Source organism: Mesoplodon mirus, assembly GCF_964341445.2.
Source record: "Mesoplodon mirus genome assembly, chromosome: 2".
Taxonomy (NCBI): domain Eukaryota; kingdom Metazoa; phylum Chordata; class Mammalia; order Artiodactyla; family Ziphiidae; genus Mesoplodon; species Mesoplodon mirus.
In genome coordinates, this window is record NC_138977.1 from 169856661 (window position 1) to 169928749 (window position 72089).

Below are 72089 nucleotides of genomic sequence, written 5' to 3' on the forward strand. Positions count from 1 at the left end.
TTTTGTAACATGGAGATGAGACCTATTCTGCAGGGTTACTATGAAGCAAATGCTGACCACACTTAGCAACAGTTTAGTGTGGCAAGTTATTTGCTTAGCATCTTCTGATTATTCAGGAAATTCAAATTTTGGTAGCCATTCAAATTTTGGCTCTCTTAAGAGCCTATTAAAATGTGTAAGGGGTGGAATAATACTGGGTCTATAGAATGGCCATTGGATGGAGTGTGGAGTCATAGCTATCCCTTAAGAGACGCTCCAGAGTGAAGGAGTCTCCAAAGCTTGACTACACTGGGAAAGTAAGATGCACACTGGGGTGGGGGAGAAGATATTAAACTCTGTATTTGTTTTATCTCCTGTATCATTACTTTCCACTTGTACCTTTTACATCATGTTTAATGATGCATATAATATATTAGAATAGTCCATTTATATATGGACTTTATTAATAAATACACACATATTAGGACTGTATGTTCATTTTTTCTTTATTGACAGAGTTTATAGTAAAAAGAGTTAGGAGATTACTCTTTTAGAGAAAGAACAACTGAACTATTGGGAATATATTTCTCTTCACTGAAAAGTGTTAGGGTATCCCAAACTAGTTTAATTCAAATTCTCTTTAATATGAGCCTAGAAAATCCTTCAGATATAAAGACAGAAGCAATCTCTCTATCATTTGTCTATTTTATTGTGTTTACAATCTGAAACTCTGATTTGGAGAGGTTCTCTGAAAGCCTGTTTTTGACACTGGCTTTCAGAATTCTTTTATGGCATGGGAAAGACTACAAAATTGGAACACATCAATGCATTCTCCAGAGTGTTTCCTGACTTTGTAGGCTTTTGCAGCTCCAGATCTGCTTTCCTTTCTTTCTCCCTTATTGTGACCTCTGAGGAAGCTGACCACAGTGACTGCATCATCTAAAGCTCTTTGGTTTCTGCCTTCTGTTTACATTTGGCCAATGAGAAGTCCTGGCAAGGTATGGAGAGTGGCAGAAGAGGACGTATGGGGCACTTATTACCTCAGTTCCCTCCTGGTAACGTGATGAGTTAACAGTGGCTGAATGGCCATAGCCTGCATCCAGCAGACGTCTCCAACAGGCAGAGCTTGCCTGGTTCCTGGTGCTGGTCCCCCCCTTTGCTTTTTCAGGTTAAGAGAGAGTAAGAGCAATCTAGCCGCTGCTGTATCATCTCTTGTTGGTTTCCTGAATCTTTCCCTTGGGTTGTCAATAAACTCATCTTAATTGCTCATTTTGCTTTACATCAGTTTCCTGTCAGTTTCCTGTCAGGACCTTAACTTAGTCTCCAATTCAATTCAACTTACATCTTTTACTAGGCTGCAGAAGATACAGAGATAGATGGATAACACACAGACCCGAATCTGCCAAATCTGGCTATGCCCCAAGTTTATTTGTTCTTATATTCAAAGAGGATTTTTTTATGTTGTTCTTGTTGAAGCAGTTTTTTTTTTAAGAAAATATACTGAAAGTAATCTTTTAGCAGAAAATATTATATCTCTGGTTTTTCTTACCTGATGCAAACATATCCCTAAAAAAGGAAGCAGGCATCTGCTCAGACTACTGCCTTTCAGGAGGTCACATAATAAGCAAGGATATTATCCTGTAAAGAAAAAATACAAACATATAGTGAAGTAATAACATGCTTATAAGAATAAAAGGGTGTGTTTATTTGGAAACCATGTGTGCCAGACCCATGCTGATGGAGTGAACTGACCTCCCAGGGAAAGTGTATAGCTTATTACAGTGTAATTTTGATACACAGAGATACAAATTTAGAAGAAAAGTATGCCCTGTGTTAAAATCAGATTTTTGAAATAATCTAATAGTGCTACTACCAATGATACCTCACATTTATTGAGTGTTTATTACATACTTTATGTGTATTAACATATTTAATTCTCATAATGACCCATAAAATCTTATTTTTAATCCTCACTTTTTTGGTCAAAGAAACTGAAGACTACAAGATGAAATTCACTCAAGATAAGAAGCTATACAATCTAGCTCCACATACAAGCTGATCATTTTACAAGATCAACAGGAAAAAATAATGTTGAATTAACAAAAGTATTTTATGAATAAAAATATTTTTTTCTCCTGCCCACCATGTAATATATTTGCCTCATTATTAGAAAACTCAAAAAGAGTTTTATGGTTAGATTTCCTCTCTTCATTCTAGGAAGTACTTTTCAGCAGTTACAGTTGGATTATTTTAGAAAGAGAAGGGAATTCTATACCTACTTTTAGAAATATTAAATGAATACATTTTTAAAAAGAGAGGTTTAGCTTTTCAATAATTAGAAGCTTAGTGTAAAAGTCATTTTTGAAGCAAATAATAGTACTCTTTTAAAGACCCAATTGTTCAAAGCTTCTCCCAGTCTGTTCACATATGAATGTCCTTGATGTCAACCACTAGTCTGGGACGCCTAAGGAGCAGAGACAAATATTTCAACCTAAGTTTACAATTGGAAATCAACATGAAAATCTATTCCCTTTGAGAAGCTGTGAAGTCTCCTGGATGTTTAAAATATGTCACATTGACTGTTTTATTTTGTTTTTTTAAAATCACATTCAACCCTGAGTTTCGCCTAGGAGAAAACATGTCTAGTTGGCAAATGGTGGCCCCAACCGTTGTTGAGATATGTGATTTATTCTGCATGCAGCAAATGGGAGGGGCCAGAGTGCTCTGGATTCTGGTCTGTTCTGATGCTGAGCAGGCCCATGTCTTGCTCCTGAAATCTGGCTTTAGATGTCGTTTGGCCAGGCTATTTGTAGATCAAATACATTCCATCAGAAGATGTCTTACTAACCTCCCAGAATTACCCTGCATCTCTGAGACAGAAGCACAGAATCTGTGGAGATAGCATTTCCCATAGAATGCAGAGTATAAGATATATCAAAAGAAAACAAACAAGAAAAAGAACCAAAAACAAAAACAGGAATGCATGTCACATGAGATCATTATTAAGAAGGAAAACCATTTCTGGTGGAAAATTCCAAGTTCCCTTTGAACAACTGCCTTGGGGAATGTCCTCAGGAAACAGAGGCCTTACTTCTAATATGTCATTAACTGTGCTTATGATTTTCTTTGAGTGTTTATAGACAGGAGTCAGGGTATGGAATGCACAAATATTATACAAAAATTACAGTACAGAGATTGCTTCCTTTGCCAATCCACTTTCCAAAAAGTCATGAAACACTGCAATGGCATCTCTGGTATGCATGGAAACTTAAGCTTTTACCTTTATTTAACCTCACAAGCTAGGTCTGACTCAAAGTCTGCATTGTATGTATATTAGGACAAGCAATTTGAGGACATTTGGAAATTCAAGACATTTGGGTTGTGGATAAGTTTGAAATCTCTCTGTTCTGGAGATATCATCGTTGACCTTACTCATGCTTGACTCATAAGGAAGAGATATTGTCTATAGAAAAGGAACCAAAAATAATGTCTAGTTGTCCCTTGGGCTGTGCCCCACATTATCCATTGCTGATTTGTTGACTGAAGCTATGGAGCAATTGCATGCTGAATTGGTGAAAGTCCAGTGCTAATGAGGCCAGAGGTCACTGGTCTGGTTTATCTCTTGGGGCTGTTATTACTCCTCCTCATCTGGCACAGTTATGCCCTTTCCCATCAGGGTTATGGGGTTCTCAGAACTGACATGTGGCCTAGAGGAGTGAACTTGATGCTCCAATCAGGTGACCGAACTCTGGTATCAACTCAGCTGCTTTTTGCTCTGAGATCTTGAACAAAATGTTTAGGTTCTATCTCAGCCTCAATTTCCTTTTCCAAAGGGCTTTTGGAAACATTTATGGTAATTTCACCAGCTAAATTCTTAGTCCACTGATGGTAATGAATACAGTTTACATTTGTTCTCTTTCCCTGTGGTGACTTACATGTTGCCAGAGATAAAGACAGAAGCAGAAAAAAGCTTTATTGATTTATACTGGATCACCAGAAGACTGAATGGTGGCAGGTGTCCTCTAAATTATCAAATAATAAGGATAATAGTAGAAGTAGCAGCAGCAGTACTAGTAGTAGTAGGAGTAATAGTGGTAGTTAGTAGAGCAGCTAACATTTGCCAACTGCGTGACATTTCTTTAAAGGTTAGTATCTATTTTGATCCTCATCACAACCCTATTAATTATTTCTGTATCCAACTTATGGCTAAGGAAACTGAGGATAAGAACACTCAAGTTACTTGACCAAGGTCAACAGCAGAGAAGTGACAGAACTAGGAATTATTTAAAGTTGGTTCCAAAGTTAATGTTGTGTTTAACCACTGTAAAGCTGTCTGAATTTGGACACTTGGGGCATTTCTAATAAATACAACCATCTATTATTCAATCTGTTTGACTATTGTAGCATATTTAACACAATGCAGATGTGTCTAGTTTAGAAAATCAGGCTTTAAATAACTGAAGAATAGAGAAAGTAGAAATAGAACATGATCCTACGTAACTATTTTCCATATCACTATCCTCCTACCATGAAAGAGTTTCAGAAACTGAGAAAATATAAAGTTTTCCAGCACCTATTTTGTTGGTCTCCTTTACAAACAAAGTAAATCAGATTGCACTTGGTTAATTTATACTCTTTGGGAAAAGATCTAATTTGCTCTCATTCAGATTTTCTGGCTAAAGCTGGTTTCCATCCAAAGGTAGATTGGTAAATTAACAAACTAAAACTGCAAACAACCCTCCAACTAACCATATTCTTGACTAAAAATACAGATATTTCTAGCTCCTTTCATTTGGTAAGCATCAGTTTCACCTGTGGTTCTTCATATGTTTAGCACATTATTGATCCAGTTTCCTACTCCACTAGATTTTTACTCAAAGCTGCCTCAAAAATTTTTTCTGTCTGTCTCTATAACTGGAACACTAGGATGAAGGCAATTTATTGGGAAAGTTTTGTGAATTTTCAGATATCATTCAGTACTATTGGTGATATGGGCCAAATTTTGTCCCCCCAAAATATATATGTTGAAGCCCTAAACTCTAACGTAACTGTATTTGGAGATACGGTTTTTAGGAGGTAGTAAAGGTTAAATGAGGTCATAAGGGTGGAACCCTACTCCTATAGGATTAGTGGCTTCATAAGAAGAGTAAGAGAGATTACTTTCTCTTCTGCTCCTCCCTCTTCCCTCTCCTTACTTTACCCTCTCTCTCTCCCCAGCAGGAAACTAGGAAAGGCTAACTGAGCACATGGAGTGACAGCAGCCAGATGCAAACCAAGAAGAGAGCCCAGTACGTGACTATACTCACACCCTGATCTTGGACTTCTAGCCTCCAGAACTATGGAAACATAAATCTGTGTTGTTTAAGCCACTTAGTCCATGATACTTTATTATGGCAGTCCTAGAAAATTAATACATATTCTTTTAGGCATTTGGAACATTGGAGTGAGATACTGGTGTACTTTCTGAGTAAATAAAGCTTTCTTAGTAATCTTTGATAGCACATTAGTAAACAACAATCCACTCAAAATTTTGATGGGCAAGTAGGATTCTATTCTAGTTTTGCTTAGAATAATAAAATCATATGAACCATAGATATTATCTATTCCAACACCTTCATTTTATATATGAGGAAACTGAGGTATGGATAGGGGAACTGATTTGCCCAAGACCCCACCTTAGTTAGTTACAAAACCTGTGCTAGATTTCAAATACTTCAATTTCCTCTGTTCCTTCTACCATATAAAACATTTTATTTTTTTTTTAATATTTTGACAATCGATTCAGTTATATACTTTTTTTTTCCCTAACCTTCAATGTCAATGTGTTTACCTTTTCAAAATATTTTATTTGTTCCTTTAAGTAATTACTTTGGAATACTTTTTCTTTACCTGCTGCTTTTACTACCTTATAAAGTACATGGTTTTCAGGGAATGCACTAACAAGGTTTTCCATTTCTTGGATGCCTTACTCAGTTAATAGGTTACAATGGTTTTCACCTATGCTTTTCAGCTCCATTAAAAGGTTGATTTTACTGAAATGAACATGCAAATGTTTCTTTATTAAGTGTACTGAATTTGTAATTACAGACCTTAATTAGATTATGGCCACTGTCCTTGAATTTTCTTTACTCCTGTCTTACTAGACATTTTTTTTTCCCTCTTCCATGTGAAAGAAGGTCTCTGGCTGTTTCCATTTTTAATTCTGCTTTCCTGAGCTACAAAAAGGCTTTTGTTATGCCCTCGCGGGGAGTGTTGATGCCTTGTGAAGTCTGAGGATGGCTTTGTCAGATAGAGTCTTGGCACAGCCTCAGAAAAGCACTCAATCTTCATATGCTGATGCTATGTATAGGCATGTGTGGTACTTTGTAGGCAGTTTGAAGACCATTTCTGTTCTTTTTCAAATAAGGTAGTTTAATCTCAACATCAGAATGAAGTGGTGTAGGATCCCCTTTTCTATGGTTAAAAGTGGATGTTAATCAAAGGGCTCTCATGATCATCAAAGCAGATGTTTCTAGGGGACCTAAAAGTTTACAAAGCAGTTTCATATACATGATTCTACAAACTCTTCATATTAAGCATTTGAGAATTTTACAAGATGAATAAAGTTGCATTAATTTTGCAGATGATTGAATGGATAATGAGAAAGCTTAAATGACTAACTCAGGACAAACCACTATTGAGGACTAAAATCCATATTTTTTTGTCTTCAGTTTTTTCTTTCTTACCCTCTATGCTCTTCCTTGCATGTTGCATCTCTATATCATTAGGACATTATTTTATTTACAAAATGTTTGATGAGTTTCCTCTAAGCTATGAGGATAGAAGCATACGTTTGGATGAAATAAAATTTAGCTATTAGTTCCAGTTACTAATCAGATATTTTTAAGGGCTTGACTCAGTTCCATTTTCAAACTAAAGTTTATATTATTACATATAGATTTAGTTAATCATGATCTTGTCTTGCCAAAACCCAGTTCTGACCTACAGCTCTCTACTGGGTAAGAAATATGGCACCTGCAATATATCTGAGTCTCTGTTACTGTTTATGAGAGCACATTTGACAATATTCTCCAGTTTAGAAATCTGGAAAGAGACTGATATTGTAGAAATTAATAACTTTCCAGACCTGGCTTTGGAACTTATCTTTCACAAGTTAGGTAAGATACTTAACTTCTGTAAGGCTCATCTTCAATGTTAAAAAATGGAAGTAATTATAGTATCTCTATAACGAGTTTGTTAGAAACCTTTAATAAAATTGTACTTGAAAATTGCTTTGCACAATGTGACACCTTGTTTTCAGAGTTTACTTTTTTAACATCAAAGCTAACCAAATCAAATTTCAAAGTTTCTTGCCTCCATTATGAAGTTCAAATTTTTCAGCTTACCTCTCAAAATCCTTCACAATCTACAACTCTCTTACCAGTCCAATTTAGTCCCCCTCTATTTCTACCCAATTTTCATTCCAGCTCCACTGAAAGGACCACAATCCTTTGCCACCTGCTCTGCCCTATCCTTCCTATTTCACTAAGTGTTTGTATTTTTCTTTCTCTTACTGACATTTATTGGAAAGCCCTCTCCTCCTCCTTTTTCAGGATAAAGCACATCAATTATTTACCATTCTGCCCTTTGTTTCCAGGGTATTTTCCCCCTTGTATCTATAGTAATAGTACTTTCTGTACTTAGTTGTACTTTATTAACCATACCCTTGACTCTTTCCCTAGACTTCAAGGTGGTGGGAAGAAGTATTTGACTCATCTTTGCATTTTTAGTGTCAGGAACAGAGCAGATAGTCAATAACTGTTAGATTGAATTGAATTGATCAATTAATCTATAAATTATTCCAGAATGCTTACTATACAATGTGTTTGGGAGAATGTCTTTGACAACAAAACTTTCTGTAATATTTAAAGTTTATTGAGTAAAAACTTAAGTGCTCCTTGTGCTTTGGCTTAATTAAATGGGATGATTATTATGCAGTATCAATACAGTGCCAGATATGTCACAGGTGCTCACAAACTTTCATCCTTCCACCCACAGCAGGAAATGTGTTCAAATCTGAAATGGTCAGAGCAGTGCTTTCTCTCTGTGACAATTTTCAAGAAAGTGATTGAGGGGATATATGTATACATATAGCTGTTTCACTTCATTGTAAAGCAGAAATGAATTCACTTCATTGTACAGCAGAAACTAATTCACTTCATTGTACAGCAGAAACTAACACAACATTGTGGAGCAATTATACTCCAATTTAAAAAAAATAATATTTAGATAAAAAGCTTGTGTAAGGAATTTTACTCTAGTGATTTTAATGTCCCCTTAAAATGTTTGAAAACAAATCTTGAGTAGAAAATTTTCAGAGAATCCAGGCAATCCATATCCCACTAGTCTTCAGTTAATGGATAACGAATAGCATCAGTTTTTGTTGTTTTCAACTTGAGCTGTGTTAACAAATTGATAAATACAGTAGAGCAATTATCATAGAATAAACTCAAAATGTTTATGTAGGTGGAACTAATTCACTATTTGCATATTTTCCTTTTTCTCTATTTGGAGAATACAGTTTGAATCAGATTAAATAAAATATATAAAATTAAATAGTTCTTTTGGAGGCTATTTGTCCATCACTCTTAAATAGCTAAAGGTGCAATAAACTGATTATGACTCCTTTGTTGATTTTGACCAGATAGTTTAAATTTATCCAAATTGGTTTTATATTTATGTTCTTTGTCCTGGAATTCAGAATAATCCATTCAACTCTCTGCTTTGGTGTTGGTATGCAGGATGACATCATCTTAGGCAATCTATCACATCTATTAATAAAATTGCTCAGGAGATGAGCCATACTTTTTGGATATCAGGTTATAAAGGCCAAAGTTAGGAACAACTAAATTTTATCTCAATAACCATAAAACAAAACTGAACCCTTGTCTTTTAGAAGAAAGAATAAAAATATTTTTCCTATGTTCTTTATATTTATAAAATTAAATGTTATGAGAACAAGAAAGAGATATGTATCTGGCATTAACATATCTGAAGCCACTGACATTGCTCCATTGTGGACATCAGCACCAGACCTACTTGCTGACACACACATCCTCATCTCTGACAGACGTCACTAAAAGAAATAGAATCACAATAGACTAGGCAAGGAAACATTTTCATATTTAACATCTCCAAGCTTTAGTTTTCATATGTGAAATAGGGATAGCATTAATCCATACCTCATAAGTCATTGTGAAAATTAAATTAGATCATTAATGTGACCAAGTACATGCTTGGTAAGGGTTAGCTATTAATATTAAAGCTAGACTTTAACTGCAAACTTTGAATCAGCCTCCTGTTAATATTTAATCTTAATATATGTTAATTCTAATAATAATCATGCATTGTTTTCATAGAATAGATATGAGTTGAATCAGTGATAAGGCATTTACAAAGAAGACTGGCAAAGAAATAGCCTTTGGCAAGAAGGCAGAGAGCTATGCATTTATTCGTGATCCACCTGTCCATCCATCAGTCCAACCCAGATGTCCAACCATTCACTCAATACATACTAGATTTGTAACTCTATCATGCCAAACAAATTATGTTTGCTTTGGAAATGTGTCAACTTGCCTAAACTGAACTTCATTTCCTGGAGTTTCTGTTGCTATATGTTTCCCATCAGTGTAGGCCACAAGAGAGATTCTTGTGTGAAATGTGAAGGATACAGGTGAAGCAGCAGCCCTTTTGTAGCTCACCCCCATTGTCTTACCTGCTGACTCCCCCACTGATATAAGGCAGTGACCAGGTCTGCAACTACTCCACCTTCCCCTAGATCCATCTTCTTCTGCTCTGCCTCCTGGACCAGGTGTATGTGTTTAGCTCTGTGATGAAGGACTCTGGGTTTTGCAAGACACCTATACCATAAAGGGCAGAGTCAGAAAGAACTGATACAGGTTTCAGTCTGTCCTCCTGGGCTCCAGCTGTGGCTTGTGTTCCCAGCTCATTCTTGTTCTCCACCCACTTTATATTATCTTCCCTTCCCAATTACATGTCCTGCAGACTTCAAGCTTTAGCATCAGACATGAATTTAATATGCTTAACCTGTTCCTACAAGTGTATATGGTCAAATTTCTGTAACAAATCTCATGTAAATATATATCTTAGAAGTTCTGCTTCTCTGATTGAACCCGGACTGATACACAAACCTAGTCTGAGATCTGCCATCATTGAATCACATTATTTTATAAGTGGAAAGAACACTAGAATCCACCCTAGATGAACCTATTTGAACACACTGTTCTCTTGACCAGAGGGGATGTATTTGTTGTTTGATCCAAAAATAATTTACGTGACCTCAGTATTTTTAAAACGTGTTTTTATCCCATGGATGCTGTAAATCTTAAAACTGATGATTCCATTATTGAACTGGCTTTTAAAATGTATATTTCCACATATTTCTTTGCCTTTCTGTGAACCTTGTGACTATTTAGTAGACTGAGACTTTATTTTGTTTACTCACTCTTAAATTATATCTTCCCTGATTTCCTCATCTGCTTCAAAGTATACTTTATTCTCTTATTCTATTTGCCTCTCTTTGCTACCTTATACTACATTTTTTGGAGGGTGAGGGGAAGCAGAATACTAATAATACATAAAAATGAATGTTAAATATTTTCTTCAGTTCACTAGCTTTCATAAGAGAACATATGTAGTCAAATTTTTAAATTTAACTATTAAAAAGAGGTTGCAAGTTTTCCAATTTCTCACAAACATGATATAAACGTTCAAGGGAGGAACCCAAACTAATAAAACAAAACTAATATTATACTCATAAATGTATAGGTATGTAGCTACTTGTCTTTTTCACTCATCTATCATTTGTTCATTCATTTATTGATTGATTTATTCAAACAACAGCATCAGATATATGATACTAGTGTGGCACTGTGTAAAATGCTGAAAATATAGTTTTCCTGCACGTTGACTAAATAGGAAATAGATGAGTAATGGAAAAAATGTAATAGACAATGTACTAAGCATTATGTTAGACAGAAGTACAGAGAATATGACTGAAAATGAGGTATTCTCCACCCAGGATGGCATGAAATCAACTCAGCACAGCATTATCAAGAGATATCTGTGAAGGATAAAAGCAGAACTAAGTCTGGAAGAAAGAGAGTGAATGGGTAAGAAAGAACAGAAAGATGTTACAGGGAGGCCTATGGGGGCATAAAGAGAGTGGCATTTTGAATACTGCAAACAGATATAAATGTGACTGAATCTTAGAATATGTAGATGGATGAAACAGAAGGTTTGGTGAGCACAGAATGTGTCCTACCAAGTTTGGATCTTACCCTGAGGGCAAGTAGAGACCTAGAAGGATGTTTTAAGTGGGGGAATAATAATGTCACATGTACGTTTGACACTTCCACAGGTATGCTTAACAGTCATCTCAAATTTAACATGAATCAACAGAAAACCATTATTTCCTCCTGAAATTTTCTCTTCCCCCCAAGCTTCCTCATCTTAAAAAATGGCAATGCCATCTACTGAGTGCTTAATCCAAACATTTAACATCTTACCTACTCTTTTCCTCCTCACTCTTCACATCCAATTCACAGCCTTTCCACTGACTCTCATTCTTTCTTTCTTTATTTATTTATTTAGCAATTATACTCCAATAAAGATGTTAAAAAAAACAACTAATATTGACTCTCATTCTTAAACATATTGTGAATACATCCACTCCTCTCCATACCATTCCTAGTGACCTCAACTAAATCATTTATTTCTTTTTTCCTCTGAAATAACCTTATAAATAATGTAGAGTACCTAAGCCATCTTTTATCATTTATGCATTTTAATTCTCTGCATAAGATACACCATGCTCTGATACTATGTTTTTCCTGCTTCCTTACCTATTTTTACCTGTCTCCTTTTAGAATGTACATTCTCTGACATTAAAAACTGTCTTTGGGGGCTTCCCTGGTGGCGCAGTGGTTGAGACTCCGCCTGCCGATGCAGGGGACACGGGTTCATGCCCCGGTCCGGGAAGATCCCACGTGCCGTGGAGCGGATGGGCCCGTGAGCCATGGCCACTGAGCCTGCGCGTCCGGAGCCTGTGCTCCGCAATGGGAAAGGCCCAACAGTGAGAGGCCTGCGTACCGCAAAAAAAAAAAAAAAAAGAAAAAAAAAACAACTGTTCTTGTTCGTCAGATCATAGGAATGTGCCTGGCAAATGGAATGCACTTAAGAAATTTGTGTTATATTAATGGATGAAAACATAAGAAAGATTATTCTGTAGACAGCATAAAGAATGATTTGGGGAGGGCAAGCCTAGAGAGAAGAGTGGTTGAAAGGCCTCCTTTGGCCAATGCATTGTTTTCAGCTGCAGCTCTATTGGGCAGTTCTGTGCACACTGGCAGTGTGCTAACTCAAGGACTTCGCTTACCTCTGCTTTTCTCTCTCAGGACATATTTGCAGGTTGGTCCAGAAGTTCAGGAGAGTTAATGCTCCTGGGGCCACCATTTCAACTGATAGGGGCAGGGAGACAGGGGATAAGACCCACTTCCCATCCTTCAGAGGGAAAAGTCTGAGGCATATTCTACATTGTTCTGCAGAGCTGCCCCAGCACCACTGAGCTCCATTACTCAGAGTAGGAACCAGCACACTCACAACTTTGATCACCTTTTCTTCTTTCCCTATCTCACTTTTCCAGCTCTCTTATTCCTGCTCCCTGGGGTCACCTCACCAGTCAACCACAGGCACCCAATTTCCCTGTATCAGATTTTGCTGTCACAAGAAATGCAAACAAATACAAACCTTTTGTATTAATCTGTGCAAGGACAGATGAAAAATCTTAAGCTCTTTGGGTGAGGAAAGTGACAGGACTTCGAGACTGTGTTAATGGGATAATGGGGAGAAAATATATGAGGGAGAATTCAAGGATATTCCCAGGTATATATTGGTGTAATCCATGCTGGTGGAAAAGAGGAGGAGGGCAAAAAATGAATAGTTCAGTTTTCTAGTATGACAGCTAAGGGCAGAAATCCAGAAAATATTTGAATGTGAAAGTATGGAGCTCAGAAAAAATTCGTGAAAGCAACTAATGTTTCTTGGAATCAGCTTCAGCTTGGTGTGGGAAATAGTTGAAGCAAAAGCAAGGAGATGATCCCACAGGGGAGATGGGTAGAACGAGAAAACAAGAGAAAAAAAAAGCACATATTCTTGTGCTAATGACCCCTCCAAGTCCTGAAATAAAGAGAACAAATGGCCATACCTGGATGGTTTCAACTATTCAGTGGTACAATGGTTCCACTGGTTTTTAATTGATATTTTACCCATAAAATGGTCTATGGTCAAATATAATTGAACACAGGCTTAGACATACATAAAATAATTTTCATTGCAGAAGAATTTTGACAGATGCTAACATGCTTTGAGAAATTTCAAAAAGGGAGATATATGTGGATTTTCTTAGCCTTATTTGTAGTTTTCTTCTTGAAGAACTCCAGCAAATATTATTTGGCAAACATTAGCTTAGTTGTACTTGAAGGATCTTTCTAGTTATAGTATCTGACAATTACATTGTCTATAGTTTCAATGATCTTTAAGAATAGTCTTTTCCTGACCCCCTAAACAGTGAACCTCCAGAATTCAGGGATCCTATAAATTGTAATAAATATAAAGAAAGCAGAATTTAATTTTGTCAAAACAAGCCATTGCATTAAAACATTTTTAACAAAGTGTAAAGCCTATGGGGAACATGAGAAAATATTCAGGAGTTCAAAGATGTGGTAGATAAATTTAATAACAAATTGTCACCTCCTGGATATCCCTGCAGATTGTGTGGTAAAAACATGGCAGTGGTCTTATCTGGACTCTTACAAGGCGGTGAATGCCAATCCCTGATTATCTCAGATCCAGGGAGATTCAGCTCTTGCAGGTGCCCAGGCATGCAGACTTGATCCCATTCAGTGCTTAAACCTAGTGGTCAGATGAAATCTTAGAGTGGTGATCTGAGTCCAGCAGGCAGTGTTCACACCCCTCATGAGGATATGCTTGACGACATGTAGCCTGACTCCCTGGTCCTAGCTCTGATTGCTCTCTCTGGCTGGTTGTGCCATTCTCTGATTGACATTTTTTCCATTCTTATCTAGGTGAGGAGCCTTGTCCTGCATTCTATCCTGTTTTCTTGTGGCTCTAACAACCTGAAAAACTCCTGTTAGTCTCTGTTGAGGAGAATAGAGTATGTGAAAGCTGTTCCTATACTTTAGCTTCTGAAGTGGTTAAAGCCAGATGGGTTCTCCTGTACCCAAGACATTCTATTCCACTGAGTGTAACTATACTACTGCTCTGCTCATCAGCTTGAAGAGTTACTCCAAAAGAAGTATGAGACAAGACTGATTATCAGTTCTTTCAAGGACACTGTGATGTGGGTGCTATTACGTAGGAGGCATAAAAGCTATATAAATATATAAACATGTATACTGTTATAGTGTATTCTCATCATAGCTGAATCTCCTATCCAGATTTTACTAACTGAAACAGAGGAAGAGGTGGAGAGAGAGGGGAAAAAAACTTGAGAGCACATTGTTCAAAACTTAAGACTGAAAGAGGGTAAGCAAACCAAAGACATATGTTCACTCATTGATTCATTCAACAGATATTCTCTGAGAACGACTATGTGTCAGACACTACTCTATATTATATTTCACAGGAAATATAGTTATAAAAATAGACATAAAATTATCTCCCTTCATGGATGTTAAGTCAGTACATTCACAGCACATCTGCTCTTAAAGTAAATTCAGCTTATTTGGAAAGACCCAATTAAGGACAGTCCACTTGTTCAAGTACCAGATTTGAAACTTGTCTTTCTATAGTAGATAAGAAGGATAAATAAGCCACGGGTAGTTTTTAAGGATAAGAACTATGACCACATGATCAATTTTATTTAACTCTATTCATATTTAATAAACAAAAATTGAATAGAGTTTTTAATGTGGGAATTCCAGAGACAAAGAAAAACAATGAAAAAACTGTAAAGTATTACATTTTCTAAAGAATTAGTTTGTTCACAAGCATGATTAATTATCATATAAATAATCACAAATAGCTTTTATTAATCACCAATTTCAGTCTACCAGAAATTGAAATAAAGAGAGAATAGTCAACTCAGGTGGGTGCAGGAAATGTTTTAAGCACAAATTTGGGGCTTGTCTATATTTTCTTATCCTTTTCTCTGCTATTTCACATTTTTCCTTTTCAGATACTCCTCAGTATCTGGAAGGCTTTCTCATTCTATTAAAATTTACTCTGCAAAACTCTCAGATTCCTGTGGCACAAATCTCACTCTAACTGCTGAGAGAGAAAATTCACCCATGACCTGATTCTGTTAATGGTCATCTAACCTAATTTATATGTCTCTGGTATTTGATAATGTTTACCACTTTCACTTTCATAAAATTATCTTATTTTGCTTTAACAACACCATTATTTCCTGTTCTCCCTTTACTCATATTTCCTTCTCAACTTATTCTTTATTTAACCACATCTTAAGTATTTATATTACCATGTTCTTTAATTTAGTCCTTTTGTTACTCATTAATGAAATGATTTCAAGATGCATAGCTGCATAAGGGAATATATAGTCTATAGCTATGGAATCCACTCTGTCATTAATTAAGTAACTCATTAATTGACTAAATCTTTAATGAAATTGTCCTTTTCTATACATGATAATTTCTGGTCCAACATGTGACCTCATTATTCTACCATTACATCTGGAAAGATAATTATGATTAAAGTATCTCAGCAGAATTTTAAGCCTAATAAATTTCAATGGGCAACAAATAACAGAAACTACTCTACTTTGCTTAAGAAAAAAAAAAGAAAAGAAAAAAAGGACTAATTGCAGTAATATTGTGACAGCTCAGAGAATTCAACGGTAAGGAGATAGTTGGGCATTGGAAACACACCGGAAGGAGATATTTAAACAACGCTGTTTCTGGCTATTTGTATTAGGAGACTATTGCCATAATAATGCCGAGTAAAAAAAGAATATTTCAGGAGGTCATACAACAGCAAGAATTTATTTTTCTTGCTTTAGGTCTATTACATGTTAAGTTGGAAAGCTTGCTTCAGACTGAGGCTTGGCTGAGTTTGGCTAGGATTTTCTCCAGGCTGTAGATTGGGTATAGGTATCTTCCATGAGCTTTGTCATTCTCCTTGGAGCCAAAGCTACCTGGAACGTCTACTTCTCCTAGTGCATCCCTGGAAAACACAAGTCTGAGCAGAAATGTTATTCTTATTAAAGCCTCAGCCTGCAACTGACATATTGACACTTCGATCCAAATTTCATTGGCCACAACAGTTCATTTGGCCAAGCCCAACATCAATGAGACAAGGAAAAATACTCCATCTCCAGTTGGAGGTACTACAAAGTCACCTGGCAAAGGTTTTGGATAGATGCAGAATGACGATAAAGAATTAGAGATTAATGATCCAATACACCATGCTCCTTCATTCTGTCTATTCATTGTGAATTATGTATAATGATTAAGGGGATCACAAATCATTCAGTCTCCCAGGGTAAAAGCCTCAGAAATGCCTTTGGCATATCCAGATTCATAACTCCCTACATCCAGTCAATCATAAAGTTTCCTCTAATCTTCTCTCTCACTACTAACCCTTCTTTCATTTTTATTATCACTGCTTGACTTTAGGTTTTATTGCTTTTATATTATTATATAAGTATAGGTTTTGTTGTATTTATATTATCACATAAATTTAAATTATCGTATGGCCATATAAACATAATTTAAGCATATAGGAATATATCCTAAATATAAATATTATATATAAATAATTGTTATATCCTCTGAACTGGTTTTCCCGTCTCCAGTCTCTCCTTACTATTATCCACTATCTACATACCACCTAGAATTCCACGTTTCACTTTTTTTTTTTTTTTTTTTTCTGGTACGCAGGCCTCTCACTGTTGTGGCCTCCCCGTTGCAGAGCACAGGTTCCGGACGCACAGGCTCAGTGGCCATGGCTCACGGGCCCAGCCACTCCACAGCATATGGGATCTTCCCAGACCGGGGCACGAACCCGTGTCCCTTGCATCGGCAGGCGGACTCTCAACCACTGCGCCACCAGGGAAGCCCCCAGGTTTCACTTTTTAAAGTACAATTCTGAGATTTTATTTCTCTTCTGATAAATTTGTAACTATTTCTTATTTTCAGAGACTAAAATTCCTTAGCGTGGAATAGAAGTCCATTCACAGTCTTCTCCTAACTCATTTTTCACATCTCATTTTCTTCTTTCACTCAGCATGAACCCACACTCCAATCACAAATAATTACTTGTCATTCTTGTACAGTTCTGTGTACTTAATGGATTTCACTTTAGGACTTCCTGTTACCTACCCCTTAAACCTCTGTCTGTGATTTCCTTTTTAGACCTTACCTCAAATTTCACAACTTCTGGGGAGCCTTAGCTGAGTTAGTGCTTCCTTCCTATGTCTCACCACAATACTTCATTTATCTAACATATTTTTTGCATATTACTGGAATGTTTACTATTATGCATTTTATACACCATATTTATTCTCATCACTGCTTTGACTCCTTTGATGTGAGCATGTTCTCCACCTTAGTGATGAAGAAGTAATGGTTCAGAAAACTTAAGTAACTTAACCAAGGTCAGTGTACTTAGTAAGTGAAAAGGATAGTGTCCAAAGCCAGGTGCATCTCATCTCATGGATCCTGTATTCTTCTCTCTCATTTCCATTCCTTCTTTCATTTTTATTATCAATATTTGACTTTAGATTTTATTGCTTTTATATTTATATAAATATAGGTTTTATTGCTTTTATATTTATGTTTCCAAATGCTACATTATAATGCTACACAGTATATAATTACAGACTGTATGTCAAGGGGCCTAGTTGCCTTGTTTCTTGTGTAGCTACCAGCCCCCAGGTTTTGTCCCCAGGTATCTGTTGGACAAATTTATAGTATGAACAAATAAACACCAAAGTGTAGTAAAACAACTGATTGCCCATCAGCAGGTACCTAAGAATGTGGTAGAAAAGCAAGAGAGAAATATACAGAAAAGACCTGGAATTGATTAGAGTAGAGTTGAGAGAGAACTTGGAGAGGGGAAGAACTGTAAGCTTTTTACTATCCAATACCAAAGGAAATTGCCTTATGGATCCGTACATATGGCTTTCAGAATTTCCCACAGGCTAAAGAAGGCAATCTCCATGTATTATAGTGCATGTTTTATTTCATTTTCTTCCTGTTATAAAAATGAGTCAGCTCTGCTTGGAGAAGGAAAGTGTTTACTTTTGCTTTTTGAATAATTTCCTGGGGAGAACTGTTCTGTTTATGGGGGGAGGGGGATGGGAAACTTCAAAATTGGTTTTATTATGCAGAGCATTTTGAAAGCGCTGTAAAGACATCATAAAATAACTTTCTTTATAGAGGTCTCATTCTTACCCCTCAGACTGTAATTATTAACATAACCCTCTAGGCACTCTTGTCATCTCCACCTGAATGTCCTATCTTGTTTTATCTGTGATCTTTCTCCTGCTTTATTAGTTTAAAGAGCCCTTGGCTACTCTCTAATGAGAAGAAACTGAATTTCTGTAGCCTAGGTCACCCTCTATTGCTTGAAGGGAGAAAGAAGAAAGTTCACTGGAAGGTAAAGAGGGAAAAAAAAACCTACAGGCAGACCTAATCTCCTTAACATCCTTTTGTAACTACTAAGAACAACCGGCCTGATAACTGAATTTTTGTTTTTGCTTGACCAAAGTTAAAAAAAAAGGAAAAGAAAAGAAATTACATCACAAGCCTACAATATTTCCCCTTGGGGGAATTAGCCTTATCTTGCTGTTCTCTATCTCTCCTGTGATCTCTAAATGCTGACAAATCTGCTGAACAAAAAGCACTGGTGTTTCCTTCTGGACCCCCAAGTCCTCTCTTACAGCAGTTGGCCCTGGGTGAGGTTTTTCAATCAGTGTCAGCTTCAAGCCAGCAGCTTGCATCCTACTGCAAAATTTATGAAGCATGCTGATGAGAACAACGTGGCTCCCTGGGAAGATGACTGGGAATTGGCAGAGGAGTTTTTGTAAGTCTGAGCACTGCAGCTGGGCCATCGATTGTTCCTTCATCTAGTTGGACTTCAAAAGGTTACATGCCTTGTTATGTTTTGCACCCTTAACCAGAAGTTACTTTGGGAGCATGAGTTGCTTCTTAGAATACATTAAAGCACTTTCCACAACCTCATCTCCCATTTAGCTGAGACAACTCATCCAATCTTCAAGTTTCTAGGGTGGTAGGGGAGAGAAGAAGGGAGTGACGTGTTTGGTTGGTCAGTTACCTAATCTATCTCAAACACAAGTGTTCAGGAGGGAAAACAAAACAAGAATGGGTTGTATTAAATGGTGGTGAAATCATCTGGCATAGAGCCTGCTATATTGTATGCACCAACTGGAGAGGAAATCAGGGGTAGACTCTGAAGCCAGACTGCCTGGATTTAAATCCTGGTTCTGTTCCTTATCAGCTACATGAACACAGGAAGTTACTTACCCTTTTAATGCCTCAGTTTTCTCATCTACAGCATGGGGACAATATTAGTGTCTCCTAGGGTTGGTCTAAGGAAAGTGTGACAAAATACATGCATATTCTTGTAAGTATATTTGGCTTATAGCACATACTTATTTAATGTTAGTTATTTTTAAAATTAGAGCAATAAATAACAATAAATAGAGAAAATGGATCTCAACCACTTTCAAGGTCTACTGTCTCTCATTTTTCAAATAATATCTGAGCTATGACTGAAAACATCCATACATTTCCATAGCTATTGCATTTCTGAAAGTGACCTAAGGAGGAGAAATCTCTGTCTGATATAAAATGTATACAGTATACAATATAGTATATGGTATATATACTATATATTTATGTGTTTATACATAAATTATATATTTATGTGTTTATACATAAATCTTTCTATTTTTATATACAGTACATGCAAATCTGATTTATATATGTATAGGTGTATCACATTATATCATATTATATTATATATAATCTTATTTTTGAGCTCATTTTTGATATTACTGCTAAATTTCAAATCAGTATGTTTGTAAAGAGGAGAATGACTATTTTGAAATCTGAGTGTCTAAATTGTGATTATATTTGTATTTGCTGCCTGAGAACTGATGTGATGATATTATTTGGTTTAGAGAGTATTTGTTTTATCAGCTTTTGGGGGTATTATTTCACTTGGGCCAAAATAGTCTCTTTGAGAAGCACAGTTTTTTTTTCTGGCCCTGCTATGCAGCTTGTGGAATCTTAGTTCCTTGACCAGGGATTGAAACTGGGCCCCGGCAGTGAGAGCACAGAGTCCTAACCACTGGCCCACCAGGGACTTCCCCAGAAGAAGCACATTTTGACCTGCTAATATAACATGAGGAGGCAAATACCATTGGATTATAAATGTAAAATAGATGGGATGATGTTGGAGGAGATTTACTTTGTATTTGTCCTGGCTTATACTGTCATTTAGTGTGAACTTCATTTCATTTTCTGGTTAGTTTTCTTAAATGCAGTTCTTCCCCAAAAAAAGCTGATGAAAAGCCATGAGAATTATTGATCATCCTCAGTAATATATACAAGAAAGCAGACCAAAGGACTCTTAGATATGTCTAGATGCACTCAGTTCCTATTAGGGACAGGCTTTGGCCAAATTATACATCAAAAGAGGTGTGGTCGAAAGAATATAGGGTGGGGAATCTGATAGAGATGGGTCCGATTCTTAACTCCACCACTTGCTAGCTCATAACTCCGAAGGTTTAGATTTCAGAGTTTCCTCATTTATGCTTAGAGACTTCCATATTATCCCTCTGAGCCTCACTTTCTATACAGGGGTAATTATACCTCCTTATTGTTGAGTATTATATGAAGTCCTGCTGGAGAATTCAGTCAACCAACTTGGTTGAGATTTTTTATAAAAATTTCATATTTTTGAGTGGTATGGATTCTTTCCCTAATATAGTGTCAATTAGAATTGTCAAATCCTAACCCAAGTTTTGATGAAGTCAAAATAGTATATATTTTAGAGATAAGATTAAGTGGACCTGAGTTTTAGACTTTTTAAAAATTTGAGTTTATTATTTTTTAGAGCAATTTTAGGTTCACAACAAAATTGAGGGGAAGGTACAGAGAATTCCCATGTAGCCCCTGCCCCCACACAGGCAAAGCCTTCCACATTATTAAGAGCTCCTATGGAGTGGTATGTTTGTTACAGTTGATGAACCCACATTGACATATCATAATCACCCAAAGTCCATGTTACATTTCACTCTTGACACTGTACAATCTATGGGTTTGAACAAATGTATAATAACATGCAACAATCATAATGGTATCATACAGAGTATTTTCACTGCCCTAAAAATCCTCTGTGCTCTGCCTATTCATACCCCAGCCCTACCCACCTCTGGAAACCACTGATCTTTTTACTGTCTCCACAGTTTTGCCTTTTTAAGAAAATAATTGTTGGAATCATATAGTATATAGCCTTTTTCAGATTGGCTTCTTTCACCTAGTAATATGCATTTAAGGCTCCTCCATATCTTTTCATGGCTTGACAGATCATTTCTTTTTAGCACTGAATACTATTCCATTATCTGGATATACAACAGCTGACTTATTTATTCACATACTGCAGGACATCTTGGTTGCTTCCAAGTTTTGGCAACTATGAATAAAGCAGCTATAAACCTGTGTGTGGACTCTTTGGAGTGGATGTAAGTTTCTAACTCATCTGGATAAATACTAAGGAGTATAAGTGTTGGATTATAAGCGTGTGTTTAGTTTAATATGAAACCACCAAACTGTATTCCAAAGTGATTGTACCATTTTGCATTCCCACGATCAATTAATGAGAGTTTCAACAGAAATTCCACATCTTCACTGGCATTTGGTGTCATCAATATCCTGTAGGCTTTATTTTTCAGTCTCATAATCCAGAGCAAATTAATTCATATAATAGCATCTCAGCTTCTTCATTGGTAAGATAGGATGTACTGAACCTGAGGATTTACTAAGTTATCTAGGTGGTGTTCAATGTGCATTAGTTTTTTTTTTTCATTTTCTTCTTAAAATATAAATAAATAGAAATTTGCTGTTGTTTCTTTTTTCTTGAGGTAAAGAAAATGGAACTCTAAGTCAATGATCTTGTGGTGTCCCAGCTTTGTGCTTTTGCATCTTTTCCTTCTGCCCTAGAATATTCTTATTCCCTTTGTTTTTACCTAGTAAACATTTATTTATTTTTTAAGGACCATCAAAAATATCATAGGTCTGGAATATTACCCATATCCTCTAATATTAATATAGTAAAGAACTAACATCTTGGGGAATATGCTCTATCAGATGTCGTTTCAGACACATGCATGGATTGTTCTTTTAAATTCTCACAACACCTTGTATTTTGATTATCTTCATGAGATTGGAGAAGTAAAGTGATGAACTCAAGATCACATCATCATAGGTAGAGAAGTGGAGGGTCTGGGATTCTAACTGATTTACTTGCATAACCCTAAACTTCCAAGTAAATTCCTTTTTTTCTCTTATCTTCCTCTGCTCCCAGAGGACTTTGTACTCATCTTTCTTCTAATTTTGCAAATTCAGTAGAATCTTTTTCACATACTCATTTTCCTATTAAGATATGAATATCTCAAAGTCAAGGGCCTTAATCTGTTGATCATTGCATCCCAGCTCGCAGCACTCTGTGGCAGATATTAGAAATATAGTCAGTGCTTGGGTTAACATATGTGTGATTATTGACATCCAGTTTCCAGATAATCAATTAGTTTTACAATGGAATTATTAGCAAAATGATGCTTAGAACAATGCAATCCTTCCTATGTCATTCAGAAGATTTTACAGACCAAAGGAGAACGTTAGGAGAAATACATCATTATGAATACCACTATCAACATCCAGTAAGAATAAACAGGTTTGTTTAAGGTAATACCTTTTCTGTAAATATCTGTAAATTTCCAAGTAATCTAGTGTTAGTCACATTTCTTGACATCTGTCAGTATTTAAAATCTCAGTCTGGACAACACAGACTTATACACCTTATTCATGAGTCTCCCCAGTGCAGTATTTGTAGAGAGATCAACGAAAAGATGGTTTGTGGGATTTACATAAATAAGTTTTAAGAGATTCTACATGATTTAGTATCTTATTACTATACAGAAAATTAATTCAATCAAATTAATAAGAAGCCATACTTTTCCATTAATGTTAGCAACTTAAACTTTAAAAATAACACCTCTTCAATCAAATACAGAAGAAGCAAAAATTACTGATCTTGTTTGATTGGCTATCTATTTTCATAAGTCCCTGAAGTAGCAAACAATTACTCTTGTCAGTTTTTGTTACAGTCTTGGGAAGATCTAGGGCAACCACCTTTTTTCATTATTTCTTTCTTCATCATGATTAAATGCAAACAACAAGGACTCTTCACAAGCATATGCCAAAGACATCAATAGTTTTTTAATGAGGCCATAACCCTGAGTAGGTCATGGAATATTAAAAATAAATGAACATATTGCTGTCACTGGGGATTGAACTCTGTCAGCTGAAGGGTATCGATGAGGAAGCACAATACCAGGACACAATACACTGAACTGCCTACATTTCAAAAGGCAGTTAATTATAGAAGCTATATGAACGACCCTTGCCCATGTCCTTGGTGCTCTCAAGTTATGTGTGTGTCAATGAGAGAACTGTGCATTGCCCTTCTCAATAGAGAGCCAATTGGCTGAGACACATGACCAGGCTTTATCTACACAGTCAATTGTGAGAATTAAAAGGTCATTCAATAGGAAAGATTTCCCTTTTAGTGACCCTGTCTAGCAAGGAGATTATCCTCTTGAATGAGCAAGGAAGAGAACAATAATTTGTGAAGATCTAGATTCAATCAATGAAAATTCTGAGGGGAAGAGGAGTTGAATGAGAAGATAGGGTGTTGTTATAATGACATTTGGGTTCTTCATCTTCAGCTCTTCATCTATCCCTCTAAACTCATTCTCCACTACTCACTACCACACAATTAATGCAGAAGCAAAATGGGACTCCCTTCTTGTCCTGTTTACATCTGCTCTATCTAACCTACAAACATTGCACATGTTTTCACTTCACCTAGGACATCCTTTTTGCCTATCCTCCTGGATAATGCCTATTCTAGTCTCAGATCATGTGGCATCACTTCTCTGTAGGCCTCTAGACTCTTTTATGATTTTCTGGAGAAAATAGATATTAATACTTATAATACAGTTGTAGAGTAAAGGAGATAAATGACATATGTTACTTTGCAGAGAAGGTGCTCATTAAAGAGTACTTTTGAGATTATTATTCATTCATCTTATTTTATTGTGTTCCTGTTATTGTGTGGCCAGTTTATCCAGCAGCAAAGCTAGAAAGGTGACAAGACATTTTTACAAAGTCTACTTGTAAAGGAGATGTGCAAACAAACAGTGATTACATCCTATGATAATTAGAGTTTTAAAACGTAAGTTCTACAGTACAGTGTCAACATATTAAACTATTCCTGGATAAGTCATTATTAAGGGAAATCTTAGTTGGTAAAATTAATGAATTTCAAATTTCAATGCAGCTGTTCTATATGGTCGATTGTGGGCACCTGTGGCACAAATGGTTATAACAGTCCACAAAATTTCCTAGCAAGGAGCTGTGTCTGAGAAGCACCTTCTCAGGCAGGGGTTCCATTTTCCAGATTCCCTATCATCTAGGTAAAATCCTTTATCTAGCTTTTGCTGTGGTCTATGGACAGAAATGGTATGGATCACTTTCAAGTTAAGATGTTTAAGAAGTGGTTGTGTCCTCTTCTGGCTCTCTTCCCACATCCTGAAGCTGGATACAGAGATTTAAAGACCCCAGAGGATGGCTGAGGAAGAAGGTGGCTGAATAACACATGGAATAAAACCACTTTCTGCCATATAGAACAGCTGCATTGAAATTTGGAATTCATTAATTTTACCAACTAAGATTTCCCTTAATAATGACTTATCCAGGAATAGTTTAATATGTTGACACTGTACTGTAGAACTTAAATTTTAAAACTCTAATTATCATAGGATGTAATCACTGTTTGTTTGCACATCTCCTTTACAAGTGGACTTTGGAAAATGTCTTGTCACCTTTCTAGCTTTGTGGCTGAGTAAACTGGTCACACAATAAAATAAGATGAATGAATAATAATCTCAAAAGTACTCTTTAATGAGCACCTTCTCTGCAAAGTAATATATGTCATTTATCTCCTTTACTCTACAACTGTATTATAAGTATTAATATCTATTTTTTCCAGAAAATCATAAGCTTTTATTCATTCAATGAGTATATGTTGATTCCTGATTCTGTACCATAAATTTTGCAAGAAACTAGAGAAAATACTGTGAAAATAGAGACTTGTTTTTTGTTCTTTAAAGACTATAGCTAGTGTAGTGTATTTATTTCCAAATGTTTTATCTTCAATGTCACTGAGGATGCTTTTAAGAAACATAGATCCTTATTGGTCTGAAGATTTAAAGTCACACGGTTAGACACACAACAGAGTAGTGCTGGATTGTTGACAAGGTTTTTCTACCCCCAAACCAGCACTCTTTCTGAATTAAAAGAATTATCAGATTGGTTTTTGTCCCATCAAGAGTATGGATAGTGAGATCAGTGGACTTGGCTTGCTGGTCTTCATAATTTGGTTAACTGTTAAGTGAAGATAGTATTACCTTTCAGTCCACTGAGATTTGACAAGAAATTGAATCACAATGGTGTTAGCTGTTTGGCTACTTTAGAAGAAGAACCAGATGCTCTTTACCAATGATCTAGCCCTCTCTCCACAGTCATTGTTGGAGATAATTTACGGTCTTAGATAAAGAGGTTAAATAATTTCTCCAAGTACAGAGCAGGGATTTGAAGCCTGGACTCTTCAGTTCTAGTTCACTATACAATAAAATAAACCACATTTACTCCTTTTAAATGAAGGAAAAGCTATCTTTTCCCATTGCTTTACACTGAGAATTTTTTATTCTTCAGAATACATTAAGCTTTTATGACAAAGAACAGTCTAAAAAACACAATCTTTTACACTTAATTAAAAAAATTAACTTTCCCAGTTCAATATTAAGAATACCAAATTGCCAGATGTCTTATGAATAAGGAGAAATTTCTGGCCAATGTGACAGGGTAAGTTAAAGTATAGTTGTTGTATTAGTTTGTTAGGGCTGCCATAACAGAATGCTACAGACTGGATGGCTTAAACAATAACATTTTATTTTCTCACATTTTTGGAAGCTAGCCATGCATGATCATAGTGTTGGCAGGTTTAGTTTCTTCTGAGGCCTGAGCTCTTCTTGGTTTGCAGATCACTGACCCTCTTTTCACTATGTCCTCAAATAGTCTTTTTTCTGTATATGTGCATCTCTAGTGTCTTTTTGTGAGTGCAGATTTCCTCTTTTTATAATGGTATGGGTCATGTTGGTTTAAAACATGCCCTAATCTTCTCATTTTAACTTAATCACCCTTTTAAACGTCCTGTTTCCAAATACAGTCACATTCTGAGGTACTGGGAGTTAGGGTTCAACATATGAATTTGGGAGAGGGTCGCAATCATCGCATAACTGTTTCTAACTGAGTAGTATTGAATAACATCAATAAAGATGTCATAATAAAGGTCATATGCAACAAACCTATAGCTAACATCATACTCAATGGTGAAAAGCTAAAAGCATTTCCTCTAAGATCATGAGTAAGACAAGGATGTCCACTCTCACCACTTTTATTCAACGTAGATTTGGAAGACCTATCTACAGCAATCAGAGAAGAGAAAGAAATAAAAGGAATCCAAATGGAAAAAGAAGAAGTTAAACTGTCACTCTTTGCCAATGACATGATACTATACATAGAAGATCCTAAAGACACTACCAGAAAACTAGTAGAGCTCATCAGTGAATGTGATAAAGTTGCAGGTTACAAAATTAATACACAGAAATGTGTTGGTGTTTCTAAACACTAACAATGAAAGATCAGAAAGAGAAATTCAAGAAAGAATTCCACTTGCCATTGCATCAAAAAGAATAAAATATCTGGGAATAAACCTATCTAAGGAGACAAAAGATCTGTACTCCTAAAACTATAAGATGCTGATGAAAGAAATCGACAATGACACAAACAGATGGAAAGATATACCATGTACTTGGATTGGAAGAATCAATATTGTCAAAATGACTATACTACTCAATGTAATATATAGATTCCACGCAATCCCTATCAAATCACCAATGGCATTTTTCACAGAAATAGAACAAAAAAATCTTAAAATTTGTATGGAGACAAAAAAGACCACAAATAACAAAAGCAGTCTTGAGAAAGAAAAACGGAGCTGGAGGAATCAGGCTCACTGACTTCAGACTGTACTATAAAGTTATAGTCATTGAAACAGTATGGTACTGGCACAAAAATAGAAATATAGATCAATGGAACAGGATAGAAATCCCAGAAATAAACTCACGCACCTATGGTCAATAAATCTATGACAAAGGAGGCAAGAATATACATTGGAGGAGAGATGGTCTTTTCAATAAATGGTGCTGGGAAAACTGGACAGCTACATGTAAAACAATAAAATTAGAACACTCTTTATCTCCAAACACAAAAATAAACTCAAAATGGATTAAAGACCTAAAAGTAAGACCAGACACTATAAAAATTTTAGAGGAAAACATAAGCAGAACAATCTATTACATAAATCGCAGCAATATCTTTTTCAATCCATCTCCTAGAGTAATGGAAATAAAAACAAAAATAAACAAATGGAAGCCAATTAAACTCAAAAGCTTTTGCATAGCAAAGGAAAACATAAACAAAACAAAAAGACAACCCACAGAATGGGAGAAAATATTTGAAAATGATGTGACTGGCAAAAAATTAGTCTCCAAAATTTACAAACAGCTCATGTGGCTTAATATCATCAAAACAATGACCCAATCAAAAATTGGGCAGAAGACCTAAATAGACATTTCTCCAAGTAAGACATAAAGATGGCCCAGAGGCACATGAAAAGATGTTCAACATTGCCAATTATTAGAGAAATGCAAATCAGAACTACAATGAGATATCACCTCACACCAGTGAGAATGATTATCATAAAAAATCCACAAAAAATAAATGTTGGAGAGGGTTTGGAGAAAAGGGAACACTTCTACACGGTTGGTGAGAACATAAGTTGGTGCAGCCACTATGGAGAAGAGTATGGAGGTTCCTTAAGAAACTAAAAATAGGGCTACCATATGATCCTGCAATCCCACATCTGGACATATACCTGGAGAAAAACATCTTCTGAAAGGACACCTGCACCCCAATGTTCATTGCAGTGCTGTTTACAATAGCAAAGACATGGAAGAATGGATAAAAAAAATGTGGTACATATATACAATGGAATGTTACACAGTCATTAAAGGAGTGAAATATTGCCATTTGCAGCAGCATGGATGGACCTAGAGATTGTCATAATGAGTGAAGTAAATCAGACAGAGAAATGTTGTATGATATCGCTTATATGTGGAAACTAAAAAAAAAAAAAAAATACAAATGAACTTATTTACAAAACACAAGCAGACTCACAGACTTAGAGAACAAAATTAAATTTACCGGGGGGAAGGATGGGGGAGAGGGATAGTTTGGGAGATTGGGATTGACATGTACACACTGCTGTATTTAAAATTGATAACAGGGGAGGAGCTTCAAGATGGCAGAAGACTAAGACGCGGAGATCACCTTCCCCCCCCACAAATACATAAGAAATACATCTACATGTGGAACAACTCCTACAGAACACCTACTGAACGCTGGCAGAAGACCTCAGACCTCCCAAAAAGCAAGAAACTCCCCAAATAACTGGGTAGGGTAAAAGAAAAAAGAAAAACCAGAGACAAAAGAATAGGGACGGGACAGGCACCAGTGGGAGGGAGCTGTGAGGGAGAAAAGGTCTCCACACACTAGTAAGCCCCTTCGCAGGCGGAGAATGTGGGTGGCTGAGGAGAGAAGCTTCAGAGCCACAGAGGAGAGAGCAGCAACAGGTGTGCGGAGGGCAAAGTGGAGAGATTCCCGCACAGAGGAGCGGTACTGACCAACACTCACCAGCTCGAGAGGCTTGTCTGCTCACCCACCGGGACGGGCGGGGGCAGGGAGCTGAGGCTCAGGCTTTGGAGGTCAGATAGCAGAGAGAGGACTGGGGTTGGCTGCGTGAACACAGCCTGAGGGGGCTAGTGCACCAAAGCTAGCCCAGAGGGAGTCCGGGAAAAAGTCTGGACCTGCCGAAGAGGCAAGAGACTTTTTCTTGCCTCTTTGTTTCCTGGTGCTCAAAGAGAGGGGATTAAGAGCACTGCATAAAGGAGCTCAGAAGACGGGCACGAGCCATGGCTATCAGCACAGACCCCAGAGACAGGCATGAGACACTAAGGTTGCTGCTGCCACCACCAAGAAGTGTGTGTGTGAGCACAGGTCACTCTCCACACCACCCCTCCTGGGAGCATGTGCACCCCGCCACTGCCAGTGTCCTGTGATCTAGGGACAACTTACCCAGGAGAACACATGGCGCACCTCAGGCTGGTGCAACGTCATGCTGGCTTCTGCCGCCGCAGGCTCACTCCACATCCGTAACCCTCCCTGCCCCTGGCCAGAATGAGCCAGAGCCCCCGAATCAGCCGCTCCTTTAACCCCATCCTGTCTGAGCAAAGAACAGATGCCCTCAGGTAACCTACAAGCAGAGGCAGGGCCAAATACAAAGCTGAATCCCAGGAGCTGTGCGAACAAAGAAGAGAAAGGGAAATCACACCCAGCAGCCTCAGGAACAGCAGATTAAATCTCCGCAATCAACTTGAGGTACCCTGCATCAGTGGAATACCTGAATAGATAACGAATCATACCAAATTGAGGAGGTGGACTTTGGGAGCAATGATATATATACTTTTTTTCCCTTTTTCTCTTTTTGTGAGTGTATGTGTATGCTTCTGTGTGTGATTTTGTCTGTATATTTGCTTTTACCATTTGTTCTATGGTTCCTTCTGTCCGTTTTTTTTTTTGTTTGTTTTTTTTAGTATACTATCAGCACTTATTACAATAGGTGGATTTGTTTTTTTCATTTGGTTGTTCTCTCCATTGTTTCTTTTTTTCTTTTTTTTATTGATTAAATTTTGAAAAAAAATATTTTTTGCTTTTTATTTTAATCACTTTTAAAAATCTTATTTTATGTTATTTTATTTTATCTTTTTTCTTTCTTCCTTTTGTCCTCCCTTTTATTCTGAGCCGTGTGGATGACAGGCTCTTGGTGCTACAGCCAGGCATCAGGGCTATGCCTCTGAGGTGGGAGAGCCAAGTTCAGGACATTGGTCTACCAGAGACACCCCAGCTCCAAGTAATATCAAATGAGGAAAATCTCTCAGAGATCTCCATCTCAATGCCAAGACCCAGTTCCACTCAACGACCAGCAAGCTACAGTGCTGGTCACCCTATGCCAAACAACTGGCAAGAAAGGAACACAATCCCACCCATTAGCAGAAAGCCTACCTAAACTCATAAGGCTACATAAACTCAAGGTGACAGACACCCCAAAACACACCACCAGACGTGGACCTGCCCACCAGAAAGACAAGATCCAACCTCATTCACCAGAGCACAGGCACTAGTCCCCCCCACCAGGAGGCCTACACAACCCACTGAACCAACATTAGCCACTGGGGGCAGACACCAAAAACAATGGGAACAACGAAACTGCAGCCTGCTAAAAGGAGACCCCAAACACAATAAGATAAGCAAAATGAGAAGACAGAAAAACATAGCTGATGAAGGAGAAAGATAAAAAAACAAACCTAACAAATGAAGAGGAAATAGACAGTCTACCTGGAAAAGAATTCAGAATAATGATAGTAAAGATATCCAAAATCTTGGAAATAGAATGGAGAAAATACAAGAAACTTTTAACAAGGACATAGAAGAACTAAAGAGCAGACAAACAATGATGAACAGTACAATAAATGAAATTAAAAATTCTGTAGACGGAATCAACAGAAGAATAACTGGCAGAAGGATGGATAAGTGACCAGGAACATAAAATAGTGGAAATAACTACCACAGAGCACAATAAGAAAGAAGAATGAAAAGAACTGAAGACAGTCTCAGAGACCTCTGGGACAACATTAACTGCACCAATATTCTAATTATAGGGGTCCCAGAAGAAGAAGAGAAAAAGAAAGTGACTGAGAAAATATTTGAAGAGATTACATATGAAAACTTTCCTAATGTGGGAAAGGAAATAGTTAATCAAGTCCAGGAAGCACAAAGAGTCCCATACAGGATAAATCCAAGGAGAAACATGCCAGGACACATATTAATCAAACTATCAAAAACTAAATACAAAGAAAAAAATACTAAAAACAATGAGGGAAAAACAACAAACAACATACAAGGGAATCCCCATAAGGTTAACAGCTGATATTTTAGCAGAAAATCTGCAAGCCAGAAGTGAGTGGCAGGACATATTTAAACTGATGAAAGAGAAAAACCAACAGCCAAGATTACTCTATCCAGCAAGGATCTCATCCAGTTTTGAAAGAGAAATTAAAAACTTTACAGATAAGCAAAAGCTAAGATAATTCAGCACCACCAAACCAGCTTTACAACAAATGCTAAAGGAAATTCTCTAGGCAGGAAACACAAGAGAAGGAAAAGACTTACAATAACAAACCCAAAGCAATTAAGAAAATGGTAATAGGAACATACATATTGATAACTACCTTAAATATAAATGGATGAAATGCTCCAACAAAAAGACATAGACTGGCTGAATGTATACAAAACCAACACCCATCTATATGCTGTCTACAAGAGACCCACTTCAGACCTAGGGACACATACAGACTGAAAGTAAGGGGATGGAAAAATATATTCCATGCAAATGGAAATCAAAAGAAAACTGGAGTACAAATTCTCATATCAGGCAAACTAGACTTAAAAACAAAGATTATTACAAGAGACAAAGAAGGACACTAAATAATGATCAAGGGCTCAATCCAAGAAGAAGCTATAACAATTGTGAATATTTATGTACCCAACATTGGAGCATCACAATACATAAGGCAAATTCTAACAGCCATAAAACTGGAAATCGACAGTAACACAATCATAGTAGGGGGCTTTAACACCTCACTTTCAACAATGGACAGATCACCCAAAATGAAAATAAATAAGGAAACACAAGCTTTACATGATACATTAAATAAGATGGACTTAATTTATATTTATAGGACATTCCAGCCAAAAACAACAGAATACATATTCTTCTCAAGTGCTCATGGAACATTCTCCAGGATAGATGATATCTTGGGTCACAAATCAAGCCTTGGTAAATTTAAGAAAATTGAAATCATACCATGTATCCTTTCTGACCACAACGCTATGAGACTAGATATCAATTACAGGAAAAAATCTGTAAAAAATACAAACACATGGAGGCTAAACAATACACTACTTAAAAACTAAGAGATCACTAAAGAAATCAAAGAGGAAATCAAAAAAATAACTAGAAAAAAATTACAATGAAAACACGATGACACAAATCCTATGCTATGCAACAAAAGCAGTTCTAAAAAGGAAGATTACAGCAAAACAATCCTACCTTAAGAAACAAGAAACATCTCAAAAAAACAATCTAACCTTGGGGGTTTCCCTGGTGGGGCAGTGGTTGAGAATCTGCCTGCTAACGCAGGGGACATGGGTTCAAACCCTGTTCTTGGAAGATCCCACATGCCGCAGAGTACCTGGGCCCATGAGCCACAACTGCTGAGCCTGCGTGTCTGGAGCCTGTGCTCTGCAAGAAGAGAGGCCGTGATAGTGAGAGGCCCGTGCACTGTGTTGAAGAGTGGCCACAACTTGCCACAACTAGAGAGAGCCCCTGCACAGAGACGAAGACCCAACACAGCTAAAAATAAATAAATTAATTAATTAATAATAAAACACAACCTAGCCTTACACCTAAAGCAATTAGGGAAGAAGAACAAAGAAAACCCCAAAGTTAGCAGAAGGAAAGAAATCATAAAGATCAGATCACAAATAAATGAAAAAGAAATGAAGGAAACTATAGCAAAGATCAATAGAACTAAAAGCTGGTTCTTTGAGAAAATAAACAAAATTGATAAACCATTAACCAGATTCATCAAGAAAAAAAGGGAGAAGACTCAAATCAATAGAATTAGAAATGAAAAAGAGGAAGTAACAACTGACACTGCAGAAATACAAAGGATCATGAGAGATTACTACAAGTAACAGTAGGCCAATAAAATGGACAATCTGGAAGAAATGGACAAATTCTTAGAAATGCACAACCTTCCAAGACTGAACCAGGAATAAATAGAAAACACAGACTGACCAATCACAAGCACTAAAAATTGAAACTGTGATTAAAAATCTTCCAACAAACAAAAGCCCAGGACCAGATGGCTTCACAGGTCAATTCTATCATAAATTTAGAGAAGGACTGACATCTATCCTTCTCAAACTCTTCCAATATAAAACAGAGTGAAGAACACTCCCAAACTCATTCTACGAGGCCACCTTCATCCTGATAGCAAAACCAGACAACGATGTCACAAAGAAAGAAAACTACAGGCTAATATCACTGATGAACAGAGATGCAAAAATCCTCAACAAAATACTAGCAAACAGAATCCAACAGCACATTAAAAAGATAAGACAGCATGATCAACTGGGGTTTATCCCAGGAATGCAAGGATTCTTCAATATATGCACATTAACCAATCTGATACACCATATTAACAAATTGAAAGAGAAAAATCATATGATCTTCCCAATAGATCCAGAGAAAGGTTTGGACAAAATTCAACACCCATTTATAATAAAAAGTCTCCAGAAAGTAGGCATAGAGGGAACTTTCCTCAACATAATAAAGGCCACATATGACAAACCCACAGCCAATATTATCCTCAATGGTGAAAAACTGAAACCATTTCCACTAAGATCAAGAAAAAGACAAGGTTGCCCACTCTCACCTAAACTATTATTCAACATAGTTTTGGAAGTTTTAGCCACAGCAATCAGAGATGAAAAAGAAATAAAAGGAATCCAAATTGGAAAAGAAGAGTTAAGCAGTCACTGTTTGCAGATGACATGATACTATACATAGAGAATCCTAAAGATGCTACCAGAAAACGACTAGAGCTAATCAATGCATTCGGTAAATTAGCAGGATACAAAGTTAATGCACAGAAATCTCTTGCATTCCTATACACTAATGATGAAAAATATGAGAGTGTAATTAAGAAAACACTCCCATTTACCATTCCAACAAGGAGAATAAAATACCTAGGAATAAACCTACCTAAGGAGACAGACCTGTATGCAGAAAATTATGACACTGATGAAAGAAATTAAAGATGATACAAATAGATAGAGAGATATACTATGTTCTTGGATTGGATGTATCAACTTTGTGAAAATGATTCTACTACCCAAAGCAATCTACAGATTCAATGCAATCCCTATCAAACTACCACTGGCATTTTTCACAAAACTAGAACACAAAATTTTACAATTTGCATGGAAACACAAAAGACCCTGAATAGGAAAAGCAATCTTGAGAAAGAAAAATGGAGCTGGAAGAGTCAGGCTTCTGGACACCAGACTATACTACAAAGCCACAGTAACCAAGACAGTATGGCACTGTCACAAAAACAGAAATATAGATCAATGGAACAGGAGAGAAAGAATAGAGATAAACCCACACATATAGGGTCACCTTATCTTTGATAAAGGAGGCAAGAATATACAATGGAGAAAAGACAGCCTCTTCAATAAGTGGTGCTGGGAAAACTGGACAGCTACATGTAAAAAAGTGAAATTAGAACACTTCCTAACACCATTCACAAAAATAAGCTCAAAATGGATTAAAGACCTAAATGTAAGGCCAGACACTATCAAACTCTTAGAGGAAAACATAGGCAGACCACTCTATGACATAAATCACAGCAAGATCCTTTTTGACCCACCTCCTAGAGAAATAGAAATAAAAACAAAAATAAATAAATTGGACTTAATGAAACTTAAAATGTTTCACGCAGCAAAGGAAATCATAAACAAGATGAAAAGACAACCCTCAGAATGGGAGAAAATACTTGTAAATGAAGCTACTGACAGAGGATTAACCTCCAAAATTTACAAGCAGCTCATTCAGCTCAATATCAAAAAAACAAATCCACAAATGGGCAGAAGATCTAAATAGACATTTCTACAAAGAAGATATACAGATTGCCAACAAACACATCAAAGAATGCTCAACATCATTAATCATTAGAGCAATGTAAATCAAAACTAAAATGCGATATCATCTCAAACCGGTGAGAATGGCCATCATCAAAAAATCTACAAACAATAAATGATGGAGAGGGTGTGGTAAAAAGGGAACCCTCATACACTGTTGGTGGGAATGTAAATTGATACAGCCACTATGGAGAACAGTATGGAGCTTCCTTAAAAAACTAAAAATAGAACTACCATACGACACAGCAATCCCACTACTGGGCATATACCCTGAGAAAACCATAATTCAAAAAGAATCGTGGACCGCAATGTTCATTGCAGCTCTATTTACAATAGCCAGGGCATGGAAGCAACCTAAGTGTCCATCAACAGATGAATGGATAAAGAAGATGTGGCACATATATATAATCAAATATTACTCAGCCATAAAAATGAACAAAATTTATTTATTCGTAGTGAGGTGGATGGACCTAGTGTCTGTCATACAGAGCGAAGTTAGTCAGAAAGAGAAAAACAAATACCATATGCTAACACATATATATGGAATCCCCCCCCAAAAAAAAATAAAATGGTCATGAAGAACCTAGAGGTAAGATGAGAATAGAGATGCAGACCTACTAGAGAATGGACTTGAGGACACGGGGAGGGGGAAGGGTAAGCTGGGACAAAGTGAGAGAGTGGTAATGTATATATGGACGTATATACAGTACCAAATGTAAAATAGATAGCTAGTGGGAAGCAGTCACATAGCAGAGGGAGATCAGCTCAGTGCTTTGTGACCAGATAGAAGAGTGGGAGGGAGGGACACGCAAGTGGGAAGAGATATGGGGATATATGTATATGTATAACTGATTCACTTTGTTATAAAGCAGAAAATAACACACCATTGTAAAGCAATTATACTCTAATAAAAACGTTAAAAAATAAATAAAATTGATAGCCAAGAAGGACCTACTCTATAGCACAGGGAACTCTACTCAATACTCTGTAATAATCAAAATGGGAAAATAATTTCAAAAAGAATAGTACATGTATATGTATAACTGAATTACTTTGTTGTGCACCTAAAACTAACACAACATTGTTAATCAACTGTACTCCAATATAAAATAAAAGTTAAAAGAAAGATATCATAAAGTGTCTTTCACATGACATCTACTAAATAAACATGACTTTTTTTTTTTTTTTTTTTGCAGTATGTGGGTCTCTCACTGTTGTGGCCTCTCCTGTTGCGGAGCACAGGCTCCAGATGCGCAGGCTCAATGGCCATGGCTCATGGGCTCAGCCGCTCTGCAGCATGTGGGATCTTCCCGGACCGGTGCACGAACCCATGTCCCCTGCATCAGCAGGCGGACTCTCAACCACTACGCCACCAGGGAAGCCCTAAACATGACTTTTTTTCTGAAAAAGAAAGAAAAGGGAACACTCTTGCACTATTGATGGGAATGCAAATTGATACAGCCACTATGGAGAACAGTATGGAGCTTCCTTAAAAAACTAAAAATAGAATTACCAAACGACCCAGCAATCCCACTACTGGGCATATACTCTGAGAAAACCATAATTCAAAAAGAGTCATGTACCACAATGTTCATTGCAGCTCTATTTACAATAACCAGGAAACGGAAGCAACCTATGTGTCCATCAACAGATGAATGGATAAAGAAGATGTGGCACATATATACAATGGAATATTACTGAGCCATAAAAGGAAACGAAATTGAGTTATTTGTAGTGAGGTGGATGGACCTAGAGTCTGTCATACAGAGTGAAGTAAGTCAGAAAGAGAAAAACAAATACTGTATGCTAATACATATATATGGAAGCTAAGAAAAAATTAAAAAATGGTCAGGAAGAACCTAGGGGTAAGACGGGAATAAAGACACAGACCTACTAGAGAATGGACTTGAGGATATGGGGGGTGAAGGGTAAGCTGGGACAAAGTGAGAGAGTGGCATGGACATATATACACTACCAAACATAAAATAGCTAGTGGGAAGCAGCTGCATAGTCCAGGGAGCTCAGCTCAGTGCTTTGTGACCACCTAGAGGGGTGGGATAGGGAGGGTGGGAGGGAGGGAGATGTAAGAGGGAAGAGATATGGGAACATATGTATATGTATAACTGATTCACTTTGTTATAAAGCAGAAAGTAACACACCATTGTAAAGCAATTATACTCCGATAAAGATGTTAAAAAAAAAAAGAAAAGAAAAGAAATTGAAGCGAAGTTTCAGGCTTTATTTAGCTCCCACACACAAAAATATGTAATATCCTTGATGATGATGTAGCATTATTATCTTTGAAAGGAGCGATATTTTTATGATGGAGGCTCCAAAATGTATGAAGTCATTGCCGTATATTGATATATTGAAATGAGTCCTTGGTGCTTTTGTCTTGGTGTCTGTTGAAACAGTTTATCTGAGTTCTAATTGCATTCTTTCTGGGTAAATGAACTTTTGCAGATGACCTACATGCCTAGAAAAGTAATGATGGTATGAAGTCGGATTTCTTTCTTGCCCAGGTATATGTAGCCTCATAACACTGTGCTTATACCCATGTAACGTTCTTACTCTTGCTTAGAATCTGAAATTCAGTTGCTCAACAGTTAAAATTCACAATAGAAGGTCAATCACTATGGATGATACTAGCTTGGAGCTAAGCCTCCTTCTTGTCTTTGTTTGTATGTCAGTGGGATTTCACTGTGAGCGCAAACCCTATCAATATCCATCCAAGGAAACTAGCTTGAAGAATAATTGAGAGTGCATGCAGGCAATGATCAAACAAAGGTTTTTGTACTTTCAGAATAAATTTCAGGGAATGCAAAGTAAATATCCCATTTCAGCAACTAAATGCAAATGTTTATATAGTAAGGTAGACTACAAATATGGACTCTTTCATCAAATGTCAGTAACGGTGGTTATAATAGCTGTTGTTCCCCAGGAGAAGCAATATAGTATAGTTGTTATAAGCATAGGTAGCTCAGTGGTTTCTCTCACAATTCTGCCTCTGCTATTTTTTTTTGGGGGGGGGCAAGTTTTCTTAACCTCTTTCTGACTCAGTTTACTTTCCTAATGAATGCAGATGATGAAAATCATGCATGATCGTAATGAGACTTAAATATGAAAATGAATTTAAATGTCTTAGCCACAGTGAACAGAATATATTGAGTTCTCAGTAAATATTAAGTTTAAATCTTATCCTGTAATGCATTGTAAAATGCAGTTTTCTAGCAGATCTGAAATATAGCATAGAGGTCAAGTAATATTCTGGACTCTTTGTATTGAACACCAAGTTTCACGTTATCCTGAGTCTTATTACAAGAGTCCTGAGTTTTACTTCATTCATATGTTATTACCATGAATGGAAATTTCCCCCAGGGGCATTACAGTTGGGCAACATTTGAGCATCCACAGCACAGAAAAGCAGGGGAGATATGCTTTTCCACAGGTTCCATTCCATTTATCATTTTCATTAATTTACAAGAAACAATCGTTCCATTTATCATTTTCATTAATTTACAAGAAAATTATTTGGCATATTTTCTATTTGCTCTTTTTTCCTTTACCAATCTTACATATAGACAGCTGCTTGAAAAGGAAATACAAAAATTAGTTCTTGTTAATTATTGTCAAATTATCACAGATGTGTTCAATACTATGATGACATCTTTTTTTTTTTTTTTTTCTCTTTGTGGTATGCGGGCCTCTCACTGTTGTGGCCTCTCCCGTTGCGGAGCACAGGCTCCGGACGCGCAGGCCCAGCGGCCATGGCTCACGGGCCCAGCCGCTCCGCGGCATATGGGATCCTCCCAGACCGGGGCACGAACCCGTATCCCCTGCATCGGCAGGCAGACTCTCAACCACTGCGCCACCAGGGAGGCCCTGATGACATCTTAATAGTATCTAAGTGAGATGCGCTTTTGACTTAAAAAATGGTGCCCAACAATTTAATAATAATAATAATAATAATAATAATAATAATAATGAGAGAGAGAAGCAGACAGAGAGTGGAAGAAAAGGAGGAAGGGGAGGAAAAGAAGAAGAAAGAGAAAACGTGGGAGAAGAGGTGGAGGACGTGGGGAAGAAGAAGAACAACAACAAGAAAGAGGAAGAGAAAAGGATGGGAAGAGAGATAAGAGAAGATAAATGCCCCAAGTCTGATATTTGGAAGTTCAAAGTAAGAATATGTTTAAACATCTTTTCCTCTCACCTGGAATTTGATTTGGTGAAAGTCAAATCATCATCTTCTTCAGGAAGCTATTATGTTAAAAATGCTTATATAATTAGAAAAGATTCAATTAAATTCCATTCTTCAGATAATTAATGAAACATACATATTCAATTTCCTGTGAGATTTAAAGAAAAATTGTATTTTTGTTTATCGTAAAATTAAAGTAAAGTGGGTTTTGAGTCACATTTAGGTTCAAATCCCAGCTCCAACATATGTGACTTGCCCTTGGGAAAGTAACTCTCTGTTTCTTCTTGTACATAATGGAGGTAAAGTATTCTATTTTAAAAACTTGTTTTAAAGAAAAGTCAAACAATGTACTTGAAGTACTGAGAAGACCAAATACACACCAGATTTGTAATGTATTTTAGTTTTCTGTCTGCCTGCCTTCAAGAAACTTGTATTTCCCTTGATGTGATACAGCATGAGCATCTGATACTTTTAATCCACTACCAGGTTGTATGTGGTTATGGAGCTAGATAAGCCACTCAGTAAGGTATGCAGAGAACATAGGAAAAGGACCATGCTGGAGCCTCAGGGACCAGAAGGGTTGGTGGCTGAAAGGAAAAGAGGGGGAGTCTTTGCAGAAAAGGAGATTGGTGTTTAAGCAGGGCAGTGAAATCAGAGGCAGCTAGGAAAGATGAAGCAGAGGCTAACATTTCTTAATCTCCTGTGGCTGAAAAGCATCATACATAGCTTCTTTGGCAGAATTTTTGGTTCAGATGATGACAAGATGACAATGCTCCTCTGATGCAGTAAAATCACCAAATACGAACCTAGGAAAACAATGTCATTGTTAATAGCTCCTGCAGGAGGCTTTCTTCCTGGGACCAGATTATGACATCTATAATTGGGGAATCTGGAAAAAGGGCAAAGGAAGCTATGTTAATTTTCCTTTTAAGACAATGAACAGTATTCATAACCATTTATTGAGTGTTTCTATTTTTCAGCCATGGTACTGAGCACATCACAGAATTTACCGTTAATTCTTACATTTTTAATTAATTGTTAATTAAATAGAGAAAACTGAAGCTATAAGAGTTTAAGCAACTTGATCAAGGACCACTGTTGTAAGTGGAGTGACCAAGTCTTGAATCATGACTCTTTTTCCCCCACGAGTACTAAAATTTTATTTTTTAAGTATGATAGTGCAGTAAAATTGACTTTTTCACTTTTATAAAATTAATTGACTATACATTTTTAAAGATGTACAGATTTGTGTGACTACCACTATAAACAAGATTCAGAATAATTTCATCACCCTCAAAATTTCACTTGACCTACACCCTTATAGTAATCCACTAGTCCTACTCCTAACCTCTGGTACAAAATCATACAGTAAATAACTGTTTGATACTGGTTTCTTTTACTACATATGGTTCCTCTGTGACTCACACAAATTGTTGTGTGTATCAACAGTCTGTCCTTTTTTGTTACTGAATGGTATTCCAAAGTATGGATATACCACTGTTTTTTTTTTTTAATCCAGTCACTCACTGAGCAGCATGAATTCAGATTTATTTGATATTTTCTATCACAAATCTAAGGGGACTTTTCTATAAGCCTTTAGGAAAATTTTTATCTCATTAATAATTCAGAATGTTGATTTTTCTTAATCTTACTTCCTTTGATAGCACTCTATCTCTTCTTTCTCATCTTAACGTACATAAGTCAGTAATAGTGTAGTGGTTGGAAGTATATATCCTCTAGCCAGAATTCTCATGTTTAAATATGTGCTCTGCAATTTACTTGCTATGCAACATTGGTAAGTTAATTAATCTTTATGGGCCTCAGTTTCTCTATCTGTAATTTAGGAATAATAATGCCTACGTCATCAGTGTCTTGTTAAGATTAAAAGAAATAATACACACAAAATTCTTTGAAAAATGCCTGCCACAAAGTTATTACTGTAAAATGTCAGCTGTCTCCAGACACCTATACTTGGGTGTAGTGAAAATATTACACCATCAAATTTTAAGTGTTTTATATGTGTATGCATATAGGGAATCAATAGGTTTAAGTTGAATTTCTAATGTTAAGTACTGACCATGAGGTTAAAAAAATTAGACATGATACCATATATCAAGCTTTTAAAGTAGATAGAGTATATGACAATTCATCAACACCACCTATGTCTTTTGAAGAACAGCTCTGAAAACTGAAAGTGAGAAATGGATCAGATTTTATGATTGAATTATGTTTCTAAATTCAACTGCTTTTCAAGCAGCAAAATAAATGTGCTGTTCTTTGCTGCAGGTTGACAAAATGGCGTTGACTCTACTTCCATTTCTTATGTTATCCCCATTCCTTAATTTCTTAAAAGAGAATAGCAAAGAGAGAAGATTGTAAAAGCAAAGACCTCCTTTTTTTTTTTGCTCTTTGTTGTAAAAAAATATTTTTTTGGCATCGATCTTTTAAAAGTGTTTATATTTCCTTTCTTCCTAATTCAGAAGGCTAAAAGTGGGCTTGTGTTTTGTATACAAAGAATATTCACTTTTTGTATTTCACTAAAGCTTATATAAATCTATTTGGATCACTAATATATCGTAATTACATTGAAAATCTGTTAAAATATCGATTTTCCTTGAAAGTTCAAGTGCCTCTGGTTTACAAATAAAGCCAAAACATTTAACCTGAACACTTTTGGACTAGGACAGAACATGACAAATTTACTTTCCTCATGAAAACAAACAAAACCAAAAGTATCTTTCATCATATCCATAAAGAAAGAAAATAAATACAGATAAAAAATAGAGTGACACATGCTTACAACACAAAAATCATAATCCATGCTGGTTCTTCCCCATAAAGGGAAATGTATATATGTTCTTTTCTCCTTTATCCATTAATTACTAAAACCATTTACATAGCACTTTTCATATACTTTTACAGATTCCTCATTTCTGAAAAAATCTCCATTTATCTGTCCCTGACTATAGAACACTTGACATTGTCTTTATGTCTAACTTCATAAACTATAACCATGTTTTCCAAATAATATGACTCTTTGACATTTGACACTTGACTTTGTCTTCTTTGAAGTTTTCTTTGATTTACACATTTTTTTTCTGCCATCCATTCTGAAACTACTCTTAAGAAGGCGAGATTTATCTTATAAATGGATTCTAATCATAGTCTTTCAGTAATCTTCCTGTTTTTAATGTCTCCTCTTTGCTTATCCTACTTACAGTCCCAAATACATTCCTAAATCTCTCCTTTCTCACCTCTCTCTTCAAAAGCTTATTCTTTCCCCATGCTTCCTCAAACTATAGTCATCCAACAATTCATTTGATAGCAATTCTCACCCACGTCTCTATTGTTTGGGTCAAACATTGTGTAGTCATACTTAATTTTTGCTTTTTCTCAATTTCACTTGCACATCAATCACTGAGATGATCCATTATGCTCTCATCAACTGTATTGAGACTCCAAACTATTCTCTCTCCTCTACTGCTACTTCCTTATGGATTAAGCAATAGCTTACACTTTATTTATCTATAGCTTCATAGATTGCTCCAAATTACTTCAAAACTTTTTTGTGATTTAAAGCAATATTTTACTTTTCTCCATTGTTCTCTGGGTTGAGTGGGCTCAGCAGAGTGATTCTCACTTGAGGTCTTTCATGCATTCACAGCCAGATAACACATAAAGACTGGATATCCAAGACAGTTTACTCACTTGCCAGGCCGTAGATCCTGGCTATTGACTAGAGCTCATCTGGGTCTGTCAACTGGATGATCTACATATGGATTTCCCATGTAGTTTGTGTTTCTCACAGCATGGAGACTAAGTTCTAAGCTGGAGCTTCTCGACAGTGAGATTTAAGAAAATTATTTCAAAGCTGTGGGACTTATGAAGACCTTCTACTACTCCCATATCATTTAATTACTCAGACAAGTCATTAAGTCAGCCCCAGATTCAAGAGAAGGGGGATGAATGAGCCTCCAGCTCTTAAAGTTGAGAAGCAGCAAGTGCATAAATCAGGGAGGGGAGGAATTAATCTAGATTACCTTGGGGACTCCTGATCATAGCTTCTTACTTGTCTTTGTTTCCATCTTTGCCCCCCTTCACTTAATGGTTGCTGAATCATCAAGAGTAGTTCTAAATGTTTGTCAGAACATATTAGTCCTCTGCTCAAAACCCTGTAATGGTTCCCAATATAAGTCAGAGTAAAAGCCAAAGTCCTTACAATGACCAACAAAACCCTACACATTGGCTCTCTGTTACCTCTTTAAACTTAGATTCTATAACCATTCTATTGCTACTTTTCTTTAGTCACACTGGTTTCCTTATAGTTTTTCTTAAACACTCCAGGCATTTTCCTGACTTAGGGCATTTGCACTGGCTATTCCCACTGCCTAAAATATTCTTCACTCACATACCTACATGGTTACAACCCTCGTGTGTTTCCAATCTTCGTTTAAACCTCAGTTTCTCAGTGAGGTCTAAAGTGAATATCTAATTTAGAATTACAGCTGCATCCCAGTTTAGGGCTCCTCAGTAAGGTAAGTGTCTTCATTAATTTCTGTTTTGATAGAGATCTTGATTTGTTAAACAGTTTGGTGCACTCTTACTTCTATACAATCTATAGGAAATGAGTTTTGGAGAACATTTTTCTTATTTGGAAGTATATATACCTGGTATGTATCTTCAAGTATCTATACATGTCTTAGACGTGCTGCATCAGCATTACCACATTTGAAGAGGCCTGGGTCTTCTAGAACAAGTACTTTAGTTAAATACTTTCTTTTCTACCTTAGTCAAGTACTTTATTTTCTCCATTCATTTTCTCTTTCTTTTCTTGGTATAAGAAATGTCTTTGACCATTTTCAGCAATTTACTCATTGTCAAATATCAGCTTCTAACCCTGCTTGACCTCTTCCATGTATATCCATGCTCCAAACTCTTATTGTAAACATAGTTATTTTCAGGAGAATATCTTTTAATTCGATGGTTTTCAAAGCATGGTCCCTGGTGGTTTCTGAAGCTCTTTCAAGAGGTCTTTTGGATCAAAACACTTCAAAATAAAACCAAAATCTTATTTGTCTGTTTCACCCTCTTGCTCTGCAATAAGGCAGCATTAAACCCATACCTATTTATGAATTAGTTTCTGCAATACAGTTCAGAATATCATATCCTGTGGCTTTAAATGGGTAGAAAAAAGAAAAAAAAAACACATCCATGTTTTCCCAATAGCATGAGCAGAAGAAGAAAAAGTGTAATTGTAAAACTGGGTTAAAAAAGTGCAATTTCAAAGTCAGATAAAAATGTAAATTGATACAGCCACTATGGAGAACAGTATGGAGGTTCCTTAAAAAACAAAAAATAGAACTACCATACGACCCAGCAATCCCACTACTGGGCATATACCCTGAGAAAACCATAATTCAAAAAGAATCATGTACCACAATGTTCATTGCAGCCCTATTTACAATAGCCAGGACATGGAAGCCAACAAAGTGTCCATCAACAGATGAATGGATAAAGAAGATGTGGCACATATATACAATGGAATATTACTCAGCCATAAAAAGAAATGAAACTGAGTTATTTGTAGTGAGGTGGATGGACTTAGAGTCTGTCATACAGAGTAAAGTAAGTCAGAAAGAGAAAAACAAATACTGTATGCTAACACATATATATAGAATCTTAAAAAAAATGGTCATGAAGAACCTAGGGACAAGACAGGAATAAAGACACAGACCTACTAGAGAATGGACTTGAGGATACAGGGAGGGGGAAGGGTAAGCTGGGACAAAGTGAGAGAGTGGCATGAACATATATATACTACCAAACATAAAATAGATAGCTAGTGGGAAGCAGCTGCATAGCACAGGGAGATCAGCTTGGTGCTTTGTGACCACGTAGAGGTGTGGGATAGGGAGAGTGGGAGGGAGGGAGACGCAAGAGGGAAGAGACATGGGGACATATGTATATGTATAACTGATTCACTTTGTTGTAAAGCAGAAACTAACACACCATTGAAAAGCAATTATACTCCAATAAAGATGTTTAAAAAAAAAGTCAGATAAAAAAAGATCTAGTGTAAAACTTTGAGAAATAGATTACCAAAATGTTTGTTTCAGTCAGAGGAGTTCCTGTCCTAATTATTAACACCTAATCGTGATACTTCTGTCTTTGACTATGTTTCCTGATTGCCCCATTGTCAATGATACATGGGGTGTTAGAATGAGAACAAAGTTAAGGCAAGGTGTCAACTACCTCATCTGGAATGGATTGTACCCGTCTTCTACCCCTATTGTTAGCACCCTCTTTACACCTTTCTTTTGTTACTGCCTAGGCCAGAAAGGGGTAAATTGGTGGACAGGTAAGACTGTACAGCTGGAAGTCCTTGTCTATTGTATGTATAACCTTCTTGATGGGAAGAATTATTCTATACTATGGATAGAATTGATTCCTGCTTCTGTGGACAGTTTCATCTACTTAATTGTCAGCCCACTCTCCTTTGCCACATGTATCCCCAAATAATTCAATGGGACAACTGAATCAAATAAAATACATTGAGTCCCTGTTTTATAGATAAAATGAGAGATCTTATATCAAAAAACATTTTGAGAGATTAAACAAACACAGGGACTAGATTTTGAACAGCTTTCCAGAAAGATAATGGGATTATACTGAGTCACATTTTCTTTTAAAGTTCTCCTTATACATCACCTGTTCATACTTGCAAGGCAGCTTGAGTGGTGTAAGAGGGAGACTGTAATCTAAAAAGAAAAAAAAAAAAACCTCCGCTCACACCAAGGATGTACCTAGGATTCCAGCTGTGCTGGTCCAGTGCTGTAAAAAATGTAACATTAAGGGACTATGGAGAGAGCCTTGTTTCTATGGGTACTGAGAGCCAGCAGATATAAGTTGTCTAAGTCATGACATTTACCAGGCAAAAGTGCTCCTTCATTTCTGTAGGTGCCTTTTTCTTTGAGTATAAAGTAAGAAGGATTCTAAGCTCCTATGCTGATCTGAAAATCCTATAACCATAAGTATGTACTTTTAAGCCCATGGATATGGTGGAAATGCCAGCTACAGGCACTTGTCTTCTGAAGCACATCAGTCTGTGATGATGGGTCTGTTTTGAGCTAAGCTGTCCCTCTGATTTCTGTCTCCCAGTCCCTGTCCCTGCAGCCACTCAAAGGACTGACCCACTCAACTGTGCAACATAAACCAAAGAGAAGTGACAGTCATGCAGAGGTCTCAGCCACCAACACGTGTCTTGCAGGACATTGCCATAAGCATTCAACCCTTGGAGCCACAAGGGCAATAAACTAAGTCAAAATAGGCAAATGCATCTACTTAATAATATGGCTGGATGACACTTTATAGTGTATCTTGAAAGAAAAGGAGAAATTCAGTGATCTAAAATGATGGCAAAATGGATACCTAAAAGATCATATATTCTTTGGATACTTTTGGTTTCACCATAGGACAATAATATTTCCAAATAAGAGGAATATAATTGATATTTACTTCCTTTGTCATTCAGAGGTTTCATATTAATCAAATAAATTCTTCAGAATACATTGTGATATAACCCGACTCCATAGAAACTTTATTGCAACTTAGCCTTCCTTTAAATGTTTGCATGCAATATGTGACTGATATTTTTAATCAAAACCACATTCATTTGTGTACCCTAAATCCCCTACAGCCCTCATTAAAAATGAAAAGTCTTCTGTCTTATAACTCCTGAGGTCATTGAATTTTGCAAACTCACCCTTACCCCTTCCTGAATTTTATTTTACTACTTGGTCAACTGGAACTGTTTGCTGCATTTGGAGATTTTAGGTCTTATTTGTCCAGTGTAAAAGTTGGCACTGAATCCTAAACTAGATTTGCCACATGGGCTTTATGGGGAGATTCTAGGTGAAATGTAATATTTTGCAAAGATAATAATACTCTCATAGTCTCCATGTAGTAAATTGTCAAGTGTAGTGACAGTCTTTAATAGAATTTGCTCCTTTTAGTTTTTTAGCAGTGAGCAATAAATTTTTTCTCCTTCTCCCAACACACACGTAAGTTGACCATTATTTTCTGATGAGAGGGATTTGTTTTGCTTAGACACATAAAGCCTTTTAAAAATAAATATATATATACACACACACACACACAAGGCATATGAAAAGGCATATCTCTATGTGATGGTATAAATTGGCTGACTATTTTAATCGTCTGTATTTTCCAATTTTCTCTTTTATACATTATTTACAAAGTTCCTCTAGAGAAGATTCTTCAGATGTTGTACACATTTATAAACATCTATTGCTGAAAATTTCTCCCAATAGCAATGGACGATGCTAGGATATTTTTGATTGTTGGTGTAGATCTTCACAAGAAGCTGAGAGTGGATGGAAGAATTTGGGATTCAGAGGTAAAGGTATTGGCATCTAAAAGCAACACAGAGGATGTTTTCTTAGATGCCCATGATTAGGAATACTTTCTCCCTTCCTTTACCTTCCAAATCATAGCAGGTTAATGACATTGCCTCCATAGGGAAACATGTGCCTGCCATCTCAACAGTTGGAAGAATTAACTTGATTTCCAAGGGAAGCTGAACAGTAGTACCAAGCAATAAAGAGCCTGGAGCCCAGGAATGAGAAACAATTAGACATCACTTTATTAATGCTTAATGATGCAGAGCAGGCATACAGCAGAGCTGATTTGTGTTCTGTCTTGGCCAATGATTCTCACATAATGCCAGTGTGCTATTATAAATGTCTCTGCTCTGTTGGCTATGGATCAAAGAAGCCAGGAGATGAAATTATCTGGGGAACCTTAGTATGACATATTGGAGAAAAACCAGAAAATGAGCAGTGTGGATCCCACTGTCGATCTCAGTGCAGGTTGGGGAGATGTTATATACTTTTTATATTTGGCTTCCTAAGCCTAATTCTTAATAGGCATGGTTAAATCCCACTGAGAATTTCTGTTCCTAATAATGCATTAAACATCTCAGTTGGAAGTTTCCATAAAACATTTTCCCCTCCTTTTTTCCCTATCATACTGCAGTGAAAAAGGATTAAGAATATACTGCACAGGTGCAAGTTGCAGCTGTTGAGGGTAAACTCTGTTCTACTATATTAATTCATATCCCACCAGGGGAAATGGAGAATAGTTTAGTTCCCATAAAAAGAAAAAAAAGTTGTCTTCATCAAGAAAGAAAGAAATTTCCTATCCAGAGTATAACACTCTTTGTGGCCAGAGGGGTCCTTATAAATACAATTTCCTAACCCAGTCAAACAATCATAGAAATAAAAACTCCTTGGTTTTGGTTAAAAATTATTTATTTAAAGTTATATATATGTGTGTGTGTGTGTGTGTGTGTGTGTGTATGGGTGTATGTGTACATATATACAGTATGCTGTACATATATGGTATACTGACACATACACACAAAACCTAAAGAAGCTACATTTTAATAAAATGTTTAGTGATCAAGGCCAAGTAAGCAGAATCACATAATCAGAGCCTTTTATTGTGCTTAATTCCTGGGACAAAAAAAAAAAAAGATCAATGACAAAATATACATTTACATTACATATTCATTTAAAAAGTAGATTATATCTCAAGGCATCCTTTCCATAAAAATATGGTTCCATCTTCTTTATTTCCTGTAGTCTCATGTATAACTGTGTATGTTTATTGCTTGTGTTCACAGCCATGACCTCCAATGTATAAGCTTTGAACTATTAAATGAAGGTTCACATATGCTCAGTCTGGTAGTAAAGAAAGAAAGAGAAAGAGAGAGGGAAGGAGGAGAGAAGGAAGGAAGGAAGGAAGGGAGAAAGGAAGGAAGGAAAGGAAAGGAAATAAAGGGAAAAAGAGAAGAGGAAGAGGAGGAGGGAGGGGGAGGGGAAACGGAAATGGAGAGGTCCTGCAGCACATTCTCCTTCCCAGACTCGCTGGCTCCAGGGTGATTTTTAACTTCTAGGAGCCTCAGTTACTTCAGACTTGATAATAGTTCCTGACCTGCTTGTCTTCCAGAATAGTCATAAGAATCCAACAAAATCATGATCAAAGATCTACTGTAATCTGTAAAGATGTATATAATCATATTATGCACTTTGCAACCCATATCACCCTGTGCTGTGATATTTTCATAAAGTCTTCTTGGCTTTCCTATCATGTTTCAGAAGAATACATTGCCTCTCCAAGATTTGTGTAAATTTTACGTTTTTATGGTCACTTTCAGCTCTGTTTTCCTCACAACTATACTAAACTCTCTAACCTACGGGAGCCATTTTATCTCGTGGCCATTCTCTTCTCTCACCTGACTCAGATTTTAGTTGAAATCCCTTGAGTTCATGAAACAGCAGTCACACAGGGCAGGTTTGCCACAGAAGTTGACATTCAGTGTCTGTACATCCTTTGACCTTCTCTGTCAGTGACAGTTCTCACACTTCATATTTCTTTGTCCATCTCCCCTGAGTCATCTTCCATTCCCCCTCTCTTTCACTTTTCTCCTTTCTCATCTTTCAACAACTCCCAAGTTCATGTTTATTTTTATAGAGCCATATATCTGCCACTGATTTCTTATCTCATCTAAATAAGGACATGTGAGAAGATGAAGGGCATCCCAATTTTAGCACCCAACATAGCAAATAGAAAAAAGACCATGCATTCTAGAAAGAAAGGGTAACAGTCCATTTTGGATACAAAAACTGATTTAAAGAACTGTTTTATATAATGTTTTATTTTATTTTCATATTTTATATTCCAAGTCTAAAAATCACAAGTATGTGGTGCATATGTCCTCATTTCCTCTCTACTAAACCCACAGCAGACGTTCCTAAACAAACATGACCTTCTGTCTAGAATTCAGAAATGACATTAGAATTCTTGTGAATAGAGAGCTTCTGACCAACTCTGGTACTCTATAGATTGTACCTCTTTTCCATCCATACCTTAGAACATCTGTACCAAGGCAGGACTGAGAAGCACTGCATTAATTCTTTCAATAAGTATATACTTATATGTTGGGTACTTTGATAATTGCTCAGAATACACAGGTAATGTTTTCACAAAGATGATAGTCTAGTGGAGGAAACACCAATGCCAATAAATAAGTGGCAGGAAATTTAACAGATGATATGATTGAAGTATGGTTGAGGCCTTGTAAAGGCACACAAGAAGGGGTGAACAGTGTACAACTGAGATTAGGAAAAAACTCACAATGGAAGAAGTACTTTATATCTGCCTTGAGAGTAAATGGAAGTTTAAAAGATGAATAGGTTAAGAGACCAGGAAAGACATTCTGGGAAAGATAAATAATATGAAAAGTGTACACACACACACACATACACAAACACACACACATATATGCATATTACCTCTACATATATAAACAAATGCAATGATAGTGATTTTAAAAATAGATATTTTACAAATAAAACTCGAACAGTATTTTTGCTATTCAATATTTTAATTAAATTATATGGTAGGTATGCTCACACCATATTCTTCTCAATGATAGTGATTTTTTTTTTTTTTTTTTTTTTTGCTGTGCGTGGCCTTCTCACTGTTTTGGCCTCTCCCGTTGCGGAGCACAGGCTCTGGACGCGCAGGCTCAGCTGCCATGGCTCACAGGTACAGCCACTCTGCGGCACGTGGGATCTTCCCGGACCAGGGCACGAACCCGTGTCCACTGCATCGGCAGGCGGACTCTCAACCACTGTGCCACCAGGGAAGCCCGATAGTGATTTTTTTATATTGTGTACCAATGCATCTTTAACATCAAAAAGAGTAATTGGTACAGAGAGGGTGCTTAATAAATATCTGATTAATTTAATTGAGAGATATATGAAGAAATGTCCTCTTTCTTTGTAGGCTCTACTTACCTAGTTCTTATACCACTCCAATTGGAAACTATTTCGTGTTCTATGTATATCCTCACAGAACTTTTAGGTAGCCAAATGCAAAGTATAATGCTTTTTTATCTGTTTGATTTTTTGCCAGCTTTATTAAGGTATAATTGGCATATAGTAAATGACAAGTATTTAACATGCATAATTTCATAACTTATAAACACACCCACAAAACCATCTTCAAATCAAGGGAGAGAAAATATTTATCACCTTCAAAAGCTTCCTTGCAGCCCTCTGTTATTTCTCTTTCCCCCAATCCCTGCCACCCCTACCTCTATCCCCAGGCAACCACTGATCTGCTTTCACTATAGATTAGTTTGTATTTTCCAAATTTTATATAAATGAACATACAACATATATTCTTTTTTTTTTCCTGGCTTCTTCCATTCAGCATAATTATTTGAGCTTCATCCATGGTGGTACATGTTCCTTTCTTTTAACTGCTGAGTAGTGTTCTGTAGTACTGGAGACCCATTTGTGAATTTTAAGCAATTGGATGAAATTGTCATTTTACATGCATTAAATTCAAAATGAGCTAAATCTAATCCTATTGCTAGGCTACTTTTCTACTACTCTCTGCTCTTCTTTGTAAGAATACTATATATATATATTTTCCCATGAACTGACTGTTTTGGTTAAAGGCCTTTAATCTTTCCGTATGCTAATCACTAGGTTAGAAAAACATCCCCTTGACTGTTCATGTAGTGAAAGCCTATTTATCATTAGGAGCTCTGCATTTGAACATCTCTAAAATACACTCTATCTGATGGGAGTGTTCAATTTCTGTTCTTCTTTGTTATTTCAGGAACTTGGGAAGATGCTGGAATTACCCAAGTTATCCAGTTCTGTGGGTATGCCACTTAGGAATTTCTGTGCATTTCTTCCTTACAGAGCTGCAGCAATGCTAAGGTTTTATAGGACTCCAGAGATTTTGGCAAGAAAGAGAACTACTGAATTTTCTTAATTTTAAGATATATTTTAAATATATAATTCTCTAAATATTTAAAATATTTAAATATTCTTTAAAATATGTCTTTAAAATATTTCTTTCAGTATTTCATATTTACACTTATGGAGTAGTATTTCTGTCCCTTGCCAAAATATTTTAAAAAGCTATCACTAGGGGCTTCCCTGGTGGTGCAGTGGTTGAGAGTCCGCCTGCTGATGCAGGAGACACGGGTTTGTGCCCCGGTCCGGGAAGATCCCACATGTCACAGAGTGGCTAGTCCCGTGAGCCATGGCTGCTGAGCCTGTGCGTCTGGAACCTGTGCTCCGCAACGGGAGAGGCCACAGCAGTGAGAGGCCCGCGTATCACAAAAAAACAAAACAAACCAACCAACCAAACAAACAAACAAAAAGCTATCACTAAATTTATGTTTGTCATAAAATGGGTTGCATTTGAGAATTAGAGAACTTCACTACATCAGGATCCAGTACTGCTTATAAGAACATTCCTTTTAACCTTAGGACTTCGGATGTAGTTCCTTGAATGGTCATCTATAGCAGATATGATTCAAAACTGTGCACTTAGTATTTGCAGAGACTTTGCTGTTTTAAATATTTTTGAGTGTAAACCCCACGTGATAATTTTATGAGCATGGATTTTGTAGGCAGACAGACTTAGGTTCTAATTTCCAGCTCCAAGATTTACCAGTTGTGTGTCACCACATATCTGACATGTATGTATATATGCAAGTATGTACATGTGTATGTATGCACAATATGTATGTGTGTGTCCAAGGGTTAGCTCAGTACATGCTATATATTAAGTACTCCATACTTGATAACTATTATTAAGTGTATCCAGGTTTTGGCCTCGCATCCTCCTTCTGTCAAGCATACTTATGTATGTAAGCAGAGGGTTTAGACCAACTGAGACTCTGGAGAGCTTCCCCAGTGCTGTGTCTTTCTGCTCCTCTCCTAGCGCTGACTCTACCTATTCTCTTGGACCATTCAGCACCACGGGGAACTCAGACAAATATATCTAATGCATGCAATGACAGCAGAGTCTCCCCAGAAACCGCTTGGAGACAAAGCTGGAAATGTCTTCCTTCCCCCTGGCATATTTTCCCTTCCTTCTCCCCAAGCCAAAACACCAGCTGTACGAAGTATAGACAGAATTACATACTGAAAGTTTGGGCTATGGTATTCAAAAAACCCGAAACCAAAACAAAAAACAGTGAGAGATTTTGTGTACAGTGCAGATGGAATTCAGGAAAACTTCCAGCTTAGGCATAGATTCTTCCACCATGATTTTTTGTTCACTGGTCCTCGAACGGACTGATTCCATTATTACAGATGTCATAACAAGAGATTTGTAGTCCAAATCCAGTCTGAAAAATAAAGAGCTTGAACAAAAATTGAATTACTGATAACTATTATTTTTAAGATTAGAAGAGCTGACATAAAAATCTGAAATTCTAGTCTATGTTTAGATATCAGGAGACCTGTCACTCATGAGCTTCATTGTTGCTTGACAACAATCACCTATAGCTTAGTAGGGACTGCTGTGTTTTAATTAGCTACATTCCTCATCAGTGTCTATGGTTTTATATCAGGTATTTTTCATTTGTTTACATCATCATTTATCTGCTTGCTCCTCTCAATAGAAGGTGACAATGAATAGTCCAGACTAAAACCTGTTTTTGCAAAGGAAATGTTTCTTAATTAGTAAGGTAACTCAGCTTTCTTCAGATTCTGTGCTCCCATTATCCATTTTTTTTTTACATTTTTATTTAATATTGGAGTATGGTTGATTAACAATGTGTTACATTGTTACAGTGTACAGTAAAGTGATTCAGTTATACATATACATGTACCTATTCTTTTTCAAATTCTTTTCCCATTTGGATTATAACAATGTTGAGCAGAGTTCCTGCTATATTATCCATTCTTAAGAGCAGTATTTCCCAAGGGGCAGCACATAACTACATCAAAAGTACCTGGAGTGCTTATTAAAATGCTATTTCCTTGGCTCCTAACTGGGCCTACTAAATCAAAATAACTGAGATTAAGGCCCAGGAATATGAATGTTTAATAAATTCCTAAGATAATCGTACATAAATTTAAAGACTGCTGTCATCCCCAAAACTTTAGAAAATTGATTCTTCTGGACTGACATTAGGCATGAGTAGTCTGTTATGTTGGAAAGGCTCTGGAATTAACAAATTTCTGGGCTTTCTGGTGTAAGAGCATTTCAAGGTCTTTTAGATAAATTATTATGAATCATTTTATTTGCATCATGATTACCATTATCAATTTCATCATCATCTTTATCATAACATGTACTCGGAGTTGACACACTCAATACTTTAGAAGAATTCCCTATACAACCTGAGCACCAAGGACATAGGTGAGAACAACCCCAAGGATCAAATGACAACCAGAGTATATATTTTAGTTTAGAAATATTTTAGTACAGTGGTTCTCAACCGGGGGCAATGTTGTCCCTCAGAAAACATTTGGCAATGTCTGGAGATATTTTTGATTGTCTTATTTTATGTAAGTGATGTTAGTGGCATTTGGTGGGTAGAGAGGCCAGGGATACTGTTGAATATCCTACAGGGATGCTGTTAAACATCCTAACACACAGAGGAAAGCTTCCCAAAGCAAAGAATTATCAAGCCTCAAAATGTCAAAATTGTTGTGCTTGAGACATCCTGCTTTAGAATTTTCTCTCAGATTGAAATGCACTAAATGCCAAGAGTATTTACTTTGGATCATAGCTCCACTTCGGCTCATAGTTCCACTTCTAAGTGACGGCAGCAGAAATTTTTCCTGGTTCCTGGGGCACAGGAGCATGGGAACTTAAGGGGGTTTAGGACTGGAAAATACCTACCATGGTACTTAATTACATATAATGTATAATCCAAACTGTTTGGCCTTGTGGTTCAAAATCATTAGCACACATCAGAACTGCCTGGAGGATCATTAAAACCCGGATTTCTGAGCCTCATCCTCAGAGGTTCCAATTGAGTAGGGCTGCAGTGTTGCCAATACTTTGCACTTCTTACATGCTCCCTGGAAGTGCTGATACTTCTGATCCAGGGACCACCCTTTGAGTTCTACGGTGTGTCACTTTCTGTCTGTCTGGTCCCAGTCTGTCTTTGGAACCTTATTAACTGTCACCAGTCAAGCATTTGCAGCAAAATGAGGCGGAAATCCTCTTTGATTCCTCTTACATATGCCATTTATTTCTTTATTTATTTGCAAATTTTTACATAGATACTTTAATTCTGTTTTTATTTTTCTCAGAATGGCCTTTATTGTCATGTTTCACAGCATCTCCTTTTAAGAAAATAGTGCCAGGAAAAAAACAAAACACAAATCAATAAACAGCTAACAAAACAATCCTTTTCCTTCCCCTTTAACAGACTTAATAATTATTGCTATAATAACTGACAGTAGTTTTCTCTTCATTTGGTTAGAGGCAAATTTACATCCAACTTCCTAAACAAAAATTAACTGAAAACTGTGAATTCCAATTTGCTAACGTTATGCCTTTTTTACTTCCTTTTTCTTTTTCACTCATTATTTTTCTCTAACTCCTGTTTTCTGCTCCTTGTTATTTTTAAATTTTGTTTTATAACATGTTTATAGGAATTTTATATCTTTTGAAAAACAGGGCAAGATATGAATTATGAATAATACAGCCTTCAGGGAGTCTTAAAATACTACCACACACAAGAATTTCACGATCTGAAAATAATATTGTAATGATGCTCTCTTCTGAATGCTCATAGAATGTTATTTACACCCCTTGTATGTCATGTTTTTTAATGTTTTAATGTGTTATATTATTCACTATTTGATAACTTAGTAGAAAATATGTAACATAAACATAAGTCAAGATATAGCAATAAGACAGAAGCCCCTGAACTCACCTTCTAACTTAGGTAATCTATTGGTACAAGCACTTCTGGGATCAACCTTGACATGTGACCTTGTCCTGTAAGCAGGTGCTTCTCTAGGACTGATTTTAACTTTATAGCTGAATAGAATTGCCAGATTACAGCGTATGTGTATGATCAATTTTGTGACATACTCTGTATTGTTTTCCAAAATGGTTGTGCCACTTTCCACATCTCACAGCACCAGATGAGAATTATTCTTTCTTTAAGGCTTTAGCAATACATTGGTAGGGTCATATTTCTTAAATTTTTCCAATTCATTCAGAAGGAGTAAAATATCAATAGTAAAATAGTAAAATATCAATAAAATATCAGTATGGTCTTGAGTTGTCTTTCTGCGATTGAAATTGGAAATTAATTTATCTTTATTTTATTTTTATTTTTTGCCTATCTTATTTCTTTCTTTTAAAGAGACTATAAAACAGTTTATTATTTTTTTGTGATAACTTAAGTACAACAAATACAACATTTGTTTCACAAGACATTAAATGATGTCACCAACACACTCTTTTTTTGCTCTGGTCCAAGCTACTGGTTTCAGAGGAAATAAGCAACACTTATTGCACAATCATTTTATTGCAGGGAAATGATTTTAAAAATGGCAGAATTAGAAGGGCAAGGCATTCCTTTAAGCCCTGGTTTCCCAATCTCAGTTGGCCATCTCCTACATTCTCTTAAGATTATAAACACCAGATACAACTCTAATTGTCATGGACACAAAATGAAAATAATTTTATTTCCAAGGTCAATTTATGTTAAAATTATCTTCTAATTAAGAAGGATCTGCCAAGCCCATTTCTTCTTTCCTAACCCTGTTTTGTAAGAGATCTTGGGCCTCACAACCATGTTTCTACTACAGGAGCCTGTTTAACCTGTTTCTAAATCTGATTGTATCTGAATGACCCAAGATCTATAATCACACTATCTCTTCCTGATACTTGGGAGTGGGCTTGAGGGACACTGAAGAGTCTGGACTGTTTTCATGAACAGAGGACACAGAAGCTCAAGAGAGACAGGGCAGCAAAGTAAGACATGCATTCAGAAGGAGGGCAAGCCATTCTGCAAAGACAGGGGGAAGATTAAAGTAGACACACAGAGAGAAGCTGAGAGGAAGACAGGGAGCAGTTGCCTGGGTTCATAATGGTTTTCCTTGGGTTGAAAATAATCACTATTAGTAATGATACTTTTTGAGAATTTACTATATGTTGGCAAGAGTTCCAACGATTTTACCCATGATATACTGACTCTTTCAACCCTTACAGCAGTAAGATGACTAAATACTCTTAGCAACCCTAAAAATGGAAGGAGAGTTTATCTACCTATGGTCTCAGAGCTTGCAGTGAGAAGAGCAACAATCTGAACTCAGGCTGAATGACTCCAGAGCCTAAGTTTGCTCTCTCTTTCCCTCTCTCTTTTAACTTTTATTTTAACTCTGTTTCTTTTTTCCCAACAACTTTTATTTTGAAAAGTCCTTCTTGGTCCATAATATTTTCTTTCTTTCTTTTTTTTTTTTTTTTTTACATCTTTATTGGAGTATAATTGTTTTACAATGGTGTGTTAGTTTCTGCTTTATAACAAAGTGAATCAGCCATATATATACATATATCCCCATATCCCCTCCCTCCCACCCTCCCTATCCCACCCATCTAGGTGGACACAAAGCACTGAGCTGATCTCCCTGTGCTATGTGGCTACTTCCCACTATCTATTTTACATTAGGTAGTGTATATATGTCCATGTTACTCTCCCACTTTGTCCCAGCTTCCCCTCCACCTCCCATGTCCTCAGCCCCTTCTCTACATCTACATCTTTATTCCTGTCCTGCCCCTAGGTTCATTAGAACCTTTTTTTTCTTTTTTTAGATTCCATATATATGTGTTAGCATATGGTATTTGTTTTTCTCTTCCTGACTTACTTCACTCTGTTTGAAACTCTCTAGGTCCATCCACCTCACTACAAATAACTCAATTTATTTTTATGGCTGAGTAATATTCCAATGCATATATGTGCCAAATCTTTATCCATTCATCTGTCGATGGACACTTAGGTTGCATCCAAGTCTGGCTATTGTAAATAGTGCTGCAATGAACATTGTGGTACATGTCTCTTTTAGAATTATGGTTTTATCAGGGTATATGCCCAGTAGTGTGATTGCTGGTTCATATGGTAGTTCGATTTTTAGTTTTTCAAGGAACCTCTATAATGTTCTCCATAGTGGCTGTATCAGCTTACATTTCCACCTAGAGTGCAAGAGGGTTCCCTTTTCTCAACACCCTCTCTAGAATTTATCACTTGTAGATTTTTTGATGATGGACATTCTGACCGGTGTGAGGTGATACCTCATTGTGGTTTTGATTTGCATTTCTCTAATAATTAGTGATATTGAGCATCCTTTCATGTGTTTGTTGGCAATCTGTATATCTTCCTTGGAGAAATGTCTACTTAGGTCTTCTGCCCATTTTTGGATGGCTTGTATGCTTTTTTTGATATTGAGCTGAATGAGCTGCTTGTATATTTTGGAGATTAATCCTTTGTCAGTTGGCTCGTTGGCAAATATTTTCTACCATTCTGAGAGTTCTCTTTTCATTTTGTTTATGTTCTCCTTTGCTGGGCAAAAGCTTTTAAGTTTCATTAGGTCCCATTTCTTTGTTTTGTTTTTATGTCCATTTCTCTAGGAGGTGAGTCAAAAAGGATTTGTCTGTGATTTATATCAGAGAGTTCTGCCTATGTTTTCCTCTAACAGTTTTACAGTGTCTGGCCTTGCATTTAGGTCTTTAATCCATTTTGAGTTTATTTTTGTGTATGGTGTAAGGAAGTGTTTTAATTTCATTCTTTTACATGTAGCTGTTCAGTTTTCCCAACACCTCTTACTGAAGAGACTGTCTTTACTCCATTGTATATTCTTGCCTCCTTTACCAAAGATAAGGTGAACATATGTGCGTAGGTTTATCTCTGGGCTTTCTATCCTGTTCCATTGATCTATATTTCTGTTTTTGTGCCAGCACCATACAATCTTGATTACTGTAGCTTTGTAGGATAGTTTGAAGTAAAGGAGCCTGATTCCTCCAGCTCCATTTTTCATTCTCAAGATTGCTTTGGCTATTCGGGGTCTTTTGTGTTTCCACACAAATTGTAAAACTGTTGTTCTAGTTCTGTGAAAAATGCCATTGGTGGTTTGATAGGGTTTGCACTCATCTGTAGATTGCTTTGGGTAGTAGAGTCATTTTCACAAAGTTAATTCTTCCAATCCAAGAACATGGTATATCTCTCCATCTGTTTGTATCATCTTTAATTTCTTTCATCAGTGTCTTATAGTTTTCTTCATAAAGGTCTTTTGTCTCCTTAGGTACATTTATTCCTATATATTTTATTCTTTTTGTTGCAGTGGTAAATGGGAGTGTTTCCTGAATCTCTCTTTCAGACTTTTTATCATTAGTGTATAGGAATGCAAGAGATTTCTGTGCATTAATTTTGTATCCTGCTAATTTACCAAATTCATCGATTAGCTCTGGTAGTTTTCTGGTAACATCTCTAGGATTCTCTCTATATAGTATCATGTCATCTGTAAACAGTGACAGTTTTACTTCTTCTTTTCTGATTTAGATTCATTTTATTTCTTTTCCTTCTCTGATTGCTGTGGCTAAAACTTCCAAAATTATGTTGAATAATAGTGGTGAGAGTGGGACTTGTTCCTGATCTTAGAGGAAATGGTTTCAGTTTTTCACCACTGGCAATGTTGTTGGCTGTGGGTTTATCATATATGGCCTTTACTAGGTTGAGGTAGTTTCCCTCTATGCCTACTGTCTGGAGGGTTTTTATCATAAATGGGTGTTGAATTTTGTTGAAAGCTTTTTCTGCATCTATTGAGATGATCATATGTTTTTTATCCTTCAAATTGTTACTCTGATATATCACATTGATTGATTTGTGTATACTGAATAATCCTTGAATTCCTGGGATAAACCTCACTTGGTCATGGTGTATGATCCTTTTAATGTGCTGTTGGATTGTGTTTGCTAGTATTTTGTTGAGGATTTTTGCACCTATGTTCATCAGGGAAATTGGTCTGCAGTTTTCTTTTTTTGTGACATCTTTGTCTGCTTTTGGTATAAGGGTGATGGTGGCCTCATAGGATGAGTTTGGGAGTGTTCCTCCCTCTGTTATATTTTGGAAGAGTTTGAGAAGGATAGGTGTCAGCTCTTCTCTAAATGTTTGATAGAATTTACCTGTGAAGCCATCTGGTCCTGGGCTTTAGTTTGTTGGAAGATTTTTAATTACAGTTTCAATTTCAATGCTTGTGATTGGTCTGTTTATATTTTCTATTTTTTTCTGGTTCAGTCTTGGAAGGTTGTGCTTTTTTAAGAACTTGTCCATTTCTTCCAGGTTGTCCATTTTACTGGCATAGAGTTGATTGTAGTAGTCTCTCATAATCCTTTGTATTTCTGCAGTGTCAGTTGTTACTTCTCCTTTTTCATTTCTAATTCTGTTGATTTGAGTCTTCTCCCTCTTTTTTCCTGATGACTCTGGCTAATGGTTTATTAATTTTGTTTATCTTTTCAAAGAACCAGCTTTTAGGGGTTTTATTAGTTTTTTTTTTTTTTTTTTTTTTTTTCTGTACATGGGCCTCTCACTGTTGTGGTCTCTTCCGTTGCAGAGCACAGGCTCCAGACATGCAGGCTCAGCAGCCATGGCTCACGGGCCCAGCTGTTCTGCGGCATGTGGGATCTTCCCAGACCAGGGCATGAACCTGTGTCCCCTGCATCGGCAGATGGACTCTCAACCACTGTGTCACCAGGGAAGCCCCCAGCTTTTAGTTTTATTGATCTTTGCCATTGTTTCCTTCATTTCTTTTTCATTTATTTCTGATCTGATATTTATGATTTCTTTTCTTCTGCTAACTTTGGGTTTTTTTGTTCTTCTTTCTCTAATTACTTTAGATGTAAGGTTAGGTTGTTTATTTGAGATTTTTCTTGTTTCTTGAGGGAGGATTGTATTGCTATTAACTTCCCTCTTAGAACTGCTTTTGCTGCATCCCATAGGTTTTCGGTCATTGTGTTTTCATTGTCATTTGTTTCTAGGTATTTTTTGATTTCCTGTTTGATTTCTTCAGTGATCTCTTGGTTATCTAGTAGCATATTGTTTTGCCTTCATGTGTTTGTGTTTTTTACAGTTTTTTTCCCCTATAATTGATATCTAGTCTCATAGCATTGAGGTCAGAAAAAATATTTGATATGATATCAGTTTTCTTATACTTACCAAGGCTTGATTTGTGACACATGATATGATCTATCCTGGAGAATGTTCCATGTGCACTTGAGATGAAAGTATATTCTGTTGTTTTGGGTTGGATTGTCCTATAAATATCAATTAAGTCCATCTGCTCTAATGTGTCATTTAAAATTTGTGTTTCCTTATTTATTTGCATTTTGAATAATCTGTCCATTGGTGTAAGTGTGGTGTTAAAGCCCCTTACTATGATTGTGTTACTGTCAATTTCCCCTTTTATGGTTGTTATGGCTGTTAAAATTTGTCTTATGTATTGAGTTGCTCCTGTGTTAGGTGCATAAATATTTTCAATTGTTATAGCTTCTTCTTGGATTGATTCTTTTATCTTTTTGTAGTGTCCTTCTTTGTCTCTTGTAATAGTCTTTATTTTAAAGTCCATTTTTTCTGATATGAAATTGCTACTCCAGCATTCTTTTGATTTCCATTTGCATGGAATATCTTTTTCCATTCCCTCACTTTCAGTCTGTATGTGTCCCTAGCTCTGAAGTGGGTCTCTTATAGACAACATATATATGGGTCTTATTTTTGTGTCCATTCAGCCAGTCTGTGTCTTTTGGTTGGAGAATTTAATCCATTTACCTTTAAGATAATTATTGATATGTAAGTTTCTATTACCATTTTCTTAATTTTGGGGGGTTTGTTATTGTGGGTCTTTTCCTTCTCTTGTGTTTCCTGCCTAGAGAAATTCCTTTAGCATTTGTTGTAAAGCTGCTTTGGTGGTGCTGAATTCTCTTAGCTTTTGCTTGCCTGTAAAAGTTTTAATTTCTCTGTCAAATCTGAATGAGATCCTTACTGTGAAAAGTGATCTTGTTTGTAGATTTTTCTCCTTCATCACTTTAAATATGTCCTGCCACTCCCTTCTGGCTTGCAGAGTTTCTGCTGAAAGTTCAGCTGTTAACCTTATGGGGATTTCCTTGTGTGTTATTTGTTGTTTTTCCCTTGTTGCTTTTAATAATTATTCTTTGTATTTAATTTTTGATAGTTTGATTAATATGTGTCTTGGCATGTTTCTCCTTGGATTTAACCTGGATGGGAGTCTCTGTGCTTCCTGGACTTGCTTGACTATTTCCTTTCCCATGTTAGGGGAGTTTTCATATATAATCTCTTCAAATATTTTCTCAGTCCCTTCCTTTTTCTCTTCTTCTTCTGGGAACCCTGTAATTTGAATATTGGTGCATTTAATATTGTCCCGTAGGTCTCTGAGACTGTCCTCAATTGTTTTCAACTTTTTTCTTTACTCTGGTCTGTGGCAGTTATTTCCAGTTTCTCTCTTCTGGGACACTTATCTGTTCTTTTGCTATTGATTCCTTCTAGAGAATTTTTAATTTCATTTATTGTGTTGTTCATCATTGTTTGTTTGCTTTAGTTCTTCTAGGTCATTTTGTTAAACGTTTCTTGTATTTTCTCCATTCTATTTCCAAGATTCTGGGTCATCTTTACTATCATTACTCTGAATTCTTTTTCAGGTAGACTGCCTATTTCCTCTTCATTTGTTTTGTCTGGTGGGTTCTTACCTTGCTCCTTTATCTGCTGCGTATTTGTCTCTCTTCTCAGTTTGTTTAACTTACTGTGTTTGGGGTCTCCTTTTCACAGGCTGCATGTTCGTAGTTCCTCTTATTTCTGGTTTCTGCCCCCAGTGGGTGAGTTTGGTTCAGTGAGTTGATTATGTTTCCTGGTGGGGGGACAGGTGCCTGTGTTCTGGTGGATGGGGCTGCACTTTGTCCCTCTGGTGGGCAGGGTGCATCTAGTGGCTTGTTTGGGGGTGTCTGTGAACTTAGTATGACTTTAGGCCACCCGTCTGCTAATGAGTGAGGTTGTGTTCCTGTCTTGCTAGTTGTTTGTCATGGGGCATCCAGCACTGGTGCTTGATGGCCTTTGGGTGGAGCTGGTTCTTAGTTTTGAGACGGAGATCTCAGGGAGAGCTCCCAGCAATTAATATTACATAGGGCTGGGAGGTTTCTGGTGGTCCAGTGTCCTGGACTCAGCTCTGCCTCCTCAGAGGCTCAGGCCTGACACCCGGTCAGAGCACCTAAACCCTACCAGCCACATGTCAAGAAGAAAAGGAAGAAAAAAAAAAAGAATAGACAGAACCCCAAGACAAATGGTAAAAGCAACACTAAGCAGACAAAATCACAGAAAGAAAACTATACACACACAGTCACAAAAAGAGGAAAAATAGAAAGGAAGAGAGCAATGAAATCAATAAACCAACTACAAATGAAAACAATCACTAAAAACTAAACTAATATAAACATGAATCCAAAACCAAATCAAACACAGAAGACAAACCCCAAGTCTACACTTACTCCCAAAGTCCACTGCCTCAATTTTGGGAACACTCATTGTATTCAGCTATTCCAGACATGCAGTGTTTATCAAGCGAATTTTGGCATTTAGTGAACTGCTCCTGAGGCTGCACAGAGAAATTTCCCTTTTTCTTCTTTGTTCAAACGGCTCCTGGAGTTCAGCTTTGGTTTTGCCCCCACCTTTGCCTGTAGGTAACCCTCAGGCATCTGTTACCCACACAGACAGGAGGGGGTTAAAGCAGCAGCTGAAGGAGGGGGTTAAAGCAGCAGCTGATTAGGGCTGTCTTGCTCACTCAGCCCAGGGAGAAGGAGGGGTAAGGTAGTCATAATTTTGATGTGGGGACAGCCTTTGGTGGCAGCTGTCAGCACGTAGTTGCAACAGCTTGAGGTATGCCATGTGTTCTCCCAGGGAATTTGGCCTTAGATCATGAGACCCTGGCAGTGGCATGTTGCACAGGATCTTGGTAGGGTGTGGGTAGTGACCTGCGTTTGCACACAAGACTCTTGGTGGCAGCAGCGGCAGTAGTAGCTCTCCTTTGCCCACCTCTGGGGTCCGAGATGATAGCTGCAGCTCACACCCATCTCTGGAGCTCACTTAGGCAGTGCTCTGCCATCTGTGAGTGCATGAAGCAGGAAGCCCCTCTCCTCGCGCACCCCAAAACAACTTTTATGCTGATTTTTATGCTTCAGTACCATGTCACAAGCATGTACCTGATTGGGTTTGGATTGTAGTGGGCATCCTCAACTTTGTAGCCAACACTCTAGATGGTGCAGATGGAAAGCAAGCCTGGAGCACCAATTCCAGCACCCCATTAGGGGAGCTTTTTGGCCATGGCCTGGATAGTTGGTCATGTGTTTACCTTGTTGTAACTGTATTCCATTTTTGGATGAGGATCATCTGGTGTCAGTGTTTTTGTTCTTTATCTCCTGCTATGGGTAGTTTTATTTTCTTTTATCCTGTCCCACTGGGAAAAGTATAACACAGGGATTCTTTTCCTGCCATGGGGATATGACGTTAGACAGGTGACTATTTCTTTTGTCTACATAATGACTGCGATTGTGGGAGTTGATGCCTGGTATTAACATTTCCCATTTAATTTCTTTTATAGAGACCTAATCATTGCAAGGATCATTGGTTGTACATTATGCGTGACTCTTCCAATGAATTTATTAAACTTTTTCAGAAGCTATAAAAATAACACCTTGAAACACAATTCAGTCTATGAAGCTGATGCTAGTGACCCAAGCTTAGCTGATAAAAAAGGACCATGTTGGTTTTTTTTTTATTATTATTATCTAAAGTCCATACTTTATTCAGTGCTCTTCCTCTAGGGACATACATAAAAATAATTCATTCTGTTGGTTAACATTTAAATCCTGTCTTCCTCACCCTTTTTTTTTTTTTTTAAGGTTGTATTTTACTGGATGGCTATAGATACCTTTCTTTTTTTTTTTTTGCTTTATAACAAATTTAATCAGTTATACATATACATATGTTACCATATCCCCTCCCTTTTGCGTCTCCCTCCCACCCTCCCTATCCCACCCCTCCAGGCGGTCACAAAGCACCGAGCTGATCTCCCTGTGCTATGTGGCTGCTTCCCACTAGCTATCTGACTTACATTTGGTAGTGTATATATGTCCATGCCGCTCTTTCACTTTGTCACATCTTACCCTTCCCCCTCCCCATATCCTCAAGTCCATTCTCTAGTAGGTCTGTGTCTTTATTCCTGTCTTACCCCTATGTTCTTCATGACATTTTTTTAAAAGGAATATGTATGTAATCTAAGTTGGCCAAATGAAGTTCAGTTTTTTGATTTTCTTAGCACTATTAAGATATAAAACTCTCCTTGTAAATTTGAAGGTAATTTGAAAGGAGTTGCTGGAGTTTAGCATAAGAAATCTGAAAACTCTAACCAACCTACTAGAAAGCATAACTGAGAAAAGTAGAGAGAAAAAGGAAGGAAGGAAGGAAGGAAGGAAGGAAGGGAGGGAGGGAGGGAAAGAAAGGGCTAGGTGGGATGATATTGAGTAATATATGATTATATACTTTTTGCACCTAGGTACACCCATTCCCAAAGGAAGCTATATCTCCTAAGCTTTTCATTTATAAGTGTCATTGAGTTTCCTGTTTTATTAAGGCTGTTTGATCTTCTTTAATTTGCATTTTAAGGAATCTTAATTTCTTGGAAAAGACTGGAAAACTGAGTTGAAACTGGAATGCATTTGTTTGAGACAGGGAAATATTCCAAAGTGAAACAGATAATAACTGATATGAAGAGATTTTACCAACAATGTTCTCATGCTGAAACCCATTACACTTTGGAATTTGGGGTCAAACAAAATTGTGTGCAAATCTTAAATCCATTACTTACAGGGTATGCAGTCCAGCTCAGAGTCTAGCAGCACATAGAAGGTGCTTAATTAATTATATTGAATAAAGTAATAAATAAGTGGGTGAATAAATTTGGCAAAGTTACCTAACTCTCTTGTAGAAAAAAAGACTATGGGACTATAATGTTGCATTGTAATCTAAATGTTAAGTTCTGTGCAATTCCTGAGCACAATACAAAATCTACAATAGCTTCCCTTCACTACTTGTTAGTGATAAAATTGAGTGAAAATGAACATATCCAGGACAAGCTTAAAGAAAAAAAAGAGAGAGAACGAAAGAGAAAGAGAGAAGGGGAGAAATAGAAACAGAAAGAAAGAGAGAGGGAGGAACGGAGGGGAGAGAGAGAGAGAAGGAGAGAGAGAGAGAGGTAAATCCATTGCAATTTAACTAAATTTCTGAAAAAGGTTTGCATATAACCCTTACATTGAGTTTTACAACGTTCTAGAAATGCCTTTTACCCACTTTATCTTCAGTCACTGACTATCTCTGGGCATTGGTTTCTATAGGTAGTATTCAGAAAAGAAACCACTTTATGATATGAGTAGGATTCATATCCTTTGCCATAAAGGAAGTTGATATGATGTTTTGTCAAGAGAATTCATCTGTATGCACCATCACTATTCTCCAAGGGAGTGATTGCTGTGCTGCATAGCAAATTATACAGGCTACAGACTGACAAGATCAGAAGGAAAGTGCCAAAATGGAAATGGTTATCATAGGTAACAAATAAGATGTCACCCTGATTAACATATACACAGGTTTGTGATACATTTACAGAAAATATTGCACTTGGGGAGTTGCTTCGTGTGAAAATTTCTGCAACAACCTGGTTTCATCATTTTCTGCTGGCAACCCATATTTATAAATTATTTTTCACAGAACAGTTGTAATATTGCAAAGTGTACATGTCTCAATTGTGCTTTTAAAATAACTAGTGTTGGAATTGGAACTATACAATTAAAAATAAAACTAGGATTTTAATAGAGTGAAGTTAATTTAGAAGATTTTAACCAGCAGCCTGGGATAAGCAAGAATTGGTCACATTTCAGTTTTTATAATTGACATAAAGGAAGAATAAAGAACTTCATACCTGAAGTGGCAGGCCAAGTCTTGATGCATTCCTTTGATTTCTGGAAGTATATGTATGCATGTGTGTGTGTGTGTGTATGCTTTTTGAAGACTTGGGAGGACTCCAGGGGCTATGTAGGACCCCAGGTTCAGCACTTATATATATATATATATATATATATATATATATATATATATATATATATATATACATGTGATTCTCCCTGCAACAGCAATAAGTGTCACTAAAACTCATCACAGTAGCTTTGCATTCCCACAAGTGGCCATTCTTTGCTTTAGCAGAGTGTTTCTTCAAGTATAATCCCAGGACAGCCCTCTTCACTATCACTTGGAGTGTCTGTTTAAATTGTGTTTCCTGAGCCCCACCATAAACCCATGTCATTTCTGGTAGGGCACTGGAAGAATGTGCAGTGGAAAATTTGCAGTTTGAAAACCCCTACCATAAACAACACAAAGTAGTATACTGCAGTGACTAAGGGAAGATATTAGAGCCCAATTGCCTGGTTTCAAATTTATTTTCCACCAGCTAGTTATCAGTTGTGAAACACTGAGCAAGTTACTTATTTTCCTTGTACCTCAATTTCTTCATCTTTAAAATAGTCACAGATACATATTATATAACAATACCTAAATTACATATACATTGTTAAAATTAAATAAATCGATAGTGTAAACAGCTTAGAGAAATGCTAAGCTCCAATGTTAATCAATATTATTTTAGAGGTTACCAGGTATAGAAATGATCTTAACTCATAACTGTTTCCCCAAATTCCCCCACTATTTCACAGTATCGCCTTTGTTTTGATTTCTCAGCTCCATGAATGTGAAGATTATGTTAATTTGCTCACCTCTTTGCCCAGTGCCTACGATATTGTACTCTGAATAATTTTTTAAATTTGAGTTAATTTAACACTGTCCTCTGTTTCCTTATTAGAACCAATGGCAAAGGAATAATGGTTAACAGCTTACTGTCTCTTAGGAAATTAAATTTAATATTTTAGGATTGAGAAAAGTGTGTGGACTCTTCAAACCCAGAAAATTTCTGGACTTTAGCAAAACTTTCCTCAGAAAAGACTGGCTTGCACCCCTTTATCTTGTTGCTTTTGTTTTTTCCTTCTCCTTTTCTCACAAAATGCCCTCTGTAGTCTTCTGCTTGACTCCCACCTTCGTCTACTCTTATTTCCCCCCATCTGTTGCTCAGCTCTGGGTCCGGACACATGGTTTACCTGTTTTACCAAGAACCAAAACTCTTTTAGCTAGGAATTACCACACCTGCTGCATTTTCTGCCTGAAAAGTTTCTCGAAACCTTCTCCATCTCTATTCAAAATTGTTTGTCAATGGATCTCTGTCTCCCTCTGTTCAGTGAGTATCTAGTTGTGAGGGACCTTGTCTTATTCATCCTTACATCACCAAGGCCTGACACTGGGCATCAAACACACTCCCACTGAAAAAATGAGGGAACCCAGAACATGACAGCGTAAGATTCTCCCATTTGCTTATGTTCTCCTCTCAAACATCTTCATGGACATCAATCTAGGTTATGCTTATCTTAGGAGAAACTTGGCATTGAACCTATTAGGGGCCAGACTGACCAGCTAGAAAGAGAATGATCAGGCTGAGGAACCCTCAGAAGAACCATTCCATAAAGCCCTTTTGACGCTGCAAGCCTTCTCCTAAGCTGGTATCAGAAGCCACTCAATCCAATTCTGTTGTGTTTTCTTAGTCACAGGCTAATGGTAGGGGTCTTCTCAGATTCGAAGAAATAGGACTAATAAGAACATGCATTTCTATGGGGGACTTGATTCATCAATTGGAAGGCTGAAGTTCTTTCAAGGCAAGCCTGATCTTTTTCTACCTCCTCAGATAAATTATGAATAAGTATGTTATCATGAACACTGCAGAAACGTTTAGATCTGCTACACTTGGTTTCAAAGCCCAAATCCATAATATACCAGGCACCTGATATTATCTATGAAAGCTAACTAAAAAATATCATACCTATATTATAGGGTTATGGTGAAAAGTAAGAAAATATGGGCACAACTTCTGCTGAAATTAGGTGCTTAGTAAGTGGTAGCTGTTGTTAATATTATTTTGATAATTTAATAAATATGTATTTATTAAACATTTGAAAGAGATAAAGTACAAGATTTATGATTTTTCCTCTAAAAAATATCTCTAAATCAACCCCATTCTGAATGTCATTAAACAATATAAGATTATATATTTTCAGCTCAGTTTCAGTGTATTTTATATACAGGTCACCCTTAAATTTGAAATGAAATCAATAACATTTAAATGCTCTATTGATTTCAATCTACCAACGACAGTGTGTAGTCCAAAGCTTGTAAATATTCTTTAACTGGAAGAATTGTTGATAACACAGTGTTCCAAAATACTTGGCCTATTATTAAATTAAATATCTTTTTCTAACTAATGAAAGTAACCTGCATATCAAGAACACGCAAACCTATCAGTTTTCACAATTTCCTTATGAGGAAATATTGTTATTCCAACTTCTTTATTTTTTTAGGAAAGTCAGGCAGAGGGGTTAAGTGACATGACCAAATCCATTCCATAAGTTCATGATAGAGAGAGGATTGGTGTTGTGTCTCTAACTCTGAGTCTGTGGCATTGTTACTAAGTACAAACTGCTGTACTGGTTCCCTACCAGATGCTACCAAAAGTAAAAAAGACTGCCTTTCAAAACATTATTCTACTTTGACTGTCAAGGTGTTATATTTTGATTAGAGAAACAAAAGTAAAAACCTTGATAAAGCAAATGGCAAGAGTGTGTTCTGATTACAATCAGAAACACTGACCCCTGAAGATGATTCATTTTTAGAATTATAGCAAAATGAATTTCCAATAATTCAGTGTTCCTTAAGACTTCAAGGCTGCCCACGATATTTAGAGGGCAATGAATGCAGCCACCTATTGCTAAGCAAGACCCAAATACACTTCAATGAAACAAGAATGGACCTTTCCCTTCTTAAAATTGCCAGCCCCAAATTTCTCTTAGCTCTGTTCACAACATAGATAATAAAGCATCTGATCTTTTATCCAGAAAACACTTTCTCATCCATCTTTTCCACTTTTCTTATTCTGAAAATGAAGGACAGAAGTTCAGAGTCCTCGTCCACTGTTCTTGTCCAGTGCCAACTTTGTCATTTCACCACACCTCCTGACTGTGCTATGGACAACATCTGACACTTCTTACATCTGCAATTTAGGCAATTTAAATTAATAAGAGAAATTTAGGATTTATATTATCAATATGAAATATCAATTTCAAAAATAGCTGAGAGTTTCATAAGGACAAGGACCATCTTTTCATTTTTAATTCCCAGTTTTCCTCACATTGTTTGAGAGATAGAAGGCATTCAAAATATACATGGTAAATGAAAGAATGGAGGGATACATGAATTAATTACCTCAATCTTACTACAATTCAGATAGGCAGATAGTACTATCTGTACTTCTTTAATTTTTGCATATTAAGTCATCACCTGAGGAGCTGACTAGAATCTCAGGCAGAATAAAGAAACCTTTTGGCAAAATAGGTCATCACTATCAAGAAATTTCTCCTTTTATCCCAGCATTGTTTTTTCTGGAGTATGTCAACCTAGTGGTCTCTTCCATAACTCAGCTACCTTTAACTTCATGTACAATGTGTGTCAAGGACTATACAAAACCCCTTATATATTACTTAATTTAATCTTTACAACAACTTCATTGAACAGACTTTCAGAATAAGGTTTTCAGAACTGAGTCTTATTGACTTGTTTAACATGAAGTGAAAGGTAATGATGGGATTAGCTAACGATTCTACATTTTCTTGCTCCAAAACCCATGTCTTTATACATGATACTCTTCTGTCTTAAAGTAGTATTGAAAGATGCTTTTCTCTGTTTCTGGACTGAATCTGTATCTACTTTCTTACCAAGTCCTCTTAAGGGAGACAATATTGCCAGACTGGTTGATCTAAACCAGAGACATTTGTGGGAACATACTGAATAAGTGGGTTGAGTTCCTGTGTCTTAAAGGTAGTAGAGCAGTGAGATTTCCTCCACTCTTCACCTTTGTGGTCATAGATCAGTGAGAGACCTAGATTCACTTCTGTAAGAAAGGAAGAACCACATCTTCCTTCTGCTTTCTCCTGAGGCATGCTCAGGGCTTAGTGGTCTGTCAAGGGTAATGCTTCACTTGGGTTTGCTCCACCTTACCCCTTTCCCTCTGGTACTGGTGAGTATGTTCTTATCACATTACCATAGGAAGATTGTACCCTGAGGTCAGAGAAAATAGAGAGAACAAGAAAGAAAGAACTTCCCTTTTGTCTTCTAATTTAAACCAGTGAGAAAGTGGAAAACAACCCTGTTAACAATCAGAGTGCAGTGTTCCCAGTAGAATATAAATAATGCTCAAACAAGGACAACACTTAGGCCACTCTGCCTATGTTTGGATAGATGTAGACAAGACTCCTCATGACCAAAGAAATGACTAAACATCCTCATCTCTTGATATACACCACCTTTCTTTGAGTGATTGCTGCGTCTTTACTATGGCAATTCTAACTCTATTCTACTTGCTTACAAATTT